The sequence below is a fragment of the Bufo gargarizans genome, unplaced genomic scaffold (genome assembly GCF_014858855.1).
Source record: "Bufo gargarizans isolate SCDJY-AF-19 unplaced genomic scaffold, ASM1485885v1 fragScaff_scaffold_335_pilon, whole genome shotgun sequence".
In the NCBI taxonomy this organism is placed as follows: Eukaryota; Metazoa; Chordata; class Amphibia; order Anura; family Bufonidae; genus Bufo; species Bufo gargarizans.
Window position 1 is genome coordinate 166,563 of NW_025334096.1, and position 67,741 is coordinate 234,303.

Genomic DNA, 67,741 nt, shown 5'->3' on the forward strand with positions numbered 1-67,741 from the left:
CTGGACTCTTATGCTGGGGTCGGGTCCTTACACTGGACTCTTATGGGGGTCGGGTCCTTACACTGGACTCTTATGCTGGGGGGGTCGGGTCCTTACACTGGACTCTTATGCTGGGGGGTCGGGTCCTTACACTGGACTCTTATGCTGGGGGTCGGGTCCTTACACTGGACTCTTATGCTGGGGGGTCGGGTCCTTACACTGGACTCTTATGCTGGGGGGTCGGGTCCTTACACTGGACTCTTATGCTGGGGGGGTCGGGTCCTTACACTGGACTCTTATGCTGGGGGGTCGGGTCCTTATGCTGGGGGGTCGGGTCCCTTACACTGGACTCTTATGCTGGGGGGTCGGGTCCTTACACTGGACTCTTATGCTGGGGGGTCGGGTCTTACACTGACTCTTATGCTGGGGGGTCGGGTCATTACCATGGACTCTTATGCTGGGGGGTCGGGTCCTTACACTGGACTCTATGCTGGTGGGGTCGGGTCCTTACACTGGACTCTTATGCTGGGGGTCGGGTCCTTACACTGGACTCTTATGCTGGGGGGGGGTCGGGTCCTTACACTGGACTCTTATGCTGGGGGGTCGGGGTCCTTACACTGGACTCTTATGCTGGGGGGTCGGGTCCTTACACTGGACTCTTATGCTGGGGGGTCGGGTCCTTACACTGGACTCTTATGCTGGGGGGTCGGGTCCTTACACTGGACTCTTATGCTGGGGGGTCGGGTCCTTACACTGGACTCTTATGCTGGGGGGTCGGGTCCTTACACTGGACTCTTATGCTGGGGGGTCGGGTCCTTACACTGGACTCTTATGCTGGGGGGTCGGGTCCTTACACTGGACTCTTATGCGGGGGGGTCGGGTCCTTACACTGGACTCTTATTGCTGGGGGGTCGGTCCTTACACTGGACTCTTATGCTTGGGGGTCGGGTCCTTAACACTGGACTCTTATGCTGGGGGTCGGGTCCTTACACTGGACTCTTATGCTGGGGGGCGGGTCCTTACACTGGACTCTTAGGCTGGGGGGATCGGGTCCTTAACTGGACGCCTTATGCTGGGGGTCGGGTCCTTACACTGGACTCTTATGCTTGGGGGTCGGGTCTTACACTGGACTCTTATGCTGGGGGGCCGGGTCTTACGCTGGACTCGATGCGGGGGTCGGGTACCTTACACTGGACTCTTAGCTGGGGTGGTCGGTCCCTTACACTGGACCTCTTATGCTGGGGGGTCGGTCCTTACACTGGAACTCTTATGCTTGGGGGTCGGTCCTTACACTGGACTCTTATGCTGGGGGGTCGGGTCCTTACACTGGACTCTTATTGCTGGGGGGGCGGGTCCTTACACTGGACTCTTATGCTGGGGGTCGGGTCTTACACTGGACTCTTATGCTGGGGGGTCGGGTCCTTACACTGGACTCTTATGCTGGGGGGTCGGTCCTTACACTGGACTCTTATGCTGGGGGTCGGGTCCTTACACTGGACTCTTATGCTGGGGGGTCGGTCCTTACACTGGACTCTTATGCTGGGGGGTCGGGTCCTTACACTGGACTCTTATGCTGGGGGGTCGGGTCCTTACACTGGACTCTTATGCTGGGGGGTCGGGTCCTTACACTGGACTCTTATGCTGGGGGGTCGGGTCCTTACACTGGACTCTTATGCTGGGGGGTCGGGTCCTTACACTGGACTCTTATGCTGGGGGGTCGGGTCCTTACACTGGACTCTTATGCTGGGGGGTCGGGTCCTTACACTGGACTCTTATGCTGGGGGGTCGGGTCCTTACACTGGACTCTTATGCTGGGGGGTCGGGTCCTTACACTGGACTCTTTGCTGGGGGGTCGGGTCCTTACACTGGACTCTTATGCTGGGGGGTCGGGTCCTTACACTGGACTCTTATGCTGGGGGGGTCGGTCCTTACACTGGACTCTTATGCTGGGGGTCGGGTCCTTACACTGGACTCTTATGCTGGGGGGGTCGGGTCCTTACACTGGACTCTTATGCTTGGGGGGTCGGGTGCCTTACACTGGACTCTTATGCTGGGGGGTCGGGTCCTTACACTGGACTCTTATGCTGTGGGGGTCGGGTCCTTACACTGGACTCTTATGCTGGGGGGTCGGGTCCTTACACTGGACTCTTATGCTGGGGGGTCGGGTCCTTACACTGGACTCTTATGCTGGGGGGTCGGGTCCTTACACTGGACTCTTATGCTGGGGGGTCGGGTCCTTACACTGGACTCTTATGCTGGGGGGGTCGGGTCCTTACACTGGACTCTTATGCTGGGGGGTCGGGTCCTTACACTGGACTCTTATGCTGGGGGGTTCGGGTCCTTACACTGGACTCTTATGCTGGGGGGTCGGGTCCTTACACTGGACTCTTATGCTGGGGGGTGGGTCCTTACACTGGGACTCTTATGCTGGGGGTCGGGTCCTTTAACACTGGACTCTTATGCTGTGGGGGTCGGGTCCTTACACTGGACTCTTATGCTGGGGGGTCGGGTCCTTACACTGGACTCTTATGCTGGGGGGTCGGGTCCTTACACTGGACTCTTATGCTGGGGGGTCGGGTCCTTACACTGGACTCTTATGCTGGGGGGTCGGGTCCTTACACTGGACTCTTATGCTGGGGGGTCGGGTCCTTACACTGGACTCTTATGCTGGGGGGTCGGGTCCTTACACTGGAGGGTCGGGTCCTTACACTGGACTCTTATACTGGGGAAGGGGGGGTCCTTACACTGGAGGCTTTTCCTTTGGGGTCCGCTCCCCCTCAGGCCCCTCCTGCACTATTCTCCAGCAGTCAGTAACTGGGGTCAGACTTCAGGTGGTCATGCTTTCTAGTGAGGCGGCGCCCTGCTGGTTGTTGTAGTTCTGCGCCCTGTAGCTTACACTATCCGTTAGGTCCCCCGGTGTCACCGGTCTCTCTCTCCTCCCAGAAGCGGCGCAGGCCCTGGACGTCTCTCAGCTTCCTGTCTCTGCAGCTCTCATCGATCGATGTCTCTGTCAGTGGCCGGGGGACACGAAATGTTCAGCTCCCCCTTCATGTGGTTTCATTTGGTATCGGTCCTGTCACTTACCTGTGAAGCTCCTCCCACTTCCAGCTCCTTCCGTGTTTGAATCAGGACTAACTAACCAATAAGAAGTGAGAGGCGGGGCGTAAATGAGAGCGAGGCTTGATACGCTTCCTCGTTGCTTCCGGTGTGATTTGTGATTGCCTGAAGAGCACGAGTGAGTACCGAGCGGCGCTGCGGGGGCAGGGGGAGGAATCTGCCCCATTCTGACCTCTGCTGAGAGGAGGGGGCTCAAACTGGGGGAGGAGTGTTTACATGGGAATGTACTGACATAGAGGCTAATATAGTGCCAGATAGTGCTCATATTGTGCCATGCAGGGTTCATATATAATACCGTACAGTGCTCATATAGTACCGTACAGTGCTCATATCGTGCCATCCAGGGTTCATATAGTACCGTACAGTGCTCATATAGTACCGTACAGTGCTCATATCGTGCCATGCAGGGTTCATATATAATACCGTACAGTGCTCATATCGTGCCATCCAGGGTTCATATAGTACCGTACAGTGCACATATAGTACCGTACAGTGCACATATAGTACCGTACAGTGCTCATATCGTGCCATCCAGGGTTCATATAGTACCGTACAGTGCACATATAGTACCGTACAGTGCTCATATAGTACCGTACAGTGCTCATATAGTACCGTACAGTGCACATATAGTACCGTACAGTGCACATATAGTACCGCACAGTGCACATATAGTACCGCACAGTGCTCATATAGTACCGCACAGTGCTCATATAGTACCGCACAGTGCACATATAGTACCGCACAGTGCTCATATAGTACCGCACAGTGCTCATATAGTACCGCACAGTGCTCATATAGTACCGTACAGTGCTCATATAGTACCGTACAGTGCTCATATAGTACCGTACAGTGCTCATATAGTACCGTACAGTGCACATATAGTACCACACAGTGCTCATATCGTGCCATCCAGGGTTCATATAGTACCGTACAGTGCACATATAGTACCGTACAGTGCTCATATAGTACCGTACAGTGCTCATATAGTACCGTACAGTGCTCATATAGTACCGTACAGTGCACATATAGTACAGCACAGTGCTCATATCGTGCCATCCAGGGTTCATATAGTACCGTACAGTGCACATATAGTACCGTACAGTGCTCATATAGTACCGTACAGTGCTCATATAGTACTGTACAGTGCACATGTAGTACCGTACAGTGCTCATATAGTACCGTACAGTGCACATATAGTACCGTACAGTGCTCATATAGTACCGTACAGTGCACATATAGTACCGTACAGTGCTCATATAGTACGTACAGTGCTCATATAGTACCGTACAGTGCGCATATAGTACTGTGCAGTTTCCAGATACAGCGAGAAGTGTGCCTGCGTGCTCAGGGTACCAAGCCTTGCAGAAATAATTCCACGATGTGCCCATATAGCACCAACGTAGCATTCTCCGTGGGCACTGTCACCCACATGCCCCACCCTGCTAAGTGACATCCTCTCTTGCTATCCACAGACCCGCTCCCGCTTATTGACAGCCTCTCTCTTGATATCCACAGCCCCTCCCCCACTTAGTGACAGCCTCTCTTGATCTCCACAGACCCGCCCCCACTTAGTGACAGCCTCTCTTGATCTCCACAGACCCGCCCCCACTTAGTGACAGCCTCTCTTGATCTCCACAGACCCGCCCCCACTTAGTGACAGCCTCTCTTGATCTCCAAAGACCCCGCCCCACTTAGTGACAGCCTCTCTTGATATCAACAGGCCCCCCACCTTCTTAGTGACATCCTCTCTTGCTATCCACAGCCCCTCCCCCGCTTAGTGACATCCTCTCTTGCTATCCACAGCCCCTCCCCCGCTTAGTGACACCCTCTCTTGCTATCCACAGCCCCTCCCCCGCTTAGTGACATCCTCTCTTGCTATCCACAGCCCCTCCCCCGCTTAGTGACACCCTCTCTTGCTATCCACAGCCCCTCCCCCGCTTAGTGACATCCTCTCTTGCTATCCACAGACCCGCCCCTGCTTAGTGACTGCCTCTCTCTTGCTATCCACAGCCTCTCCCCCGCTTAGTGACAGCCTCTCTTGCTATCCACAGACCCGCCCCCACTTAGTGACCGCCTCTCTTGATCTCCACAGACCCCGCCCCACTTAGTGACAGCCTCTCTTGATCTCCACAGACCCCGCCCCACTTAGTGACAGCCTCTCTTGCTATCCACAGACCCGCCCCCACTTAGTGACAGCCTCTCTTGATCTCCACAGACCCCGCCCCACTTAGTGACAGCCTCTCTTGATCTCCACAGACCCCGCCCCACTTAGTGACAGCCTCTCTTGCTATCCAGAGACCCGCCCCTGCTTAGTGACATCATCTCTCTTGATATCCACAGCCCCTCCCCACTCAGTGACATCTTCTCTTGCTATCCACAGACCCGCCCCCACTTAGTGACAGCCTCTCTTGCTATCCACAGCCCCTCCCCCACTTAGTGACAGCCTCTCTTGATCTCCACAGATCTCGCCCCACTTAGTGACAGCCTCTCTTGATCTCCACAGACCCCGCCCCACTTAGTGACAGCCTCTCTTGATATCAACAGGCCCCGCCCACTTAGTGACATCCTCTCTTGCTATCCACAGACCCGCCCCCGCTTAGTGACAGCCTCTCTTGATCTCCACAGACCCCGCCCCACTTAGTGACAGCCTCTCTTGATATCAACAGGCCCCGCCCCCACTTAGTGACAGCCTCTCTTGCTATCCACAGACCCGCCCCCGCTTAGTGACAGCCTCTCTTGCTAACAGGCCCCGCCCCTGCTTAGTGGCATCCTCTCTTGCTATCCACAGGCCCCGCCCCTGCTTAGTGACAGCCTCTCTTGCTATCCACAGACCCGCCCCCGCTTAGTGACCGCCTCTCTTGCTATCCACAGACCCGCCCCCGTTTAGTGACAGCCTCTCTTGCTATCCACAGCCCCTCCCCTGCTTAGTGACAGCCTCTCTTGCTATCCACAGCCCCTCCCCTGCTTAGTGACAGCCTCTCTTGCTATCCACAGACCCGCCCCCGCTTAGTGACAGCCTCTCTTGCTATCCACAGACCCGCCCCCGCTTAGTGACAGCCTCTCTTGCTATCCACAGACCCGCCCCCGCTTAGTGACAGCCTCTCTTGCTATCCACAGACCCGCCCCCGCTTAGTGACAGCCTCTCTTGCTAACCACAGACCCGCCCCCGCTTAGTGACAGCCTGTCTCTTGATATCTGCAGTGATGTCCAGTCGGAGGATCGAGTGCGTTTTCTTCAGTGAGTTCCATCCGACCCTCGGCCCCAAGATCAGTTACCAGGTGAGTGGAGATGACGGCTGCATGATACCGGCTGCACTGCGGCGGGATGATGATGTCACCCGTGTATCGGCAGGTTCCTGAGGAGTACATCTCGCGGGAGCTGTTTGACACCGTCCAGGTTTATATAATCACCAAACCCGAGCTCCAAAACAAGCTGATCACAGTGTAAGTGTAAATACCGTGGCCCCGGATCACAGGGGCCCCCAGCCTTTAATGTAGTAGCTGAGGTTTTGGGTCTGGGTGACGGTCAGCGTGGCCCCTGCCGCTGAGTCTCCTGTGGTCTCTTTACAGCACCGCCATGGACAAGAAGCTGATCGGTTGCCCGGTGTGCATCGAGCACAAGAAGTACAGCCGCAACGCCTTGCTCTTTAACCTGGGCTTCGTGTGTAACGCCAGGGCCAAGACGTGCGCGCTGGAGCCCATCGTCAAGAAGCTGGCAGGATACCTGAAGACGCTGGAGGTGGGGGCCACAGGGGAATCTCCCAGCATTCCCTGCTTGTTCAGTGTCTGCTGAGGGGACTTGCATTATGGGGATCTGTCCTGGCCTCTGACGTATTCTAGGAGCTCTAGTCAGGATGTTGGTGTATAAGCTTGCTGACTGTTTCCAATGACCAGCGTGATTCTAGAGCAGGGCCGGCTCCATCACCTTCTTGTCTCGTTGTAGCTGGAGTCCGGCTTCATCTCTAATGAGGACAGTAAGCAGCGGCTGGTGCCCATCATGAGTATCCTGCTGGAGGGGCTGAACTCCACCGGGGAATGCTCCCTGCCTATAGGTACAGCCCTGGAGTCCTTCCGTCCGCTGGGCGCCGCTGATCACTCCCTGCTCATTGATGTCTTCTTCTAGATGAAAGTAACACCATGCACCTGAAGGTGATAGAGCTGCGTGCGGCGCCCCCTACAGCCCAGGAGTACGACGTGCCCGTGTTCACAGAGGACAAGGAAGAGTTCTGTAACGCACAGTGGGATCTGACAACGCAGCAGGCGAGTCTTCGGCGTCCCCCAGATCCTGCCTTACAAATCCGTGTAGATTCACAGTTTAACTGCTCTGCTCGTGTCAGTGTTCACTGCATGTGTAGAATTATAGTCATGATTCAGGGATGTGACTGAACACCATATTTACCGCTTACATTTTCTCCTCCAGATTCTTCCGTACATTGATGGTTTCCGTCACATCCAGAAGATCTCGGCTGAGGCGGATGTGGAGCTGAACCTTGTGCGGATAGCGATCCAGAACCTTATGTGAGTGCTGCAGCGGGCGCTAACTGCATAAAGAGTGCTCTACAATCCCTTTAATCCTACATCTGATAATCCAGAAAATGTGATCGATCAAAACTCTGGAATTTACCAAAAATGGAAGAATAAACGAGATGCTCCTCGGACTGCTAGTATCCGGCCCGTGACCGGCTGATAGTCCGCAATGCTTGATGGTCCAGGACTCCTCGAGCAGATGTTTCTGTGTTCATTATAAGCAGTATTTGATTATAACTCTCATCTTCCTGTTTCTAGGTATTATGGGGTGGTAACTTTAGTTTCCATCTTCCAGGTAAGAATCTCAGGGTTTCTGGTGTTTTGATTTCAGCATGACTTGTGTTTGACCTCATGTCCAGCCGGCCGCTCGCTCCCTGGACCAGCTGGGATAGCTCCTGCGGGCTGCCCGCTCGCTCTCTGCAACGCTTCTAGGATGGCTGGGACTGCTGATAGAGCCGCAGCAGGTCCAGAGAACTATGGGATGGCCGCCCGCTGTCTAGGATGGCTGGGACAGCTGACAGAACCGCAGCAGGTCCAGAGAACTATGGGATGGCCGCCCGCTGTCTAGGATGGCTGGGACAGCTGACAGAGCCGCAGCAGGTCCAGCTGATAGAGCCGCAGCAGGTCCAGAGAACTATGGGATGGCCGCCCGCTGTCTAGGATGGCTGGGACAGCTAACAGAGCCGCAGCAGGTCCAGAGAACTATGGGATGGCCGCCCGCTGTCTAGGATGGCTGGGACAGCTGACAGAACCGCAGCAGGTCCAGAGAACTATGGGATGGCCGCCCGCTGTCTAGGATGGCTGGGACAGCTGATAGTTCTCTCTGCCTGCTGCAGTTCTATGGGATGGCCGCTCGCTCTTTAGGATGGTTGGGACAGCTGCTCGCTCTCTGCCTGCTGCAGTTCTATGGGATGGCCGCTCGCTGTCTTGGATGGCTGGGACAGCTGATAGTTCTCTGTGCCTGCTGCAGTTCTATGGCATGGCCGCTCGCTCTTTAGGATGGCTGGGACAGCTGATAGTTCTCTGTGCCTGCGGCAGTTCTATGGCATGGCCGCTCGCTCTTTAGGATGGCTGGGACAGCTGATAGTTCTCTGTGCCTGCTGCAGTTTTATGGCATGGCCGCTCGCTCTTTAGGATGGCTGGGACAGCTGATAGTTCTCTGTGCCTGCGGCAGTTCTATGGGATGGCCGCTCGCTCTTTGCCTGCTGCAGTTCTATGGGATGGCCGCTCGCTCTGTAGGATGGCTGGGACAGCTGATAGTTCTCTGTGCCTGCGGCAGTTCTATGGGATGGCCGCTCGCTCTGTAGGATGGCTGGGACAGCTGATAGTTCTGTGCCTGCGGCAGTTCTATGGGATGGCCGCTCGCTCTTTGCCTGCGGCAGTTCTATGGGATGGGCGCTCGCTCTTTGCCTGCTGCAGTTCTATGGGATGGGCGCTCGCTCTTTGCCTGCTGCAGTTCTATGGGATGGGCGCTCGCTCTTTGCCTGCTGCAGTTCTATGGGATGGCCGCTCGCTCTTTGCCTGCTGTGTATATCACGCCTTCTCGTCTTCTCCTTGCAGTACTCCAATGTGTATTGCCCGACGCCCCGGGTGCAGGAGCTGATTCATGACAAGGCTCTGCAGGAGGAGTGCGTCTCCTACATCAGTAAACCAGGTGACAATTATCACTTTATCCCGGATTTTCCTTTGGGATTGACTGCTGGACTTCTCGTTGTGTCCTGTACATTGGGGGGGGGGGGGGGGGGGGGCGCTGCTTTCTGTGTTACCCCGTTTCTGGGAGAGCACGTCTATAGCATTGTCAGTGATGTAAAGGGGTATTCCGATGACATTAGCTACAGTCAGCCTCTCCCCAGACTAAAATGGCCGAGGACAGAGATCAATAGATTGTAACCAGCTCTTCTATAGTCGGGGTCTCGCCGTTATATGGTTGTGGCGCACAGTGAGCCCTGCCGCTCCTCTGTGACGGATGGTGTTGCTGGCGTGGGGCCGCTCTCCATTGTTCGTCACACGTGTCGCTTGTTTGCCTGCTCTTAGGTCTGAAGCGGCCAAGTCTTCGCGACGTCTTCCAGCTGTACTGCGGCCTCAGCCCGGGCACTACCGTCCGCGACCTTATTGCCCGTCACACACAGCAGCTGCAGAAAGTGGACGAAAGGTCAGTGCGGTATAGTGTGCACAACCCCTGTCTATGAAGTCTAGTCCCAAGGGTCCGGGCGGAAAGGGGTTTGGGTTGATATTGGGACACATTGTGGGGTGGGGGGGGGGCTTGAAATGAACAGCAGGACGTCGTAACCGCAAATCATTCTGGGAGGTTTGTGGCGCTGCTCATCGAGCCCGAGTCCCTCATCGCTGCGTCTCCCCCGCCGCTGGCAGCGCAGATTGTGTCCCTGACCCGTCCTGTACCCACACAGGAAACTCATCCAGTTTGGGCTGATGAAGAAGCTGATCCGAAGACTCCAGAAATACCCGGTGAAGGTGTCCCGCGATGAGCGCAGCCCCCCTGCTCGCCTCTACACTGGAAGCCACAGCTACGACGAGATCTGCTGCAAGACAGGTACCAGCACAGCAGCGGTGGTGACACATGCGGGAACATGCTGGACATGACTGGCATTAACATACGGATGCCAGCGCTGCTCCCACCAGAGTGCGGGGGAGGGAGTAATCCTGACACCTGCCTCCGTGTACAGATATACAGGGTGTCATCCATGTAATGCTCGTCTTTTCTCCCCAGGAATGAGCTACCGAGAGCTTGATGAGCGACTGGACACCGACTCCAACATCATTGTGTGCATGAAGTAAAGGGAGCGGAGACGGGCAGGAGAACCGCGGGAGCGGAGGGGGGCCGAGCAGGAGAACCGCGGGAGCGGAGGGGGGGCCGAGCAGGAGAGCCGCGGGAGCGGAGGGGGGGCCGAGCAGGAGAGCCGCGGGAGCGGAGGGGGGGCCGAGCAGGAGAACCGGGGGGGCCGAGCAGGAGAACCGCGGGAGCGGAGGGGGGGGCCGAGCAGGAGAACCGCGGGAGCGGAGGGGGGGGCCGAGCAGGAGAACCGCGGGAGCGGAGGGGGGGGCCGGGCAGGAGAACCGCGGGAGCGGAGGGGGGGGCCGAGCAGGAGAACCGCGGGAGCGGAGGATGCCTCGCACACGCCAGCCACAGATACGGATGTTTCCTGCCCCTCTTAATAATAAGGATTTACAGCTAAGGGTTGTCTTCAGCGTTTGTTCAGTCAGTATACAGATATGTGGGGGGTCCTATACTGCTCCTCGGAATTACTGCGAGGCCTTCTGCACAGATAAGTGGTGAATCTTGGGGGGCCGTACCGACATCCCACCATCCTGCAGGATGTTACACTGATGGGGTGGACGCAGCTAATGTCCCTTGTCAGGTGCACTCTCTCGGCGAACCGGGTGGGGCGGCTGGTCTCTCTCGGTTAACTTTGGGGGGGGGGGGGGGGGGCTTCTTTCTCTCGGCCAGCTATGGGCTGACTGCGGTCTCTCGGCCAGCTTGTGGAGACGGCTGCTCTCTTGGCCAGATTGGGGGGGGGGGGGGGCGGCTACCTTCTGTCAGCGAGCTGGGGTCCGATAGCGTTGAGAAGAGTTTCTGCAAGGCCTTGTGCACACATTGATAAATGGCTACTACAGGCATCCCACTAACCTGTAGGGTGTTACATCTGGCATATGGACGGTATATCCCTGTACTGACGAGGAGTGGGAACTCCGACCCATCTGTCTACATTGGGAGGGGGGTCTCTGCTTTGGATGATATCACTAGACATGGATCAGACATTGACTAACAGGACAGCGGCCTATAGGAGGCAGTAGAGAGGCCGCTGTCGTCCTTCTGGAGGAGCTAATTTGCATATTCATGTCCTAAAGGTATTAATTACTAATTGGAATAGAATGCTTATTAAATGATTCTTTCATATCAGTAACTTCTTTTCTGATTTCAAATTTTTTTTATTTTATGGGGGGAAGGGGGGTTATCATCTATGGATCTAACGTCCGAAGCCGGAAACATGGTACAGCGGGCACCGCGAATAAGGCAATAGGGACGTGAGCGACCGTGTGTGTGACCGGAGCGTGCCCCGCGCCTGTACTGAGGGGGCGGCGAGCTGCACAGTTATGCGTGTAAGGCCTCGTTCAGATGAGCGCCTGTACTGCAGCCATGATGGAAATGTGCAGCTCAAAGTGACCGTCCTCACCGCAGCGCAATTTCTGCTCGTATTTTATGCCACAGCTTCACGTGGCAGATTTGCCGTGGACGTGTTATATTATGGGAGGTCCGTCCTGTAAGGCGGCGATCCTTACAGAGGAGCTGTCACAGGCTCAAGGACGGCCGATACCGGTAAGCGGAATCCAAATATTTACCTTGTATGACAAATCTGCATCAGGTCAGACCGGCGGATCTGCGGGGGCGAGATGCCGTTATATGTTATTATTCACGTCTAGGTTTAACCCCTTAACACACAATGCTGTACACATGCCCGGCGCTCGCTCCATACACGGAGGGTGCTGGCTGTGTGATTACCGCAGGTGGATGGGGAGAACTCGCTCCACGGGAAGAGCTTTACTGATGATGATTTTGCAGTACAGCAACAAAGCCCTGTACTGGTGAAACGGGTACATTTATATTTAATAGGGACGCTGTCTCTTTAAGAAACTGAATAGATGGCAGGGATGGTGTCACTATAGTCTCTCTAGAATTAGTTTAACTTTATACAGTCTCTCAGAGGCCACACTGTTCCTGCAAGCAGACAAGGGACCCTCTTGGCGCTCAATCTATATCTCCAAGGCGGGAGCCCTCTCTGTGCTGCAGGAGAGTCTGGCCGGGCTCTTCTGAGACTTGTGCTCCGCACTCTGCTCCCTCGCACTGGTCCGTGTTGCACTCTTCCTTCAGTGCCGCACAGTGCTCTGCCTGCCGCAGCCTCTCTGTACCTGGCTGGGCTGCACTGCCTCACTTGGGGGCCACACCACCCCTGACCTGAGGTCTGGTAGCGGGCCCTGCTCTGAATCTCATGTACTGCTTCACTTGGGGGCCACATCACACCACCCCTGAGCTCTGGTAACAGACCCTGCTCTGGATCTCCTGCACTGCCTCACTTGGGGGCCACATCACACCACCCCTGACCTGAGGTCTGGTAGCGGGCCCTGCTCTGAATCTCATGTACTGCTTCACTTGGGGGCCACATCACACCACCCCTGAGCTCTGGTAACAGACCCCGCTCTGGATCTCCTGCACTGCCTCACTTGGGGGCCACATCACACCACCCCTGACCTGAGGTCTGGTAGCGGGCCCTGCTCTGGATCTCCTGCACTGCTTCACTTGGGGGCCACATCACACCACCCCTGACCTGAGGTCTGGTAGCGGGCCCTGCTCTGGATCTCCTGCACTGCCTCACTTGGGGGCCACATCACACCACCCCTGAGCTCTGGTAACAGACCCCGCTCTGGATCTCCTGCACTGCCTCACTTGGGGGCCACATCACACCACCCCTGACCTGAGGTCTGGTAGCGGGCCCTGCTCTGGATCTCCTGCACTGCTTCACTTGGGGGCCACATCACACCACCCCTGACCTGAGGTCTGGTAGCGGGCCCTGCTCTGGATCTCCTGCACTGCCTCACTTGGGGGCCACATCACACCACCCCTGAGCTCTGGTAACAGACCCCACTCTGGATCTCCTGCACTGCCTCACTTGGGGGCCACATCACACCACCCCTGACCTGAGGTCTGGTAGCGGGCCCTGCTCTGGATCTCCTGCACTGCCTCACTTGGGGGCCACATCACACCACCCCTGACCTGAGGTCTGGTAGCGGGCCCTGCTCTGGATCTCCTGCACTGCCTCACTTGGGGGCCACATCACACCACCCCTGACCTGAGGTCTGGTAGCGGGCCCTGCTCTGGATCTCCTGCACTGCCTCACTTGGGGGCCACATCACACCACCCCTGACCTGAGGTCTGGTAGCGGGCCCTGCTCTGGATCTCCTGCACTGCCTCACTTGGGGGCCACATCACACCACCCCTGAGCTCCGGTTTTACGGACCCTGCTCTGGATCTCCTCTCCTCAGGAGGGATCGCTTGAAGCGATTTTCCATTTTACCTGAAATAGTGGCCAGAGGTAAGTATGGACCTGTCCGGGAGAGACACGATGGATGCCAAGGATGGTGCACCAGTCAGGTGAAAGATTCCCTAAGATGGTGGGTGGACAAGACACATCTGAACAAGGGCATAGACTGGGTACTAGACCCAAGCCAGACCATGAGGAGGGAGGCCAGGGCACAAGGCTGTGGAGCCCATGCAGCCTACTCTTCTTACCAGGGGGGATGGAGAGAGCATTGAAGGCAGAAAAACAACTAGTACAGAACGATCGTCTAAAGATCGACTCAGACAACGTAACCACGGCAGCTTATATACAAGAGGCACTCTTCTTCAGGAGTCTTCATATAAGCAGAAAAGTGTCTTCTGTCCCTCACAGCTATTCATCTAACGGGCCAAGAAAACCAGCAGCCGATATCGCGAGCAGAAGACACACTCTTCCAGGAGAGCGGACACTTGCTCCTGAGGCAGCGCTCCGGACATGGACCTGAGAGATTCTGTCAACTCTTCCAGCATAAAACGAGCCCCTAAACAAGGCGTTCGGCAGAAAAAATAAATAAAAATATATATGGCTTTCAGAGATGTTTTTAAATTTCATCTCATTTCTGTTATGTCGGCCCCACAAAGTGACTTCATTAAGGCTACTTTCACACTAGCGTTCGGGCGGATCCGTTCTGAACGGATCCGCTCATAATAATGCAGACGGAGGCTCCGTTCAGAACGGATCCGTCTGCATTATTTTTAGCATATAACAGCTAAGTGTGAAAATAGCCTCGTACGGATCCGTCCAGACTTTCAATGTAAAGTCAATGGGGGACGGATCAGGCTTGAAGATTGAGCCACATTGTGGCATCTTCAAACGGATCCGTCCCCATTGACTTACATTGAAAGTCTGGACGGATCCGTACGCCTCCGCACGGCCAGGCGGACACCCGAACGCTGCAAGCAGCGTTCAGCTGTCCGCCTGTCCGTGCGGAGGCGAGCGGAGCGGAGGCTGAACGCCGCCAGACTGATGCAGTCTGAGCGGATCCGCTCCATTCAGACTGCATCAGGGCTGGACGGCTGCGTTCGGGTCCGCTCGTGAGCTCCTTCAAACGGAGCTCACGAGCGGAAACCCGAACGCTAGTGTGAAAGTAGCCTTAGTTGTGAGTCTTCTACCAATAAAATGTATCGAGATGTGGAGTAAATGTGTGTCTTGGGGTCGGGCCCTTCAGGTACAAGTGGCAGCGCGAAGCGGACATCTAATAGATAACGCTGAGTGTGTGTGTCCACTAAAGGAAGCCGCACCGTCACATTTACAATCCCACAATTTGGCACACGGGTACATCAGGTGACCTGGAAGGACGTACCGTTCCTGAGAGATTCCCAAAAAAATGAATTAGCCAATAGAAGCTTGGTCACATGACCCTTATCAGCCAATAGAAGCTCGCAGATCCTCCAGCCTGCACATACAGTTTTACTCCAGGTTTCCATAACAACCCAGCCATTTATCTTCACTGCTGTAGGAGAGCTTTCAAGGAAATCTGTCACCAGGACAATCGCTGTTGCAGTAAAGCCTAATAGCACTTAGTACCTTATTTCTACATGGACCTTTGTTCCAGCAATAGATGCTTTTATCCTCTGAAAATCCAGTTGATCTGGTATGCAAATGAGCCAGTAAGAAGGAGCCCAGACACGCCCCCTGCCACAATGTGTCCACCCCCAAAAAAGAACTTAAAACACCGTCCCATGTCCTGCTAAGCCACGCCCCTGATCTGGTTAGGCCACGCCCCCACCCACTCCTTAGCTGACAGGGATTGAAAAAATGAAGTTAAAAATCCACTTCTGTCGGCTGCAGAGGTGGGAGGGAGGGCGACTTTCTCCCTGCAGCTCACACTCAGACACCACAGTGCTGCAGTCTGAGAGTGAGCTGTTCAAAAGGACATCCTTGTGTCCATCTGGGCCCTGCACCGGACGGAGGACAGGGCGTCTGAAAGCCGGACTGTCCAGCCTAAGACCTCCTGCACACAACCGTTTTTTCCCGTTTACTGGCTGTTTTTTGCGTTCCGTATACGAAACCATTCATTTCAATGGTTCCGCAAAAAAAAACTGCATGTACTCCGTATGCATTCCGTTTAAAGATAGAACATGTCCTATGATTGCCCGCAAATCACGTTCCGTGGCTCCATTCAAGTCAATGGGTCCGCAAAAAAAAATGAACACATACAGAAATGCATTCGTATCTCTTCAGTTTCGTTTTTTGCAAAACCATCTATTGAAAATGTTATGCCCAGCCCAATTTTATCTATGTAATTACTGTATACTGTATATGCCATACGGAAAAACGGAACAGAAACAAAAAACGGAACAACGGATCCGTGAAAAACGGACCGCAAAACACTGAAAAAGCCATACGGTCGTGTGCAGAAGGGGCAGACTGCTGTGGAGGTCACAGTTAAGGGGATGATCCGCTATGGAGGTCACTGTCAAGGGGGTGGGCTGCTGTGGAGGTCCAATTGTAAGGGAGGGGGCACAGTGGGGGGAGGGGACGCTGTTATACTGGATAGTGTTGATAACTTTTAACGACACAGAAACATTAAATGAAATAGATGTAATAGACCCGAGCGAAGCCGCGTCCTTCCGCTAGTCTTGATATAAAATTAACAGAAAAGACTTGAATTTCCATATTTCTGAAAGCAGCAGCCAGGCCGAGACCTAGAAGAGCCGATCTGATGCCTCCGTGGAATCTGAACTTAGTTCTGAACCTCCCTGTGAACCAGTGGAGGAAACATCTACTTGGGGAACAGGTTTTTTTTAGTGTCCATTTCTTCAGCTCGAAAAATCAGTGAAATTCAAGCAGCGTCTACAATGTTTCCGTTTTTTCAGAAATTCGCTTATTTTTTTTAACTAGATCCTTTCTACCTACAGTAGTTTCTTCTTTTCATAGCTCGCAGGATACGGCAATACCATCCTTCTGGACCAACCCGAAGAATGAAAAGGCGTCTCATACCCTGGCTGTCCGTAGAGCGGTGTTCACCTACATACAAGTAACAGCGCTTTGGAGGATAGACCCAACAAAGGGAAGGGGGCAGCAAAAAAACACCATGTGCAGGTAGATCAGGGAAGCTGTGAGGTTTTGGGGAAAGAACCTCCTGAAGGATTGAGATTTCACATCCTCTGCGTCCATGGAACACGTCGGCTCAGCAGCTACAGGGAGGCACAAAGCATCAGAAAGACGTCAGGCGACCTGAAAAGGTAGATCTCAGGGGCGGAAAAAGTCACTTACCGGTAATTGGTTTCTGGACGTCCTCAAGTTTCCCTTTCCAAAATAATAATAATAAATATTTTTATAGAAGTTTTTTTTCATAAAATTTTTTGTGTTTTTATTTTTATTATATATGAGGTTAAGGCTACTTTCACACTAGCGTTCGGGGCTCCGCTTGTGAGTTCCGTTTGAAGGCTCTCACAAGCGGCCCCGAACGGATTCGTCCAGCCCCAATGCATTCTGAGTGGATGCGGATCCGCTCAGAATGCATCAGTTTGGCACCGTTTGGCCTCCGCTCCGCTCAGCAGGCGGACACCTGAACGCTGCTTGCAGCGTTTTCGTGTCCGCCTGGCCGTGCGGAGCCAAACGGATCCGTCCAGACTTACAATGCAAGTCAATGGGGACGGATCCGTTTGACGTTGACACAATATGGTGCAATTTCAAACGGATCCGTCCCCCATTGACTTTCAATGCAAAGTCAGGAGTCCCCATCAGATCGGAGTTTTCTCCGATCCGATGGTATATTTTAACTTGAAGCGTCCCCATCACCATGGGAACGCCTCTATGTTAGAATATACCATCGGATTTGAGTTACATCGTAAACCTCAGATCCGACAGTATATTCTAACACAGAGGCGTTCCCATGGTGATGGGGACGCTTCATGTTAGAATATACTGAGAACTGTGTACAGACCCCCCCCCCTCCTCCTGTAATTAACTTATTGGTGGCCAGTGCGGGCCCCCCTCCCTCCCCAGTATTAAATATTACCAGTGCGGCGGCCTCCCCCTCCCTCCCTCCCCAGTATTAAATATGACCAGTGCGGCCTCCCCCTCCCTCCCCAGTATTAAATATTACCAGTGCGGCGGCCTCCCCCTCCCTCCCTCCCCAGTATTAAATATGACCAGTGCGGCCTCTCCCTCCCTCCCCAGTATTAAATATGACCAGTGCGGCCCCCTCCCTCTATATTTATTGGTGGCCGGGCCAGTGCGGATTCCAAGTATTGTGAGCAGTGCGGCCTCCCCTCTCCCCCCCTAATTAAAATCACCCCCCCCCCCCCCATCATTGGTGGCAGCGGAGAGTACCGATCGGAGTCCCAGTTTAAATCGCTGGGGCTCCGATCGGTTACCATGGCAACCAAGACGCTATTGCAGTCTTGGCTGCCATGGTTACTTGGCAATAAATTCAAGCATTATACTTACCTGAAGAGCTGCGATGTCTGACCGGCCGGGCGCTCCTCCTACTGGTAAGTGACAAGTCTGTGCTATAGGCAATGCGCCGCACAGACCTGTCACTTACCAGTAGGAGGAGCTCCCGGCCGGTCAGACATCGCAGCTCTTCAGGTAAGTATAATGCTTGTATTTATTGCCAAGTAACCATGGCAGCCAAGACTGCAATAGCGTCTTGGTTGCCATGGTAACCGATCGGAGCCCCAGCGATTTAAACTGGGACTCCGATCGGTACTCTCCGCTGCCACCAATGATGGGGGGGGGGGGGGGGGGGGGTGATTTTAATTAGGGGGGGAGAGGGAAGGCCGCACTGCTCACAATACTTGGAATCCGCACTGGCCCGGCCACCAATAAATATAGAGGGAGGGGGCCGCACTGGTCATATTTAATACTGGGGAGGGAGGGAGGGGGAGGCCGCACTGGTCATATTTAATACTGGGGAGGGAGGGGGGGCCGCACTGGCCACCAATAAGTTAAATACAGGAGGGGGGGGGGGGGTCTGCCCCCTGCTGCCTGGCAGCATCTGCCAGGCAGCAGGGGGCAGTCGTGTACACAGTTCTCAGTATATTCTAACATGAAGCGTCCCCATCACCATGGGAACGCTTCTGTGTTTAGAATATACTGTCGGATCTGAGTTTTCCGAAGTGAAAAATCAGATCTGAAATAAACAGTTATGCAAACGGATCCGTTCTGAACGGATGCAAGCGTTTGCATTATAGGAGCGGATCCGTCTGTGCAGACACCAGACGGATCCGCTCCTAACGCAAGTGTGAAAGTAGCCTAATATATACCTGAGAGTACAGGTTTCCTGGTGAAACACTGAGGGGGAGTCTTTTAAACCTCTGTGTGTTTTCTGGTCCCTGGAAGGCGGAGCCGTCGTGGAGACTTCCAGAAACCAATTACCAGTAAGTCACCTTGTCCCCCAAAATGGTAAAAAAAACTACAGTTCGCCCTGCAAGAAAACAAGCTTTATAGATGGAGCATTCAAATATTTATGGCTGTGAAAAAATAGCGATGCAAAGAAAGTGTTATTTATTTTTCAACAGTTTTACATTTTTCTAAAAGAAGTAAAACATAATAGAAACTACACAAATGTGGCGTCGCCGTAATCGTACAGCGTAAGGACATCATGTCGTCTTTTTTTTTCCATTTTTCAATACAAAACATGGTATATTAAATTGTGCCATTACAAATACAACCTGTCCTGCTACAAATAAGCCCTCGGACGGCCACGTGAACAAAAACGTTAAGCTGTGACTTTTAGAATGTGGGGAGAAAAACCAAAAACACAACAATTGGCCCAGTCGCCATAGGGTTAACGCTCCGGCCTCACATGAGTGCGATACGGTGCAGACTGCGGATCTGATCCGTGATGCTGCTCGCTTGCATCATTGGACCAACGTCTGGGCCGGGATTTCAGGACGTAACGTGGGTGAAAAAAAATCCACAAAAACGGCCTCAAAAAGAGGCTTTCCACTGTCCAAGGATTAAGCTTCTCTTTGGGTGGCGCTAAACGCCCTGGAACATGAATATAAAACCCGGAGGTTCTTCATACCTCCTACAATTTCTCAGGCCGCCGTGCGCTCCTTCCCCCTATGATCCGCACAGACGTGGCTCGTGGTTTTATGGAGATGTCACCCCCCCCACACCTGCTGCCAGCAGAGGTGTCAGGTGCGGCACGTGGCTCAACTCTTGCATCATTCGGCTGATATCGCAGCAGCCTCTCCTCAGTGACCACCGATACGGCCGCCATTACCACCCACCCAGCTTTCCCAGATCCTGAACAGGAAATATACCACATAAAAGGTCCATTCACACGTCCACAAATGGGTCCGCAATATCGGGAACAGGTGTGGACCTATTCATTCTCTATGGGGCCAGAAGAGATGCACACTATGTGCTCTTCGCATCCGCATTTTCGGAGCGTGGCCCCGATCTTCCGGGCCGTGGCTCTACAAAAAAAAAAAATAGAACATGTCCTATTCTTGTCCGCAATGGCAGATACTAGGCAGTTCTATGGGGGTGCCGGACGGGAGTATTGCACCACGGACATGTGAATGGACCCTTATGCAGAGAGTTTGATACTGAAGATCCCGGGAAAGCTGGGTGACATCAGCCCTCTGATTGGCTGACACTAATTGCTTATTTTGCGGGTGACTTTTCATTGGTGCATTTAAAGGGGTTGTCCCATAACTAATGTAAAAAATGAAAATTCGACATCATGTAGTGCACGACAGTCCTTGCACCTCACATGGATCCAGAGATCTTTACATTCATTGCTCTGCTAGATTGATTCCAAGCTGGCAGCTCAGGGGGGCGTGTCCTTTCTGTTGCATCTCGGGGGAGGCGTGTCCTTTCTGTTGCATCTCGGGGGAGGCGTGTCCTTTCTGTTGCATCTCGGGGGAGGCGTGTCCTTTCTGTTGCATCTCGGGGGAGGCGTGTCCTTTCTGTTGCATCTCGGGGGAGGCGTGTCCTTTCTGTTGCAGCTGAAGGATGGAACTGAGCATGTGTTTCCTTCTTACTGAGCTGGACCGAGAAATTAGAAAAAAAAAAGAGTGAACAGCAGGTGGTGCTATACAGATAGATCTCAGTGAATACCCCATGGGCTATGCTCGGTTTAATTACAGGCAGTTACAAAGGTATTCAGATCCAGGCGCTGGTCTGAAAACTACAGAATATTTTTGGAAGAACCCCTGTAAGGGTATGTTCACATGTAACGGCTGAGGTGCTGCTGTGGTCTTTACAGGTGATGCGTCTGAATACGGCCTTAGGGGTCAAAGCGAATCCATGTACTGGGTGCTCTTTTGGACCAGATACTGATCGATGCTCTTTTTATTTTCTCATCGATTTTTTTTATTGTTTTCTGTACATGATTATGAGGGCGGCCGTCGTACCATGTTGTGGGCATGCTCTGCGATTTGTGCAGATGTCATTGTACAGGGAGGGGGGAGGATGTGAGCTGTGACCAGCACCTATTAAACTCTATAGGAGAGTGTTGTAGGGAAGCGCAGTGACCTGTGCAGACATCATTGTACAGGGAGGGGGAGGAGGTGAGCTGTGACCAGCACCCTAATGATCTCCATGGCAGAGTGTTGTGGGCGTGCTTTGTGCAGACATCATTGTACAGGGAGGGGGAAGAGGTGAGCTGTGACCAGCACCCTAATGATCTCCATGGCAGAGTGTTGTGGGTGTGCTTTGTGCAGACATCATTGTACAGGGAGGGGGAGGAGGTGAGCTGTGACCAGCACCCTAATGATCTCCATGGCAGAGTGTTGTGGGCGAGCTTTGTGCAGACATCATTGTACAGGGAGGGGGAAGAGGTGAGCTAGGTGAGCTGTGACCAGCACCCCTAATGATCTCCATGGAAGAGTGTTTGTGGGCGAGCTTTGTGCAGACATCATTGTACCGGGAGGAGGGCAGAAGGTGAGCTGGACCAGCACCCTAATGATCTCCATGGCAGAGTGTTGTGGGTGTGCTTTGTGCAGACATCATTGTACAGGGAGGGCGAGGAGGTGAGCTGTGACCAGCACCCTAATGATCTCCATGGCAGAGTGTTGTGGGCGAGCTTTGTGCAGACATCATTGTACAGGGAGGGGGAGGAGGTGAGCTGTGACCAGCACCCTAATGATCTCCATGGCAGAGTGTTGTGGGTGTGCTTTGTGCAGACATCATTGTACAGGGAGGGCGAGGAGGTGAGCTGTGACCTGCACCTATTGATCTCTATGGGAGATTTTTGTGGACATGTTGTGACTTGTGCAGACATCATTATACAGGGAGGTGGAGAAGCTGAGCTGTGACCTGCACCTATTGATCTCTATGGGAGATTTTTGTGGACATGTTGTGACTTGTGCAGACATCATTATACAGGGAGGTGGAGAAGCTGAGCTGTGACCTGCACCTATTGATCTCTATAGGAGAGTGTTGTGGGCATGCTCTGTGATTTATGCAGACATCTTTGTACAAGGAAGGGGGGAAGGTGGTCTGAGACCAGCACCTATTGATTTCCATGGGGGAGAGTTGTGGGCATGCTCTGTGAATTACACAGACATCATTGTACAGGGAAGGGGAGGAGGATGTGAGCTGTGACCAACACCCTAATGATATCTATAGGACAATGGTGCGGGCAAGTGTGTGCGGACATCATTGTACAGGGACGGGGAGGAGCTGAGCTGTAACATCACCCATAGTGAATGGTGGTCGCTGGGTTAGTATTGGGGTCACTCTCAGTAATTTGAGGGCAATGGCGGCATTGTGTGGTTACTACATGGCGGTGGCAGACCTGCGCTCTGTAATCAGCAGGGTGTTATACTCTAGTGCCCGATGACCTGTGACAGGGAATATTGCGGGGCCTAGTGGCGTATCTTGGTTTTGTGCTGCCCTAGGCAAGACTAAACTCGGGCACACCCCCTAATATAAATTTGACCCACCCCTTCCTGTCAGGGCCAAACCCCTTCCTCTGTAAACCCCACCCCTTCCTCTGTAAACCCCACCCCTTCCTCTTTACAATACATTTGTGTTAGAAGTTGCGCTTTTTTAATTTTTAGAATAATGATACAGGCATTTTATTCAATAAATTTGTGCTAATTTCTGTGTTGGTTGGAGGGGGGTGAGGGGCGGTATTACACAATCTGTATATGTATAAAAAAATTGTGTAATACCGCCCCTCACCCCCCTCCAACACAGAAATGAGCACAAGTACATTCAATAAAATGGCTGTATCATAATCCTAAAAATTAAAAAAGCGCAACTTCTGCCTTTGCTATGGGAAGACACACAGTCCTAACTGCCCCCCGGGAGTCCTATAAATACTAAATTGGCGATAACTATGGCGACTGGATGATCACAGGGGGCAGTTAGGGCTGCGTCTTTCCATAGCAAAGGCAGATTCACAGGCTACCACCCATACACTGCAGGGGCAGACAGGGCATGATCCACTGTAATGAAGGGGCACCCACCTATGTGGCGCATACACTGCAGGGGCAGACAGGGCATGATCCACTGTAATGAAGGGGCACCCACCTATGTGGGGCATACACTGCAGGGGCAGACAGGGCATGATCCACCGTAATGTAGGGGCACCCACCTATGTGGCCCATACACTGCAGGGGCAGACAGGGCATTATCCACCGTAATGTAGGGGCACCCACCTATGTGGCGCATACACTGCAGGGGGGAGGCAGGGCATGATCCACTGTAATGTAGGGGCACCCACCTATGTGGCGCATACACTGCAGGGGCAGACAGGGCATGATCCACTGTAATGTAGGGGCACCCACCTATGTGGCCCATACACTGCAGGGGCAGACAGGGCATTATCCACCGTAATGTAGGGGCACCCACCTATGTGGCGCATACACTGCAGGGGGGAGGCAGGGCATGATCCACTGTAATGTAGGGGCACCCACCTATGTGGCGCATACACTGCAGGGGCAGACAGGGCATGATCCACTGTAATGAAGGGGCACCCACCTATGTGGCGCATACACTGCAGGGGCAGACAGGGCATGATCCACTGTAATGAAGGGGCACCCACCTATGTGGCGCATACACTGCAGGGGCAGACAGGGCATGATCCACCGTAATGTAGGGGCACCCACCTATGTGGCCCATACACTGCAGGGGCAGACAGGGCATGATCCACCGTAATGTAGGGGCACCCACCTATGTGGCGCATACACTGCAGGGGCAGACAGGGCATGATCCACCGTAATGTAGGGGCACCCACCTATGTGGGGCATACACTGCAGGGGCAGACAGGGCATGATCCACTGTAATGTAGGGGCACCCACCTATGTGGCGCATACACTGCAGGGGGAGGCAGGGCATGATCCACTGTAATGTAGGGGCACCCACCTATGTGGCGCATACACTGCAGGGGGGAGGCAGGGCATGATCCACTGTAATGAAGGGGCACCCACCTATGTGGCGCATACACTGCAGGGGCAGACAGGGCATGATCCACCGTAATGTAGGGGCACCCACCTATGTGGCCCATACACTGCAGGGGCAGACAGGGCATGATCCACCGTAATGTAGGGGCACCCACCTATGTGGCGCATACACTGCAGGGGCAGACAGGGCATGATCCACCGTAATGTAGGGGCACCCACCTATGTGGGGCATACACTGCAGGGGCAGACAGGGCATGATCCACTGTAATGTAGGGGCACCCACCTATGTGGCGCATACACTGCAGGGGGAGGCAGGGCATGATCCACTGTAATGTAGGGGCACCCACCTATGTGGCGCATACACTGCAGGGGGGAGGCAGGGCATGATCCACTGTAATGAAGGGGCACCCACCTATGTGGCGCATATACTGCAGGGGCAGACAGGGCATGATCCACCGTAATGTAGGGGCACCCACCTATGTGGCCCATACACTGCAGGGGCAGACAGGGCATGATCCACCGTAATGTAGGGGCACCCACCTATGTGGCGCATACACTGCAGGGGCAGACAGGGCATGATCCACCGTAATGTAGGGGCACCCACCTATGTGGGGCATACACTGCAGGGGCAGACAGGGCATGATCCACTGTAATGTAGGGGCACCCACCTATGTGGCGCATACACTGCAGGGGGAGGCAGGGCATGATCCACTGTAATGTAGGGGCACCCACCTATGTGGGGCATACACTGCAGGGGCAGACAGGGCATGATCCACCGTAATGTAGGGGCACCCACCTATGTGGCCCATACACTGCAGGGGCAGACAGGGCATTATCCACCGTAATGTAGGGGCACCCACCTATGTGGCGCATACACTGCAGGGGGGAGGCAGGGCATGATCCACTGTAATGTAGGGGCACCCACCTATGTGGCGCATACACTGCAGGGGCAGACAGGGCATGATCCACTGTAATGTAGGGGCACCCACCTATGTGGCCCATACACTGCAGGGGCAGACAGGGCATTATCCACTGTAATGTAGGGGCACCCACCTATGTGGCGCATACACTGCAGGGGGGAGGCAGGGCATGATCCACTGTAATGTAGGGGCACCCACCTATGTGGCGCATACACTGCAGGGGGGAGGCAGGGCATGATCCACTGTAATGTAGGGGCACCCACCTATGTGACCCATACACTGCAGGGGCAGACAGGGCATGATCCACTGTAATGAAGGGGCACCCACCTATGTGGCGCATACACTGCAGGGGCAGACAGGGCATGATCCACTGTAATGAAGGGGCACCCACCTATGTGGCGCATACACTGCAGGGGCAGACAGGGCATGATCCACCGTAATGTAGGGGCACCCACCTATGTGGCCCATACACTGCAGGGGCAGACAGGGCATTATCCACCGTAATGTAGGGGCACCCACCTATGTGGCGCATACACTGCAGGGGCAGACAGGGCATGATCCACCGTAATGTAGGGGCACCCACCTATGTGGCGCATACACTGCAGGGGGAGGCAGGGCATGATCCACCGTAATGTAGGGGCACCCACCTATGTGGCACATACACTGCAGGGGGCAGACAGGGCATGATCCACCGTAATGTAGGGGCACCCACCTATGTGGGGCATACACTGCAGGGGCAGACAGGGCATGATCCACTGTAATGTAGGGGCACCCACCTATGTGGCGCATACACTGCAGGGGGAGGCAGGGCATGATCCACTGTAATGTAGGGGCACCCACCTATGTGGCGCATACACTGCAGGGGCAGACAGGGCATGATCCACTGTAATGTAGGGGCACCCACCTATGTGGCCCATACACTGCAGGGGCAGACAGGGCATTATCCACCGTAATGTAGGGGCACCCACCTATGTGGCGCATACACTGCATGATCCACTGTAATGTAGGGGCACCCACCTATGTGGCGCATACACTGCAGGGGGAGGCAGGGCATTATCCACCGTAATGTAGGGGCACCCACCTATGTGGCGCATACACTGCAGGGGGGAGGCAGGGCATGATCCACTGTAATGTAGGGGCACCCACCTATGTGGCGCATACACTGCAGGGGCAGACAGGGCATGATCCACTGTAATGTAGGGGCACCCACCTATGTGGCGCATACACTGCAGGGGGAGGCAGGGCATTATCCACCGTAATGTAGGGGCACCCACCTATGTGGCGCATACACTGCAGGGGCAGACAGGGCATGATCCACTGTAATGTAGGGGCACCCACCTATGTGGCGCATACACTGCAGGGGCAGACAGGGCATCACAGCCGCCACTCACCGGCTCAGGGCAGCAGGGAGATGAACACGAACAGGATCAGGTCAAACAGGAGGAAGACCCAGATGTCGAACCAGTAGGAGTGCGGAGACAGCGCCCGGCAGCCCCGAGCCTCCCTCCTCCGCTCCGCCGTGTCCGGCCCGCCTGGTGCCCGCCGCCGAGTGTCCATGCTGCGCTGCTTCCACGTCTCACTGGGCGACGGCGAGTCCTGAGGTGTTTGACCAGGAGGGGTCATGTGACAGGAAGTGGTTACGTCGTCTCTATGGTGAGAACAGGGAGCGTCGCCTCTCCTCTGCCTACTCTGAGGAGTGTGTCGTCACGTGATGCGGTGACGTCAGTAGAGCGGTCACATGACTCTGTGTGTCAGGTACGGTCACAGCTGCGCTGGGAACAGGTGAGGTGAGCCGCCCGCTCCGGTCTCCGCTCCTCGTTCCTCATCTCCGGTCTGTGCTCCGGTCTCCGCTCCCTCCAGCATGAGCTCCGTCCCGGAGTGGGTGCTCATCTCCCTCATCGCCGCGGTGGTCGCCCTCCTGCTCCTCACGCTCTTCGGCCTGGCCGTGTACTCGGGGCTGCTGACTGAGGTGGAGGTGAGAGCCGGGCCGCCCCCCATCCGCGGAGTGGTCCTGGCCTACAAGTTCCGTGTGGGGCCCTATGACGAGAGCGGGAACCTGTACACGGAGAGCGTCAGCCTGGCCCCGAAACTGGTGTCCATAGGGGTCTACTACGACAACCCCATGAAGGTGAGAAGGGGGGGGGGAGGGGCAAGAGAGTGTGGCCCCATGGCAGAGTGAGGAGTAGGGGGCGGGGCGGGGGCCCATGGCAGGGTGAGGAGTGCGGGGCGGGGGCCCATGGCGGGGTGAGGAGTGGGGGGCGGGGCGGGGGCCCATGGCGGGGTGAGGAGTGGGGGGCGGGGCGGGGGCCCATGGCAGGGTGAAGAGTAGGGGGCGGGGGCCCATGGCAGGGTGAAGAGTAGGGGGCGGGGGCCCATGGCAGGGTGAAGAGTAGGGGGCGGGGGCCCATGGCAGGGTGAAGAGTAGGGGGCGGGGGCCCATGGCAGGGTGAAGAGTAGGGGGCGGGGGCCCATGGCAGGGTGAAGAGTAGGGGGCGGGGGCCCATGGCAGGGTGAAGAGTAGGGGGCGGGGGCCCATGGCAGGGTGAAGAGTAGGGGGCGGGGGCCCATGGCAGGGTGAAGAGTAGGGGGCGGGGCGGGGGCCCATGGCAGGGTGAGGAGTAGGGGGCGGGGCGGGGGCCCATGGCAGGGTGAGGAGTAGGGGGCGGGGCGGGGGCCCATGGCAGGGTGAGGAGTAGGGGGCGGGGCGGGGGCCCATGGCAGGGTGAGGAGTAGGGGGCGGGGCGGGGGCCCATGGCAGGGTGAGGAGTAGGGGGCGGGGGCCCATGGCGGGGTGAGGATTATGGTTTGGTGGTCATCATTGGATTTAGTGGCTGTATGATGGGGAAATGTTTGTAGTTTGGGTTCCTGCGAATTACCCCGGGTCCTGGGGCCCGTCCTCGGTCTGTGACGTGTTGTGCGGGGCCCCCTCCCCGGCCGCTGTGTGCGGTGGTCTCTCTGTGTCATTGAGCCTCATTAGCCGGTGGCTTTTTCTGGTGTAATAATTTACACTCCGTTGCATCCAGGACTGATCGGTGCGGAGCAGAAATACACGGCTGCTCCCCGGGGCCCCAGCTTATTATAGCAGCAGGTCTCCCCCAGGAGTGAGGTACCAGGTCTCCAGGGGGCGCCACAGGGCGATGGAGCCCAGGTGCAGCACACTCACTACCAGGTCCCGTGACTTCAGGGAAGATGAGTGAAGGGATGATGGGCCCCGAGCAGCTACAGCCGCAGACTGCAGCTTCTTCTGCCCTTTCTGGTATTGATCTTGAGTTACATCATGTCTTATTCTCTAGTCACACCCAGAGCTGCAGTCGCTATTCTGCTCATTGGCCCTCACCCCTCCCTGCTGTCTTGCATAGTCCTCTGTGCAGGAGTTGGGGGTCTGATGGAGCCCCCCGATAACCGAGGCTGGATGCAGGGTACATATAACGTGTCCCCGCAGCCGGTCAGTCCGGTCCTGCTGCTCCAGGAGTATACACAGCGCGGTGTTTACACGTAAACGTGGAGGCGGACCTCAGCGCCGCTTATTGCCTAAATACTCAGCCCCCCCCCCCCCCAGCTCTCTGTTATACTGGCGATTACTCCTCGCTATCAGCATTTCAGATCTCGCCAAAAAATCACTTTTTTTTTCTATATAACGTATAGATTAACCTTTATCATTTTTTGGAGCGCAGTAATGGGGAAAAAGCGATTCCACCTGACCTATTGACTCGGGTCCATCTACATAGTCCGGGCTTTAGAGCTCAGTACTTTATACTTTTCATGTCATTTGATGCTCCATTATTGTTTATTGCTGTTGATTCTCTGCCCTGTGCGTTATTTTGTCTCGGACTCTACATGTTCTGTGGCCTCTGGAGGCGCCGTCTTTGGGTTTGGCTTTATTACCAGCACATGGTTCCTTGTAAACGATTAGTAAAATGTCTCTGTCTCTATGTAGTTCAGTAAAATTACTTTATTGATTTTACACTTTATGGATGTGCACATTATTCTGGGCCTTTTAGCTTTTTTTTTGGGGTGTTATGTATTAGGTTACGGCCCAGCCCCGATCCCTCGTGGAGTCCATTCTTACACTTCTTGGGTGATAAGTGCAGCTGTAACTTGGTGATTGTAGTAATTGTGTTCTCCTTATTATTCTGCAGGTCCCTGTAGAGTTCTGTCGCTACATTGTGGGCAGTATCCTCAGCGAGGGCGATGAGAAGCCGCTCCCCGATCACGTCCGAATATTCCGGAAACATGGATTCAAGTTCTGCGTGCTGCCTGAAGTGAACCATGCTGTGATGGCCACGTTTCCATACACGACACCGTTCTCAATACAGCTGGCCACCACCAGGGTGCACCCTGCGCTGGAGAAATACGTCAAGGTAGAGGGAAAGCAGGGCCGAGGGGAGGGGAGGGGAGTGCTGCCAGTCAGGCAATCAACCCCCTGTGCAGCCCTGCAGTAGAGGCACACCCCAATATATATATACTGTGCCTCCAGTCCGGTCATTACACGGGAGGCCCCCTGTGCAGCCCTGCAGTAGAGGCACACCCCACTATATACACTGTGCCGCTAGTCCGGTCATTACACGGGAGGCCCCCTGTGCAGCCCTGCAGTAGAGGCGCACCCCACTATATACACACTGTGCCGCCAGTCCGGTCATTACACGGGAGGCCCCCTGTGCAGGCCTGCAGTAGAGGCACACCCCACTATATACACTGTGCCGCCAGTCCGGTCATTACACGGGAGGCCCCCTGTGCAGGCCTGCAGTAGAGGCACACCCCACTATATACACACTGTGCCGCCAGTCCGGTCATTACACGGGAGGCCCCCTGTGCAGCCCTGCAGTAGAGGCACACCCCACTATATACACTGTGCCGCCAGTCCGGTCATTACATGGGAGGCCCCCTGTGCAGCCCTGCAGTAGAGGCACACCCCACTATATACACTGTGCCGCCAGTCCGGTCATTACACGGGAGGCCCCCTGTGCAGCCCTGCAGTAGAGGCACACCCCACTATATACACACTGTGCCGCTAGTCCGGTCATTACACGGGAGGCCCCCTGTGCAGCCCTGCAGTAGAGGCACACCCCACTATATACACACTGTGCCGCTAGTCCGGTCATTACACGGGAGGCCCCCTGTGCAGCCCTGCAGTAGAGGCACACCCCACTATATACATACTGTGCCGCCAGTCCGGTCATTACACGGGAGGCCCCCTGTGCAGCCCTGCAGTAGAGGCACACCCCACTATATACACACTGTGCCGCCAGTCCGGTCATTACACGGGAGGCCCCCTGTGCAGCCCTGCAGTAGAGGCACACCCCACTATATACACACTGTGCCGCTAGTCCGGTCATTACACGGGAGGCCCCCTGTGCAGCCCTGCAGTAGAGGCACACCCCACTATATACACACTGTGCCGCTAGTCCGGTCATTACACGGGAGGCCCCCTGTGCAGCCCTGCAGTAGAGGCACACCCCACTATATACACACTGTGCCGCCAGTCCGGTTATTACATGGGAGGCCCCCTGTGCAGCCCTGCAGTAGAGGCACACCCCACTATATACATACTGTGCCGCTAGTCCGGTTATTACATGGGAGGCCCCCTGTGCAGCCCTGCAGTAGAGGCACACCCCACTATATACATACTGTGCCGCTAGTCCGGTTATTACATGGGAGGCCCCCTGTGCAGCCCTGCAGTAGAGGCACACCCCACTATATACATACTGTGCCGCTAGTCCGGTTATTACATGGGAGGCCCCCTGTGCAGCCCTGCAGTAGAGGCACACCCCACTATATACATACTGTGCCGCTAGTCCGGTTATTACATGGGAGGCCCCCTGTGCAGCCCTGCAGTAGAGGCACACCCCACTATATATATATATATATATATATATATATCTCTATCTATATATATATATATATCACAGCTAAAACGCGAAAAATTTGAATATCGTTCTAAAGTCCATTTATTTCAGTAATGCAGCTTAAAATTAGAATTTTGTGAAAAGGTTGAATATTCTCGGCTCAGTGTCGCCCTCCAGTCGGCTAATAATCCGTACCCCCTGAGCAAAGGGGACCCGAGATTGTGACTTTGGGGTTTCATAAGCCGTAATCATCCAGATTATAACCGATAAAGGCCTGAAATCTCTCGCTTTGCCTGTAATGAGTCTCATGTGTTAGTTTCACCTTTTACAGGGGTTGTCCGAGTTCAGAGCTGAACCTGGACATACCCGGGCAAGGGCTCTTTTGTTTACAATAACACACTGCCGGGTTGAAGCTTCCACCCGGCAGTGTGTTCGGTGATGTCATCGGCTCTGATGGGCGGGCTTTAGTGCCGCCCTAGCCACCCATCGGTATCGGTGACATCACCGGGCCTTCTGGCAGCCCCATGGAGAGCCCGGTACGTCACCGGAACTCCGGAAAATGCCTTTGCCCTGCGCGATTTAGCATGAACTGTTCCGATGCTCAAGTCAGGGGGGAAAATGGAGGTTTGTCCGGGTTCAGCTCTGAACCTCTTTAAGTTGCATTACTGAAATAAATGAACTTTGCACAATATTCTAATTTTTCAAGTTTCACCTGTGTACGCTGTGCCGCCAGTCCGGTCATTACACGGGAGGCCCCCTGTGCAGCCCTGCAGCAGAGGCACACCCCACTATATACACTGTGCCGCCAGTCCGGTCATTACACGGGAGGCCCCCTGTGCAGGCCTGCAGTAGAGGCACACCCCACTATATGTATACTGTGCCGCCAGTCCGGTCATTACACGGGAGGCCCCCTGTGCAGGCCTGCAGTAGAGGCACACCCCACTATATGTATACTGTGCCGCCAGTCCGGTCATTACACGGGTGGCCCCCTGTGCAGCCCTGCAGTAGAGGCACACCCCACTATATGTATACTGTGCCGCCAGTCCGGTCATTACACGGGAGGCCCCCTGTGCAGCCCTGCAGTAGAGGCACACCCCACTATATATACTGTGCCGCCAGTCCGGTCATTACACGGGAGGCCCCCTGTGCAGCCCTGCAGTAGAGGCACACCCCACTATATGTATACTGTGCCGCCAGTCCGGTCATTACACGGGAGGCCCCCTGTGCAGGCCTGCAGTAGAGGCACACCCCACTATATATACTGTGCCGCCAGTCCGGTCATTACACGGGAGGCCCCCTGTGCAGCCCTGCAGTAGAGGCACACCCCACTATATACACTGTGCCGCTAGTCCGGTCATTACACGGGAGGCCCCCTGTGCAGCCCTGCAGTAGAGGCACACCCCACTATATACACTGTGCCGCCAGTCCGGTCATTACACGGGAGGCCCCCTGTGCAGCCCTGCAGTAGAGGCACACCCCACTATATACACTGTGCCGCCAGTCCGGTCATTACACGGGAGGCCCCCTGTGCAGCCCTGCAGTAGAGGCACACCCCACTATATGTATACTGTGCCGCCAGTCCGGTCATTACACGGGAGGCCCCCTGTGCAGCCCTGCAGTAGAGGCACACCCCACTATATGTATACTGTGCCGCCAGTCCGGTCATTACACGGGAGGCCCCCTGTGCAGCCCTGCAGTAGAGGCACACCCCACTATATGTATACTGTGCCGCCAGTCCGGTCATTACACGGGAGGCCCCCTGTGCAGCCCTGCAGTAGAGGCACACCCCACTATATGTATACTGTGCCGCCAGTCCGGTCATTACACGGGAGGCCCCCTGTGCAGCCCTGCAGTAGAGGCACACCCCACTATATGTATACTGTGCCGCCAGTCCGGTCATTACACGGGAGGCCCCCTGTGCAGCCCTGCAGTAGAGGCACACCCCACTATATACACTGTGCCGCTAGTCCGGTCATTACACGGGAGGCCCCCTGTGCAGCCCTGCAGTAGAGGCACACCCCACTATATATATATATATATACTGTGCCGCCAGTCCGGTCATTACACGGGAGGCCCCCTGTGCAGCCCTGCAGTAGAGGCACACCCCACTATATATATATATATACTGTGCCGCCAGTCCGGTCATTACACGGGAGGCCCCCTGTGCAGGCCTGCAGTAGAGGCACACCCCACTATATATATATATATACTGTGCCGCCAGTCCGGTCATTACACGGGAGGCCCCCTGTGCAGGCCTGCAGTAGAGGCACACCCCACTATATACACTGTGCCGCCAGTCCGGTCATTACACGGGAGGCCCCCTGTGCAGCCCTGCAGTAGAGGCACACCCCACTATATATATATATACTGTGCCGCCAGTCCGGTCATTACACGGGAGGCCCCCTGTGCAGGCCTGCAGTAGAGGCACACCCCACTATATATATATATACTGTGCCGCCAGTCCGGTCATTACACGGGAGGCCCCCTGTGCAGGCCTGCAGTAGAGGCACACCCCACTATATACACTGTGCCGCCAGTCCGGTCATTACACGGGAGGCCCCCTGTGCAGCCCTGCAGCAGAGGCACACCCCACTATATATATATATACTGTGCCGCCAGTCCGGTCATTACACGGGAGGCCCCCTGTGCAGGCCTGCAGTAGAGGCACACCCCACTATATACACTGTGCCGCCAGTCCGGTCATTACACGGGAGGCCCCCTGTGCAGGCCTGCAGTAGAGGCACACCCCACTATATGTATACTGTGCCGCCAGTCCGGTCATTACACGGGAGGCCCCCTGTGCAGCCCTGCATTAGGAGCCACATATATAAACGCAGAAGCCTCTTCATCTGATTTCCTAAAAAGCGCCACTCGGGGCCAGTATGGTCCCATGAAGTGGATTCATCAGGACTGGCACAGTTTAGAAGAATGCGGAAGGGGTGGCAGTAGACCCCCGACGTTGCGGCATTAGGCCTTCCTGCATTGTTTTGCACGTTCCTTGACTTTTTTTTTACCTGCATAGGAGCACGTGCTGTGGCTGTAGAGCGGGTGGTTCTAGGCTCTACACCACGGCCATCCAGATGGAGATCGCTTCATTGCCCAGTGCACCCTGGCGTGGCAGAACCAGATCAGGTCTGCCAGTGACTGTCACCACAGGCAGCCATTTTTCACTGGGACTAGGGCTCCTATGGACTTCTCAATGTAAAATGTGACTCCCAGAGACGTGGGCGGCAAATTATATAATATAATATATAAGTTAGGAAAAATTTATAAATAAACTACCCATTAAAGGGGTTGTCATCTCAAGCATTCTGCCACCATTGTCTGATGTTTCCACCTCCAGGCCCCGCAGCTGTCTCTATAACAGAGCCTACAAAGTGAAGGAGAGCGGAGCAGACATGCCGGCCGCCCTGCGTTCATATCTACGGAAGTGCAGAGAATATCTGATCGGCTCAGAAGTCCCATAGAAATCAATAGGAAGTTCCCTGCGCAAGCGCAGCCACCAAGCCATTCACTTCTCTGGGGCTGACGGAAATAAGATGCATACGTGGTCATCTTTCCGTTCTATAGATGGGGACGTTGGTGGCATATTCTAGCAATATGGCACCAATGCTTGAGATGACACAACCCCTTTAAGGAAAAAAACAACAACGTGGCCGTGCCAACCCGAAACCATGGCCACAGCCACGCCATCCACACAGATCAAAACGAAATATAGGATGCAGTCACAGGCCCCGGCGTCCCTTCCCTTTGAATGGAACGTTATCTCATTTAATGGGGCATGTTAGTAGCACTGAGGTTGGCGGCTCCCAGGGCGGACAACCCCTTTAAGTGTCACCTTGTAAATCTAAAGAATAAGCGACTGTAACTGTACTGACGGCAGGGATGTGGCATTGCAGTCGGTCATGTGAATAGTGCCCTGTGCATGTAACCTCCGTGACAACGTGGGCTGAAAACAATTCTGGAAGCGGCTGCGCCTTGTACGGGCAGTCACCTGTAGGTGGCGTTGGAGAGCTGCGTTTCCTCTTTTTTCGGAGCTGCGTTGCGCTGCACATGGAGTCTCTGCTTCTTTGCTCGGTCAGTGCCAAAGCGTATCCGTGCCTTGTGAAGGGGGTCCCCTGTGCGCCTCACAAACAGCCCAACCCCTCGGCCTTGTGTAGTTAATTGCGTATAGGGGTAGAGCATGATCTTTGGGGTTCTCTCCTCTGTCAGAGACCTGATCAGTGTCAGGGCACCTTATGGGTTTTGCTGCCGCTTGTCTCTTGTGACGCTTCTCTGCTGCTTTTCATGTGATAAATGTGATGCCCGTGCGGCGTGTAATTCACTTCTGTTATAATGGCACTGAATCGGGGATCTGCTGTATCATTACCCAAGCCCCCCCAGTACAGTGGAGAACAGCGGTCAGACCTCTCTGGTGCCGCTCATCTGAATCAGAGGGGTTGTCCGGCTTAGAAAACCTCTTCTCCTATAATCTATTAGGGACTTCTCTGTTCAAGGAGCTCATCACTTGGACAGAGTGCAGAGCGGTCCTAAAGAGCGTCTCTTGGACCGGAGGACTAGACAGACCGACCATTGATCTGAATGAGCCCTGCGTAATTCATTAGCTCTCCTGTGGGGGCGCTGCAGGAAAATCCCTGACAAGTTTCTGCACAGATTCAGCTGATCGCTGTGATCAGCTTCTTGTGAAGGGACCCTAGGATTGTACAAAGCGGAGAACCCCTTAAAATACCTGAGAGCGGACAGCGCCAGAGCCAGGCAGCGCCCCGCACACACGAGCTTATGGGGGCGTCCGCCAGAAATGGCGTATGGGCAGGTTCCGAGTCACTCAGACAATAGAAACGGTTTATTTAATGACTGGATAAGAATAAAGCTGTCGCAGCCGAGTGTTTATTGTCTCACAAGCTGTAATTGTGCGCGAGCGATCGGGGGCGGCGGGCGGGAACGCAAGGGTCGGTGCGCAAAGTCAATCAGGAAGATGCACAACTTTCTATGATGGCGTTTACATAGGACTGCATCTGGCGTAATGATAAGATGCTGCTCCCCTGGTTAATGCCTGGCCGGTGCACCCCGGACAGCTGCTGCAGCGCTGCTTGGATCACAGCAGTCACTATATCCACATCCTAGCGTCTCGCTGACCTTGGCAGGCGGCTGTCACCGGCGTTACCTGGCCGGTGTGGGGCGCTCGGGTACATCCACTATGTTTCGGGTGGACGCATGAGCTTTCATTTCTTTAGCGCGTGATCTTTGTAAGGAGCCGCGTTAACACTGTGCAGGCGCTCCTGTTTTTCGGGCTGAGGAGGGAGCCGCTCCTGGCTGTGGTGAAGTGTAAATTGCCACCTGCTGTTTGTTCTCAGGTGAAAATGAGATCTGAGACCAAGAGAAGTGACGAGTTGGATGGAAAAGGGAGAGATAGAGACAGGAGGGGGGGGAGCGGCGCGGGCGCTGCGGAGAGCGTTCTTGTTCTCTACCCCCGCCGTGTGCTGTCTCGCCTGACACTACTTCCCATGTCCTCGCGTCTCATTATTTCTTGCTTGTCCCTCATCTTCTCATCCATTTACTATTTACTGCCTGTCTGCCAGCATTAAGCTCCTTTCATCATGGACTCCCAGCTCTCCGAGCTTCTTCCTTATTGTTTCCGTCTTGCTTTGTGTACTTTTCCTGCGGCCTCAGTAATGGGGAAGGGGGAGCGAGGACGCTGAGGAAGAAGCTTTCCCCGGGGGGGAGAGGAAGGAGGAGGACAAGAGTATTACTGTGAATCCCTCTCTCTGCCTCGGGACGGTGCTCGGGACAAGTTCTCTTAAAGGGTTTGTCACCAGAATTAACCCTATTACACTAGCTGACGTTAGTGATGTGCACCTAACTAGCCGAGTCCTACTTGTATCTGTGCCCCCGTTACTGCAGAAATAGAACTTTTATAATATGCTAATTAGCCTCTAGGTGCAGGGGGGGCGTTGCCCTTGCTCCTAGAGGCTGCGTTCTCCCACCTCTGGCCACGCCCTTCTACACTAGATTGACAGGGCCAGGCAGCGTTGGTCTCCACCTGCCGGAGCTGTACGCTGGGGTAATCTCGCACCATTCAGTATTTGGTGCAGGCGCAGTGAGGAAGCCGGCGAGCGCCCTTCATTTACTGCGCCTGCGACGAATACTGAATAGACGGCGCAGTCGCGAGATTTACATGGCAGACAGGAGGAGACCAACGCTGCCTGGCCCTGTCAGTCTAGTGTAAAAGGGCGTGGCCAGAGGTGCGAGAACGGAGCCTCTAGGAGCAAGGGCAACGCCCCCCCTGCACCTAGAGGCTAATTAGCATAATATAAAAGTTATATTTCTGCAGTAACGGGGGCACAGATACAAGTAGGACTCGGCTAGCTAGCTGCAGCTGACATTAGCACATCACTAATGTCCGCTAGTGTAATAGGGTTTCTGGTGACAGAAACCCGTTAAGATCTCTTCATTGTGAGATCCAACTAAGAGGATTCCCCGTCAGACCTAAGCCTTCCACCTTCTTCTCCGCAGAGCTGTGTGCTCAATCGGGCATCTTTACAACCTCTACCCAATCTTAAGTGCCCCCCTCTGCACCTGTGCCTTTTGCTCTCTTGTGGTGTTTGTTTTACTCGCCTCCTCTCCCCTCTCTGCACCCCTTCTTTCTTCCTCACCCCCACTCCTCTTCTGTGCTGTCTTACACTCGCTCCCCCAATCTCGCCTCCTCTCCCCTCTCTGCACCCCTTCTTTCTTCCTCACCCTGCACCTCCCTTCTGTGCTGTCTTACACTCGCTCCCCCAATCTCGCCTCCTCTCCCCTCTCTGCACCCCTTCTTTCTTCCTCACCCGCACCTCTCTTCTGTGCTGTCTTACACTCGCTCCCCCAATCTCGCCTCCTCTCCCCTCTCTGCACCCCTTCTTTCTTCCTCACCCGCACCTCCCTTCTGTGCTGTCTTACACTCGCTCCCCCAATCTCGCCTCCTCTCCCCTCTCTGCACCCCTTCTTTCTTCCTCACCCGCACCTCCTCTTCTGTGCTGTCTTACACTCGCTCCCCCAATCTCGCCTCCTCTCCCCTCTGTGCACCCCTTCTTTCTTCCTCACCCCCACTCCTCTTCTGTGCTGTCTTACACTCGCTCCCCCCAATCTCTCCTCCTCTCCCTCTCTGCACCCCTTCTTTCTTCCTTACCCGCACCTCCCTTCTGTGCTGTCTTACACTCGCTCCCCCAATCTCGCCTCCTCTCCCCTCTCGTGCACCCCTTCTTTCTTCCTCACCCCCACTCCTCTTCTGTGCTGTCTTACACTCGCTCCCCCAATCTCGCCTCCTCTCCCTCTCTGCACCCCTTCTTTCTTCCTCACCTGCACCTCCCTTCTGTGCTGTCTTACACTCGCTCCCCCAATCTCGCCTCCTCTCCCCTCTCTGCACCCCTTCTTTCTTCCTCACCCGCACCTCCCTTCTGTGCTGTCTTACACTCGCTCCCCCAATCTCGCCTCCTCTCCCCTCTCTGCACCCCTTCTTTCTTCCTCACCCGCACCTCCCTTCTGTGCTGTCTTACACTCGCTCCCCCAATCTCGCCTCCTCTCCCCTCTCTGCACCCCTTCTTTCTTCCTCACCCGCACCTCCCGTCTGTGCTGTCTTACACTCGCTCCCCCAATCTCGCCTCCTCTCCCCCTCTCTGCACCCCTTCTTTCTTCCTCACCCGCACCTCCCTTCTGTGCTGTCTTACACTCGCTCCCCCAATCTCGCCTCCTCTCCCTCTCTGCACCCCTTCTTTCTTCCTCACCCCGCACCTCCTCGTCTGTGCTGTCTTACACTCGCTCCCCCCAATCTCGCCTCCTCTCCCCTCTCTGCACCCCTTCTTTCTTCCTCACCCGCACCTCTCTTCTGTGCTGTCTTACACTCGCTCCCCCAATCTCGCCTCCTCCCCCCTCTCTGCACCCCTTCTTTCTCCCTCACCCGCACCTCCCTTCTGTGCTGTCTTACACTCGCTCCCCCAATCTCGCCTCCTCTCCCCTCTGTGCACCCCTTCTTTCTTCCTCACCCCCACTCCTCTTCTGTGCTGTCTTACACTCGCTCCCCCCAATCTCTCCTCCTCTCCTCTCTGCACCCCTTCTTTCTTCCTTACCCGCACCTCCCTTCTGTGCTGTCTTACACTCGCTCCCCCAATCTCGCCTCCTCTCCCCTCTCTGCGCCCCTTCTTTCTTCCTCACCCGCACCTCTCTTCTGTGCTGTCTTACACTCGCTCCCCCAATCTCGCCTCCTCTCCCCTCTCTGCACCCCTTCTTTCTCCTCACCCGCACCTCCCTTCTGTGCTGTCTTACACTCGCTCCCCCAATCTCGCCTCCTCTCCCCTCTGTGCACCCCTTCTTTCTTCCTCACCCCCACTCCTCTTCTGTGCTGTCTTACACTCGCTCCCCCCAATCTCTCCTCCTCCTCCTCTCTGCACCCCTTCTTTCTTCCTCACCTGCACCTCCCTTCTGTGCTGTCTTACACTCGCTCCCCCAATCTCGCCTCCTCTCCCCTCTCTGCAGCCCCTTCTTTCTTCCTCACCCCGCACCTCCCTTCTGTGCTGTCTTACACTCGCTCCCCCAATCTCGCCTCCTCTCCCCTCTCTGCGCCCCTTCTTTCTTCCTTACCCCGCACCTCCCGTCTGTGCTGTCTTACACTCGCTCCCCCAATCTCGCCTCCTCCCCCCTCTCTGCACCCCTTCTTTCTTCCTCACCCCCACTCCTCTTCTGTGCTGTCTTACACTCGCTCCCCCATCTCGCCTCCTCTCCCCTCTGTGCACCCCTTCTTTCTTCCTCACCCCCACTCCTCTTCTGTGCTGTCTTACACTCGCTCCCCCAATCTCTCCTCCTCCCCCCTCTCTGCACCCCTTCTTTCTTCCTCACCCGCACCTCCCTTCTGTGCTGTCTTACACTCGCTCCCCCAATCTCGCCTCCTCCCCCCTCTCTGCACCCCTTCTTTCTTCCTCACCCGCACCTCCCTTCTGTGCTGTCTTACTCGCTCCCCCAATCTCGCCTCCTCTCCCCTCTCTGCGCCCCTTCTTTCTTCCTCACCCCCACTCCTCTTCTGTGCTGTCTTACCTCGCTCCCCCAATCTCGCCTCCTCTCCCCTCTCTGCACCCCTTCTTTCTTCCTCACCCCCACTCCTCTTCTGTGCTGTCTTACACTCGCTCCCCCAATCTCGCCTCCTCTCCCCTCTCTGCACCCCTTCTTTCTTCCTCACCCGCACCCTCCCTTCTGTGCTGTCTTACACTCGCTCCCCCAATCTCACCTCCTCTCCCCTCTCTGCACCCCTTCTTTCTTCCTCACCCCGCACCTCCCTTCTGTGCTGTCTTACACTCGCTCCCCCAATCTCGCCTCCTCTCCCCTCTCTGCACCCCTTCTTTCTTCCTCACCCGCACCTCCCTTCTGTGCTGTCTTACACTCGCTCCCCCAATCTCGCCTCCTCTCCCCTCTCTGCACCCCTTCTTTCTCCCTCACCCGCACCTCCCTTCTGTGCTGTCTTACACTCGCTCCCCCAATCTCACCTCCTCTCCCCTCTCTGCACCCCTTCTTTCTCCCTCACCCGCACCTCCCTTCTGTGCTGTCTTACACTCGCTCCCCCAATCTCGCCTCCTCTCCCCTCTGTGCACCCCTTCTTTCTTCCTCACCCCCACTCCTTCTTCTGTGCTGTCTTACACTCGCTCCCCCCAATCTCTCCTCCTCTCCTCTCTGCACCCCTTCTTTCTTCCTCACCCCCACTCCTCTTCTGTGCTGTCTTACACTCGCTCCCCCAATCTCGCCTCCTCCCCCCTCTCTGCACCCCTTCTTTCTTCCTCACCCGCACCTCCCTTCTGTGCTGTCTTACACTCGCTCCCCCCAATCTCTCCTCCTCTCCTCTCTCTGCACCCCTTCTTTCTTCCTCACCCGCACCTCCCTTCTGTGCTGTCTTACACTCGCTCCCCCAATCTCGCCTCCTCCCCCCTCTCTGCACCCCTTCTTTCTTCCTCACCCGCACCTCCCTTCTGTGCTGTCTTACACTCGCTCCCCCAATCTCGCCTCCTCTCCCCTCTCTGCACCCCTTCTTTCTTCCTCACCCGCACCTCCCGTCTGTGCTGTCTTACACTCGCTCCCCCAATCTCGCCTCCTCTCCCCTCTCTGCACCCCTTCTTTCTTCCTCACCTGCACCTCTCTTCTGTGCTGTCTTACACTCGCTCCCCCAATCTCCCCTCCTCTCCCCTCTCTGCACCCCTTCTTTCTTCCTCACCCTGCACCTCTCTTCTGTGCTGTCTTACACTCGCTCCCCCAATCTCGCCTCCTCTCCCCTCTCTGCACCCCTTCTTTCTTCCTCACCCGCACCTCTCTTCTGTGCTGTCTTACACTCGCTCCCCCAATCTCGCCTCCTCTCCCCTCTCTGCACCCCTTCTTTCTTCCTCACCCCCACCTGTTTTATTTTGTACTCTTGCTCCCCCAATTTCACCCCCCTCCCCCGCCGATGTCTCTCCAGAGGCGTTTGCTGCCCTCCCCCAGGCGGCATTGGTCGGGCTGCCCGCGCCGCTCCTCGGATTGTCAGGATCTAACTTGTATTTTAATGAGTCAGATCCAGCTGGGAATAAAATTTTAATGAGTTTGCAGTGAGTAGTGGTGTCTCAACCACCGAGGGGAGAACAGCTGCAGCCGCCCCCCGCTCACATATATCCACTTCTGCTTTAGACATGTCATAACTGTGTCTGCGTCTATCTATAGCATCTCGCCTCCGATCCGATAATTGTCTGTGAATCTGTATGTATGGACATATTAGTGCACTAATTCACATGGGTGTCACCTCTGCTGCAGGCACCATCGCGGGGGTCCTGACGAGGGGATGCTTGGCTGAGGCATCTAAATAACAGGTGAAACTCGAAAAATGTGATTATTGTGCAAAAGTCCATTTATTTCAGTAATGCAACTTGAAAGGAATTGCATTAATGCAGCTTAAAATTCGAATTTTGTGAACAGGTTGAATATTCTCGGCTCAGTGTCCCCCTCCAGTCGGCCAATTGCTCCGTACCCCTGAGCAAAGGGGACCTGAGATTGTGACTTTGGGGTTTCATAAGCCGTAATCATCCAGATTATACCAAATAAGGCCTGAGATCTCGCTGCCTGTAATGAGTCTCATGTGTCAGTGTCACCTTTTAAGTTGCATCACTGAAATAAATGAACTTTGCACGATATTCTAATTCCCTGACTTTCGCCTGTGCATGCTGCGGACATCTGCTGTGCATTTCCAGGCCCTAGGTGCCGTGGTTTAGGCCACACGTGTATGCACGCCGCATTGGATGCAGGTATTGCCGCAGGTCTGATATATTACGATCCCTGGGTTCCTTCCCTAATTACTCGCTTGGGTTCTGAAGTTTGGTCTCCATGAAGACTCCAGGCACCGAGCGGACAGACTGTTCTGTAGACCAGTAAACTCCAACTTTGCCTACTACTCCCAGTATGCACCATCCCTTCCACTTCCCCCAGTGTGTCTTCTGTACCAGTCCTCCGTGAGTCTCTTCTACCCCGATTCTTAAGGCCTCTGCTCTGCCAGTTCCTTCACACCATTTTGCCACCTGTACCCCTCCCCCGAGCGTGACCTCAGGAGATAAAACCATGGGTTTCATTACAAAGGTGAAATGTCAGTAACCTGTGATGTGCGCGCGTATTGTGCTAATGGGCTTCTCTTGTTGCTTCGTACGAAGCCTTTCTAATCCCCTCCATGTATCCGAGTGGAAGGGGCCGCTAATGAGAGGACTAAGCCTCTGCTCTCCTGGGTAGAGCTCCAGCATCACCGCGGGGCTCAGCGGGGCTGCCGCCTCTAATTAGGCCATAAGGGGAGCAGAGATGTTGTAGGAGGAGGAGACCCCATGCGCGGCGCGCTCCGCTCCACAGAACCCTTAATCCGCTGCCATGCAGATTACACGGATTCTGCAACCTGCATAGACCCGAATATACTGGACTATCCGCCATATTAGTGACCCCTCTCTTCTCTTCCAGGAGCGGAAGCTGAGTGCCCACCCCTATGTGGAGATCTATAAAGGGGATAAAATAATCTTCATGTGCCCCTTGTCTCGTCAAGATGACTTCTACGTACCTGAGATGAAAGAGCTACTGAGGAAGGAGAGAGGAGAGGCGCCTCTGCCAGAGTCTGAAGGTATGTGCCAGCTCTCTAACACTTGGCACCTGGGGCATTGCCCCTCCACATGCTGGTTGTGTAGGTAAATTATAAGCATTAAATAATAGTATAGGCCTGTGATGGCCGACCTCCGGCACTCCAGCTGTGGGGTAAAACTACAACTCCCAAGATGTACACTTGCTTGGCTGAAATGAATGGAGCATTCTGGGAGTCGTAGTTTCACCACAGCTTGAATGCCGGAGGTTAGAGGCCTTCTGAGAGCATGGGGAGGCCAGGAGGAGCTGAGCCCTTGATGGTGTATTCCAGTAACACGATGGTGTCCCTGTCCACTGCATGATTGTCAGGGCGCCTTCACACAGGGCAGATTTTGTTGCAGAAAGTTTCTGTGAGTGAAAATAAGTTTCATTTATCTGAATGAGGAGTCCAGTGCTCGCGCCAAAGGAACCCCATTCAGATGAATGAAACTGAATTTCAACAAGGTCTGCCACGTGTGAAGGTGCACTTACATTGGTGGGAGTCCGACTACCGGGATCTTCACCAATCGCAGGAATGGGGATCCTGTGTTCTGTTGGAAGATAGTGGAGCGCAGGACGCCACCATTATGGAAACTGACGTTTAAAGACCTAATGATAGAGCAGCAGCAGAGCAGTACATACCTCACAGCTGACCTCCAGCCCCCCAGCAGGATGCAGGCGGCCCCCAGCGGCCACGCGGTTTATAACTTCTACCTGATGGTCGCCATCCGCTGAGTTGTCTGTGCCCCATTGAGGCCTTATTCTGTGCTGTATACCGCCAGGTGCACTATCTGGACGATGACGTGTCCCTGAGAACTTCTGCTCTGGATGCTAGAGACGGTGGTGTGGAGCTCTCACATGGCGGTCTCGTTCTTCCTTGCAAGTTATAGGTGGGGGCAGCAATCGGCTGGTATTGGAAATGTTCTTTTCACCAGTGACGAAGTTCTCGAACACTCCTCTCCCTGTGTGACAATGTGACTGTCCCCTTCCAGGGCTCCACACAGAGCAACCTAAAGCGTCCTAGAACCTGATCTCGCTCACTGGGTTGCTGAATGTGAATTTCACGGTGCATCACGTCTTGGAGCAACAGCAGCAATTTCACAAACCAACTTTCCAAGAGAACATCCGAAGAGGTGCAGTCCTGACCCAAATGCGGTCGAGCTGCGGTGACAGGACCAGAAACGTGCAGATCTACGGAGACGGACAGTATGAAAGCCTGAGACCGGATTCTAGAGGGGACTTGGTTACCATTAGGTGGTCCTCCCGGTGTCGCATGGGCTGCCTGTTATGGATCTCTGATCCTGAACCTTGCTCATGTGATTCTTCATCTTCCCTAATATGAAAACTGCTGAGGGTGACGAGCCTGCAGTACTCGGGGTGGGGGTGTCTGGGAGGGGGGGGGGATTATCCAGTTCATAGGTCAGTGTCACACGGCGCTGGTCGTCGGAGCTGGACAGCTTCTGTCTCTTCTAATTGCTTCCTGCGCGCTCTGCCAGGCTTGCACTTGGATTACGTACCTCCCAGGGTGCTTTGTTTTGCTTCCTGCTGCCCTTATGATGGGGGGTCTGGGACCTTGTAGAGTCAGGATAGCAGACCGAGTCCTCCAGCTGTGTCAGCCACAATTAACATTATTTTGCACTTAATGACTCCCCAGAGCTCTGTCACCAGCCGTGGGCAGTACCAGCTGTCACTGTCACCTCTTCGTGTTACGTTGCCCTCTGCCCTGGCTCCCGGCAGTCGCTGCCAGCCAAGGTCATTATTTGTCCTGGTAGGCAGGCAGCGCGTGAGGCGCAGATTTGGTTAATGTGCAGGCGGGGGCAGGACGTGGAGCTGACACCCCTCATCCTCTCCCTCTATTATTATCTGTATGTGTTATTAGGCAGCTGGAGGCTGACGCACCACATGGGCGTTGGGTACAATAAATGGCATGTTATAATCTGCCGGGTCGGGGGCCCACCTGTGAGGGAGCGACAGGATAGTCGTACTAAAATTAGGGATGCCGAATCGGAGTAGAGATGGAAAGCGGCCATCACGGGGAAAATAACGTATTGGTGCCAGAAAGAGGAAAAGCTCCGGGCAGCGGTGTGAGAGGAACCCGAGACATGGCGGAGCCGCCATGCTGTTCATGCACACGTGACCGCCAGGGCTTGTGGACAATGGACATGACATCATCGATGCAGGACCAGAGCGTGGCGGTATACATATAGGTGAATAGGGGGAAAATATGGAAAATTTAGCCCGCACAACCCCTAGCAGGTGCAGATTGCTATGGCGAAATAGAGATATAAATGTAAAAACACAAAATGCAATCGCACACTGCAACCAGCACTCTGCCCTGCCTTTTATGCTGGATGTTGAATAAGGCATTGGTGTACATTTTGGCCAAAGCGTAATAAGCCACTCGCCACGTCAAGGTCGCCTTCATGAGTGGTCCCTAACACTAGTTCCTACCTGTTATGGGCCATGACAGCCACATAAAGTCCAGGGAGCGCAGGTACAGCATGCATGCCAGGCACACTCTGCTTTTAACCCCGTCCGGTGCCATTACAGCTTTCATCGGATCCAGGGATGCAAGTACTCACATGCATGCTGAGCCCACTGAATAGGGGGCTCTGCTCCGGGCTAGGTTTTTAAAAATCTTGGGAAAACCCTTTAATAATTGCAAAATTAAAAGTTCTGCAACTTTCTAATAGACTTTGCTTTCTGATCCTCCTCATTTTTAAGATCTCTGCTACAGCTGACGATTTGTTACAGTGTATCATATGAGGGCTTTTTGCAGGATAAGTTTGCATTTCCCCCAAAATTATTTCTGGGGTGAAATTGTAAAAAAAAAAAAAAAAAACTACAATTCCATCTTCATTTTTTTGGGGGGTTTTGTTATTATAGCATTCACTTTATGCTAATAGTGACGGGACGTCTGCGCTCGCCATGACCACAGCGATACCGGACTGTGTACTGCTATTATGTTTTACTTTAAAAAGATAAATAAATAAATAAAAACCTTTGAGAAAATAACATTTTCTTCCCATTGCCATATTCTGACAGCCATCCCTTTTTTATATTCCATCTGCAGAGTTGTTCGAGGCCTTGTTTTTTGCGGGGTGAACTCTAGTTATTGGTACAGTCTTGGGGAATATATGACTTTTTTCCACTTTCTTGTTGGTGACAAAAATAGCAAATCACTTTTTATTTATTTTTATTTTTCTCTAATAGCTTGTTCATTTTCAGATGCTGTGAGGTCCCCCTTCTTCGTAACCCCATAGGTTCTAGGGTTGCTATTTGAAGGGTTAAATGACTGGGATTGGAGTCCTCTCCTTTTCTAGTCACTGCTGGCGGGTGTCTCTGTATTATGCATCCAGCACCCGCCATGTATGGAGCGAGCTCAGCGTGTGAGCCTGCACGCTAATACCATACATGTACGGCATTGGGCTACTCTCACACTGGTGCTCAGCGTCCAAAACGGATCAGTTTTGCCCTAATGCATTCTGAATGGAAAAGGATCCGCTCAGGATTCATCAGTTTGCCTCCGATCCGTCTCCATTCCGCTCTGGGGGCCGCCTGCAGCGTTTTGGTGTCCGTCTGACGAAACTGAGCCAAACGGACCCGTTCTGACACACAATGTAAGTCTATGGGGACGGATCCGTTTTCTGTGACACAATAGAAAACTGACCCGTCCTCCATTGACTTTCATTGGTGTTCATGGCGGATCCGTCTTGGCTATGTTAAAGATGATACAAACGGATCCGATCTGAACGGATGCAGACGGTTGTATTATCTGAACGGATCTGTCTGCAGATCCATGACTGATGCTCGCCAAACGCGAGCGTGAAAGTAGCCTAAAGGGGTTAAATGCTGAGAAACCGGCTGTAAGGACACGGCCGCTATCTTCTGCGCATAGATTCTCATCTTCTCCTCTTTCTCCTCCTCCAGGTGCTGAACTTGACCCCCTGTTATTAGAGGACACTTTAAGCTTGGAGCTGGTGTCGGAAAATCAGGAAGAGACGGAGGCTGAAGGCTCCCAACAAAAAGAGCAAACCAACAGCGAGAAGAGCCCCAGCGAGTCCGGGGCAAGCGCCTCATCCTTCGAAGAACTGGACCTGGACGGCAGCGCGGCGGCCAAAGACCAACAGGAGGCAAAAACAGAATGGAGTGAAATGCCGGAGAGCTGGGATAAAGAGAGAGCGGAGGAATGACTGATCGCAAACGAATCCTTGTAGATGATTATAGCCGTTAGTAAAGCCTTCACATAGCGACAGCGCGCTCCGCCCACCCGTGCACGTCCGGCGCGCGGCGCAGTCAGCTGCCAGCGCGGAGCTTTAGTTTATAGACGCTCAGTTTCTTTGCAGGAAAACTAAAGTTTTATTTGTCTTTTAACTTCTTGTATGGAAGTTGCCGCCTGTGGGCTACGAGGAGGCTCCAGCTGCTGATTTTAGCTGAGCGGAGAGCGAGGGCCGTGGGATCCGGAGAAGAGCCTCCTATGAAGGCGACTCCGATTCGCTTCACACGCATTGATGAAGAGTCTTGTCCTCAGAGCGTCGGCCGCTTTCAAGGTCGGAATAAAAGGTTTAGAAATAAACTGCACAAGACGAAGACGCCGCGTCCTGATCGAGCGGGACGGAAATCCATGTACACCAGCAGCGCCGTGCAGGGGTGTGACCGCGTGTGCGCTCAGGAAAAGTCCTTTAATCTAATGAGGCTTGATTGTTGCCAGATTATCAGGTGAAAATTCTGTGCATCTTGTCAGCCGCATCTCCTGCCTCTCCCCTTTATTCTGCAGTTCTGTGCCGGGTCTTTGGATGCCATCATTCTGATACCTGCTGGCGCATCCGTTATCTAGTATTGCGCGCCCTCCGGAGCTGATGACTTCTGCTTGTTCATTTGCATTCATGTCACTGCCAAGGAATGCTGGGCTGTCGGGTAAATTCCTGCTAATCTGGCATGAACTCTTTTGGCATGCCAGATTATCAGGTGCCATATAAAATGAATTGCACGGTTCATCAAGCTCCGGGAAAGAATTGTAAGACAAGAAGGAGAGCAGGATGAATGAAGCTAATCCGGCATCCGGTAATCCAGAAAGTCTCCTGCCTGCTCCCAGTGCAGACTGCAGAATAAACTCAGGAGACTGAGGAGAAGAACACGTTTAGTTGGGTTCCAGGCTGATTTGCTGGTGTCCATACATGGCTGCTCCCTTTACCTGTTCGGACAGTGACCCGTCCACCTGGAGGCCTCCTGCCGGAGCTGGCGGCCTCTTGTGAAGGACCTCGGTCATTGACCATGGAAGCTGTACCTTACTGCTCGCCTGCACAGCCGCAGGTTTCTTGCCCACGTTCCTGGAGCTAAGCTGTGTGGCCGAGCCCTGACACCTAGGACGATGTACCGACGAGTGGTGTCTGGTTTGTTGACTGCACTGATTGCTTCCCGTCCTCCTCCATCTTTATCCCGCACTTCTCCCGAGACCCGGGTCCAGCCCCTCCAGACAACGTGCAGGTGTCGGTCCTGTATGAGGGTCTGACCCGAGTCCTTCCTCAGCGGCTGTGCCTTTCCACCATCCCCGCTGTGGTTCTGAAGATTCCCGTATGTGATATTTATTTATTTATTGTCTTTTCACTTCTTGCGTTGGGTCTGTCGCCGTTCTCCGCTCGTCTCTGCAGCGTCCTATCATTTTCGGTAATTGTAGCCTTTCCGAAATAAACCTTGTTCTCTGAAATGTTCATGGCTCCGTTTTCTGTGTATAGCACAAAGCGCTAATTGACGCTTGGACTGTGAGGCGCTTTCTGTGTACCGCAATTATATCCGGTTTATGGGAGTGTTTACGTCACATCATCCCAGCACTTCACTTACTCCAGAGCTTCACTCACTATTCAACAGTCCATTCTGTGGAGCTGTGAGCAAGAGCAGATCTGGGAAAAAACATGGTGGACATCACCTGGAGAGCTGACGCTAAAGCCTCCGAGCACCTATAGAATCTCCACGGACAGCAGAGTCTCTGTATACATTGCAACTGCACCAGCAGAATAGTGAGTGCAGCTCTGGAGTATAATACAGAATGTAACTCAGGATCAGTACAGGATAAGTAATGTATGTACACAGTGACTGCACCAGCAGAATAGTGAGTGCAGCTCTGGAGTAGAATACAGGATGTAACTCAGGATCAGTACAGGATAAGTAATGTATGTACACAGTGACTCCACCAGCAGAATAGTGAGTGCAGCTCTGGAGTATAATACAGGATGTAACTCAGGATCAGTACAGGATAAGTAATGTATGTACACAGTGACTGCACCAGCAGAATAGTGAGTGCAGCTCTGGAGTAGAATACAGGATGTAACTCAGGATCAGTACAGGATAAGTAATGTATGTACACAGTGACTGCACCAGCAGAATAGTGAGTGCAGCTCTGGAGTATAATACAGGATTTAACTCAGGATCAGTACAGGATAAGTAATGTATGTACACAGTGACTGCACCAGCAGAATAGTGAGTGCAGCTCTGGAGTGTAATACAGGATGTAACTCAGGGTCAGTACAGGATAAGTAATGTATGTACACAGTGACTGCACCAGCAGAATAGTGAGTGCAGCTCTGGAGTATAATACAGGCTGTAACTCAGGATCAGTACAGGATAAGTAATGTATGTACACAGTGACTGCACCGGCAGAATAGTGAGTGCAGCTCTGGGGTAATGGTCAGTATGTACACAGTGACGGCTTTTCATGTAGTTCTTTGTATGGTGCTGGGTTATTAGAGGGCTGATTACTATTTCTGGGGTTTTCGCCCCTTGCCTTATCTTGTGCAGTGATGAAGCTTGGGTCGTGTTCAGACCCTCTAACCCATGTAAATTCACATTCTGTATACACCTGCAGTCACATGTTCTGGGATTCTTGTATCCATAGCAACAGCTTTAATGCAGTCACATTGTATCCACCTTCAGGAATACGTTGCTGGCACCAGTAAGGGCTTGTTCACATCTGCGTCTGAGGCGTCGTCACAGGTTTTGTCGTAAATAGTGGAGAGAAAAGTTCTACATGCAGTAATTTTTATTTGATAAAAAAAAAAAAAAAAAAAAAAAAAAAAGCGTTCTTCTGACCGCACTGAGCCCATTATAGTCGGTGGGATCTGTTTGGCTCTGTTCCTGTCAGTCATGTGCAGAATCCGGACAGGGCTTCCTATCGGTCCTTTGCGGCCTGCATATCACAGAGTCAGTCCATGCGGCTGCTATAGGACCTGGAGGAACATGGCTGCCCCTGTACCGAGGCTCCACGCACCTTCTCCTCTATAAAGGCGGAGTAGTCGGGGCAAACTGGGCGCACAGACCCTTCAGTTACTATGTTTTTGAAGATTCCCTTGCGTTCCCCTTTAAGACTTTAGATCTGTCTTTGTTTTCTTTAAAAGGAAAAGAAAAAATGTTCCTTAACAGCTTCTTAATGCATAAGGTTTTCCAGAGGGAAGGATGCGGTTCCCATGGAGACGATGGAGCTGCGATTGCTGTGGTCGCTCCTTTGACATGGTCTAGCGCCGATGATGTCACACATACATCCCGTGACCTCACAGCGCCCCCCCAGGTCACCCCCCCCCTAAAGTTTCTGGGGTGAATGATCATAGATGGGTGTGGGGCGCGTGGTTCTTGGCTGCAGGAGTCTGGCGGCGCGCGTCTCGTGTGGACAGGTTCTGGTAATTATTTTCCTGTTATTAAAGTTGCGCGGCTGCTGTGAAGAGAGATTCTGGTGGGCGAGCAATCAAAGTAATATCTAAGATAGATACCGAGAGGAGAGGACCAAGGAGGGGGAGAAAACACGGATAATACACCGCCAAGACCAGAGGACGGGGGGGGATACAGGATAGATGGATATGAAATAGAGAGGTGGACATGAGACAATCATCTCGATTTATATTGCGCCTAAATATTCGGCAGTCCTTTCTGTAGATAGATAGATGGATGAATAGATATGACACAGACAGATACGAGTGATCATCTTTATCTGGCGGCAGCTTGTTCTGCACGGCTTTCCATAGATATGAGACCGATATCTGATCTAGGCGGGTAGATATGATATAGATATGAGATAATAGGCGGATGTGACAGAAATGGAGTCTCTGACTCGTCTCTCTACCCCAGATATTCTGTACGTCCGTGGAGCTCACAGACGCAGCGGCTGCTCCTCCGTTTGCCCGGCGGGCAGGTCAGCCAGTCTGAATTAGCTATAAGAGCGGGGATTGGGTTTGTGTGCTTTATATATAGTACGTACTGGAGGCTGCGCATTAACCTCTGAAGGCGCACACAGCCTCTCCGTCACTCGATTTCATTCCACTCTACCGTTTTCCATCAGAAGGGATGGGGTTAATACTTTTGTCGTCCTTCCTCGGATACATTCTCGATCAAGCGATGGGGGGGATCAGTAGTAATTGTCCCCTAGAAGCTCTACAGGGGTCAGACTCACCAGTTTTGTGAATCCCCCGGAATGTGAAGATGTTCCAGTCCCTGTGTCCTTAAGGGATCCTGTCTAAGCCATTGAGGATCAGCGGATGGGGCAGAGCGCGGCGCTTGGGATCTCGCTGCGAGGGAAGACCTGAGGAAGAAAATCCTCCGACCTTTATAAGCCATGGAGAGAAATTATAACCCTGCGCTAACCAGGAATCAAGATGGACATGTTTAACGGGTGCAGCTCTTTGTCCTACTGCCGTACGTGTCGTCCGAAATGGCCAAAAATCTCCAAACTGTCCCAAAACCTATATACTGGTGTAGACTTATATACTACTGTAGACTTACATACTGGTGTAGACCTATATACTGGTGTCGACCTGTATACTGGTGTATACTGAATTATACCAGAATTGAACCAGAAGGGGATGACGGGTAATTAGACAGAATTAATGCAAACAATGTTTCACTTTTTCATCTTACTCTTCCCACTTTTCCACAACCTCCTGAAATACCCCACATCCATTCACACAGCAAGGAACTATTCATCTCTCCCTCCATCTTACCTTCTCATCTGACCGCTTGCACAAACTTGTTTGACAACATAAAACACTTCCTTCCCAAACACACACCGATACCTCCTGCCCTCTCTTATTCTCACCTATTAACACTTTCTCTGCTTCTCCTTATTGCTGGTGATATATCTCCAAATCCAGGCCCCCCTCAGCAAATCCCCACTATCACCTCCATGTCCCACTACAAAGCTCCTTCTTCATATTAAACATAATAACCATTCCTCTGACCCCTGCTCCTTTGGTTACTCTTGCAGGAGCATTATGGAATGCACTCTCTGTCTGTAACAAACTGTCCTACATTCATGAACTTTTCATCTCTCAAAACCTTTCCTTTCTGGGTCTCACAGAAACATTGCTGACACCCTCTGACACCTCCTCCCCTGCTGCCCTCTCATATAGTGGATTTTATTTCACTCACATCCCCCGCCCCTGCTGCAAACATGGTGGAGGAGTTGGTCTTCTCCTATCAGACACCTGCTCCTACAGCCGAACTCCACTGCCACCCTCCATTACGCTCACTTCATTTGAAGTACACTCTGTTCGCTTCTACTCTCCCTCCAACCTTCAAGTAGCCGTCATTTGCCATCATGCTCCTACACTTTCTTTCTGACGACATCCCCACTATCATCATGGGTGACTTCAACATCCCTATTGACACCTGCCACTCAGCCGCCTCTAAACTCCTATGACTCTCTTCCTCCTTCGACCTATCACAGTGGTCTTCAGCTCCCACCCACAGAGATGGTCACACTCTAGATCTTATCTTTACCCGCCTCTGCTCCCTATCTAACCTTTCTAATTCGCCTCTCCCCCTATCTGACCACAACCTACTCACCTTCTCCTCACTGGTCTCTTCTGCTGCTCCCCCCAGTCCACACACTAGCACACCCCCGCAGCAACCTTTAAATATCTTGACTTTCGCTTGCTTTCTGACTCTCTTCTGCCACTCTCTACCATTTGTTCCCTCCAAGACCCAGATGCCACCACCCTAAGTACAGCTCTGGACATTGTTGCCCCCCTCACACACAACAAAACCTGAAGAATTAACAGACAACCCTGGCACACCAACCTGACCAAAAACATCAGACAAGCTTCCAGGGCTTCTGAGCGGCGATGGAAGAAATCCCCTTCTAAAGATCATTTCACTGCATACAAGCAATCCCTTCTCATATTCAAATCCTCACTCGCTATTGCAAAACAGACGACTTCTCATCTCTCATATCTTCCCTGTCACACAGCCCTAAACAACTTTTTAACACTTTAAACTCCCTTCTCCGCCCGCCAGCGCCCCCACCCTCTCCTCTCATCTCAGCTGAGGACTTTGCCAAATATTTAAAACAAAAGATAGTCAACATCAGAGAAAGCTTCAGTCCCCACAGCCCCTCTACACAACTGCTCGGTCCTCTTCTCCCAAAACCCGCTTCTCCACCATTACAGAAGAAAAACTCTCCACTCTTCTCTCCAGATCACATCTGACCACCGGCGCACTTGACCCAATCCCATCCCACCTCATCCCTAACCTCACCACAGTGTTTATCCCAGCCCTAACTCATCTCTTCAACCTATCACTAACCTCTGGTGTCTTCCCCTCTGCTTTTAAACATGCTACCATTACACCCATCCTCAAAAAGCCTTCACTTGACCCATTTTACTTGAACAACATGTCCATTCTGAACTGTCCTCTTACCTCTGCTCCTGCTCCCTCTTTGACCGGATACAATCTGGCTTCCGATCCCACCACTCGATTTAGACTGCCCTTACCAAAGTCACCAATGACCTACTGACAGCCAAAACCAGAAAACATTACTCTGTCCTCCTTGACCTGTCCTCTGCCTTCGACACTGTCGACCACTCCTTTCTGTTACAAACCCTCTCATCTCTTGGCATCACTGACCTGCCCCTTTCCTGGATCACATCATACCTCAGACCGGAAGTTTAGCGTCTCACACTCCCGCACCACCTCCTCGTCTCATTCCCTCTCTGTTGGTGTCCCACAAGGCTCTGTCCTAGGACCCCTGCTCTTCTGTATCTACACTTTTGGCCTGGGACAGCTCATAGAGTCCCATGGCTTTCAGTATCACTTATGCTGATGACACACAGATCTACCTCTCTGGTCCAGACATCACCACCTTACTATCAAGAATCCCACAATGTCTATCTTTTATATCATCCTTCTTCTCCTCTCGCTTTCTAAAACTTAACATGGATAAAACAGAATTCATAATCTTTCCCCCATCTTGCTCAACTGCCCCCAACAGACCTATCTATCATGATCAATGGCTGCACACTCTCCCCGGTCAACAAAGCCCGCTGCCTTGGAGTGACCTTGGATTCTGCCATCGCCTTCCGACCGCACATCCAAGCCCTTTTACCACCTGCCGCCTTCAACTCAAAAACATCTCCCGCATCCGCGCTTTCCTTAACTTTGAATCTGCGAAAAATGCTTGTACATGCCCTCATCATCTCCCGCCTGGACTACTGCAACACTCTCCTCTGTGGCCTTCCATCTAGCACTCTCACATCCCTCCAATCTATCCTCAACTCTCCGACTAATCCACCGCTCACCCTATTACTCCTCTGCCAATCCCTTCACTGGCTCCCCATTGCCCAACGAATTCATTTCAAAATACTAACAAATACATACAAGGCCGTCCATAACCTGTCCCCCCCCCCCCCCCCCCCCTACATCTCTGAGCTCCCAGTACACCCCCACACGCACTCGCCGGTCCTCACAAGACCTCCTCCTCTCCTCTTATCGCCTCTTCCCACAATCTCCTCCAGGATTCCTCCCGTGCATCCCCCATACTCTGGAACTCTCTACCCCAACATATCAGACCCTCACCTACAGTGGAATCCTTCAAAAGAAACCTGAAAACCCTCCTCTTCAGACAAGCCTCCAACCAGTGACCCTGCTGCCTCTATACCGCCACAACCAACTTCACCCGCACCTACTGTGTCCTTCTCTCACACCATATAGATTGTAAGCCTCGCGGGCAGGGCCCCCTCTCCTTCTGTACCAGTCTGTAACTCGTCTTGTTCATGCCTAGTGCAATTGTCTGTATTATGTATGTGCACCGCTTATCATATGTACAGCGCTATGGAATGAATGGGGCTTTAATAATAATAATAATATTGGTTTTAACTGGTGCAGCATTCTTATCAGCCCCACCACCATCTTGTGCATTATATAGTGCAGAGACACGGTGGTTCATAGGCTTTTTTTGTGGGCTCAGAAGCTTTATCCCGAATTTTTCCACTGTTTTTCTCCACTTCCCCTTTTTACATCTTTTTTTATTTTTTTGCAGATTTGTCTTTTGATCGGAGAGTCTCTGAATTGTCTGCGGATCACTGGACTGAAGGAGTTTGCAATGTCTCAGAGAGTCTCTGGATTGTGTGCAGAGGATTTGAATGATGGTGTTTGCAGCACCATGGAGAGCCTTTGGATCAGGGCGGATTGGCAATAGACCCTACAGGGAAATTTCCCAGTGGGCCGATCCCTAGGAGGGCCACCCAATCCCTCCTGATGGCCACCAGCCAGGTACATAATGATCTGATTCTCTCCTACACACCTGGCCAGTAGCCGCAGGTGTCCTCCTGAATTCAACTGTATTGACGTCCTCAGGACAGTAACACAGTTGAATACTGTGCAGAAGGTGGCAGTATTTTGGGCTGCACTGTGGAATTTGGTTCAGCTGGGGCGGTATATTGCTCTGCACTTTGGTATTGCTGGCCCTGCCTAATTACGTTGCCCGCCTTCTGTCATTTTAGACCTACCTAGATCATGGGTCCACTTTTACAAAAAAAATTCCAGGGCCACTTTTAGTTCCCATTCCGCCCCTGCTCTGGATTGTCTGCAGAGCATCAGAATGATGGTGTTTGCAGCATCTCAGAGAGTCCTTGGATTGTCTACAGAGCCCCGAACTAATGGTGTTTGCAGCTCCCCGTAGAGTCTCTGGATTGTCTGTAGAGCATTAGACTGATGGTGTTTGTAGTGTCTCAGAAAGTCTCTGGATTGTCTACAGAGCCCCGAACTGATGGTGTTTGCAATGTCTCGGAGAGTCTCTGGATTGTCTGCAGAGCAGCGGGCTGATGGTGTTTGCAGTGTCTCGGAGAGTCTCTGGATTGTCTGCAGAGCACCGGAGTGATGGTGTTTGCAATGTCTCGGAGAGTCTCTGGATTGTCTGCAGAGCAGCGGGCTGATGGTGTTTGCAGTGTCTCGGAGAGTCTCTGGATTGTCTGCAGAGCAGTGGGCTGATGGTCTTTGCAGCGTCTCGGTGAGTCTCTGGATTGTGTACAGAGCCCCGAACTGATGGTGTTTGCAATGTCTCGGAGAGTCTCTGGATTGTCTGCAGAGCAGCGGGCTGATGATGTTTGCAGTGTCTCGGAGAGTCTCTGGATTGTCTGCAGAGCACCGGAGTGATGGTGTTTGCAATGTCTCGGAGAGTCTCTGGATTGTCTGCAGAGCAGTGGGCTGATGGTCTTTGCAGCGTCTCGGAGAGTCTCTGGATTGTGTACAGAGCCCCGAACTGATGGTGTTTGCAGCGCCCCGTAGAGTCTCTGGATTGTGTGTAGAGCATTAGACTGATGGTGTTTGTAGTGTCTCAGAAAGTCTCTGGATTGTCTGCAGAGCACCGGAGTGATGGTGTTTGAAATGTTTTAGAGAGTCTCTTAGGTGTTTGCAGCATCTCAGAAAGTCTCTGGACTTCCTGCAGATCACTGGACTGATGGTATTTGCAGCATCGTGGAGCGTCTCTGGATTGTCTGCAGAGCCCCAGACTGATGGAGTTTGCAGCATCTCAGAAAGTGTCTGGATTGCATGCAGAGCACCGGACTAATGGTGTTTGCAATGTCTCGGAGAGTCTCTGGGTTGTCTGCAGAGCATCGAAACAATGCTATTTGTAACGTCTCGAGAGTTTATGGATTGTCTGTAAAGCATTTGACTGATGGTGTTTGCAGCGTTTCGGAGAGTCTCTAGATTGTGTGCAGAGCATCAGAAAGATGGTGTTTGCATCATCTCAGAGATATTCTGAATTGTCTTAAGAGCATCGGAATGATGGTGTTTGCAGCATCTCAGAGATATTCTGAATTGTCTTAAGAGCATCGGAATGATGGTGTTTGCAGCATCTCGGAGAGTCTCTAGATTGTCTCTAGAGACTCTATGGTTTGTCTGTTTTAGAGAGTCTCTTTATTGTCTGCAGAGCATCAAAACAATGGTGTTTGCAGCATCTCATGAAGTCTCTGGATTGTCTGCAGAGCATCAAAACGATGGTATTTGCAGCATCTCAGAGAGTCTTTGAATTGTCTGCAGAGCACCGGACTGAAGGTGTTTGTAGCATCTCGAAGAGTCTCTGGTTTGTCTGCAGAGCATCGAAACAATGATATTTGTAACGTCTCTGAGACTCTATGGATTGTCTGTAGCGCATTAGACTAATGGTGTTTGCAGCATCTCGGAGAGTCTCTGGAATGTCTACAGAGCACCGGAACGATGGTGTTTGCAACGTTTTAGAGAGCCTTTGTCTGCAGAGCATCAAAACAGTGGTGTTTGCAGGGTCTCAGAGTCTCTGGATTGTCTGCAGAGCACCGAACTGATGGTGTTTGCAGCGTCTCAGAGAGTCTCTAGATTGTGTGCAGAGCATCTGAATAATGGTGTTTGCAACATCTCGGAGAATCTTTGGATTGTCTGCAGAGCATCGAAACAATGATATTTGTAAAGTTTCGGAGACTCTATGGATTGTCTGCAGAGCACCGAACGATGGTGTTTGCAGCATCTCAGAGAGTCTCTGGATTGTCTGCAGAGCATCGAATGATGGTGTTTGCAGCATCTCGGAGAGTCTCTGGATTGTCTGGAGAGTACCGGAGTGATGGTGTTCGCAGCGTCTCGGAGAGTCTCTGGATTGTCTGTAGAGCATCGGAACAATGGTGATTGCAGCATCTCGGAGAGTCTCTTGATTCTCTGCAGAGCACCGGACTGATGGTGTTAGCAGCGTCTCAGACATTTTATGGATTGTATGCAGATTATAGGAACGATGGTGTTTGCAGTGTCTTGGAGAGTCTCTGGATTGTCTGTAGAGTATTGGACTGATGATGTTATCAACGTCTCGGAGAGTCTATGGATTGTATGCAGACCATCGTAACGATGGTATTTGCAACGTCTTGGAGAGTCTCTGGATTGTCTGCAGAGCATCAAAACGATGGTATTTGCAATGTCTCAGAGAGTCTCTGGATGGTCTGCAGAGCAGCGGGCTGATGGTGTTTGCAGCATTTCGAAGAGTCTCTGGATTCTGTGCAGAGCACTGGACTGATGGTGTTTGCAACGTCTCAGAGAGTCTCTGGATAGTATGCAGACCATCATAACAATGGTGTTTGCAACATTTTAGAGAGTCTCTGGATTGTGTGCAGAGCATCAGAAAGATTGGTGTTTGCAGCGTCTCAAAAAGTCTCTGGATTGTCTACAGAGCACCGAACTGATGGTGTTTGCAGCGTCTCGGAGAATCTCTGAATTGTCTGCAGAGCATCAAAACGATGGTGTTTGCAGCGTCGGAGAGTCTCTGTATTGTGTGCAGAGCACCGGACTGATGGTGTTTGCAGCGTCTCGGAGAGTCTCTGTATTGTGTGCAGAGCACCGGACTAATGGTGTTTGCAGCGTCTCGGAGAGTCTCTGAATTGTCTGCAGAGCACCGGACCGATGGTGTTTGCAGCGTCTCGGAGAGTCTCTGGATTGTCTGCAGAGCACCGGACTGATGGTGTTTGCAGCGTCTCGGAGAGTCTCTGGATTGTCTGCAGAGCACCGAACTAATTGTGTTTGCAGCGTCTCGGAGAGTCTCTGGATTGTCTGCAGAGCACCGAACTAATTGTGTTTGCAGCGTCTCGGAGAGTCTCTGGATTGTGTGCAGAGCCCCGAACTGATGGTGTTTGCAGCATCTCGGAGAGTCTCTGGATTGTGTGCAGAGCACCGGACTGATGGTGTTTGCAGCGTCTCAGAGAGTCTCTGGATTGTCTGCAGAGCACCGAACTAATGGTGTTTGCAGCATCTCGGAGAGTCTCGGGATTGTCTGCAGAGCACCGGACTGATGGTGTTTGCAGCATCTCGGAGAGTCTCTGGATTGTCTACAGAGCATCAAAACGATGGTGTTTGCAGCGTCGGAGAGTCTCTGTATTGTCTGCAGAGCACCGGACCGATAGTGTTTGCAGCGTCTCGGAGAGTCTCTGGATTGTGTGCAGAGCACCGAACTGATGGTGTTTGCAGCGTCTCGGAGAGTCTCTGGATTGTGTGCAGAGCACCGAACTGATGGTGTTTGCAGCGTCTCGGAGAGTCTCTGGATTGTCTGCAGAGCACCGGACTGATGGTGTTTGCAGCGTCTCGGAGAGTCTCTGTATTGTCTGCAGAGCACCGGACTGATGGTGTTTGCAGCGTCGGAGAGTCTCTGGATTGTCTGCAGAGCACCGGACTGATGGTGTTTGCAGCGTCTCGGAGAGTCTCTGGATTGTGTACAGAGCACCGGACTGATGATGTTTGCAGCGTCTCGGAGAGTCTCTGTATTAGGGCTGCACGATATGGGAATTTTGTGTGATTGCGATTAGGGCCCTAAAAATTGCGATAACGATATGCGATGCAATATTTTAAAGGAATTGTGCTAGAGGTCTATTTGCTTGGATTTTCCCATATGAGCCGCTGACGCGGCTGGGTATGACATAGTTATGGGGGATCTGTGGATGACGCTGAGTTGTGGGGGATCTGTGGGGGACCTGTGGAGGGCACTTATGGGGGACCTGTGGAGGGCGCTGTTATGGGGGATCTAATTGTGTTTGCAGCGTCTCGGAGAGTCTCTGGATTGTGTGCAGAGCACCGGACTAATGGTGTTTGCAGCGTCTCGGAGAGTCTCTGGATTGTCTGCAGAGCACCAGACTGATGGTGTTTGCAGCATTTCGGAGAGTCTCTGGATTGTCTGCAGAGCACCGGACTAATGGTGTTTGCAGCGTCTCGGAGAGTCTCTGGATTGTCTCTGGATTGTCTGCAGAGCAGTGGGCTGATGGTGTTTGCAGCGTCTCGGAGAGTCTCTGGATTGTGTGCAGAGCACCGGACTGATGGTGTTTGCAGCGTCTCGGAGAGTCTCTGGATTGTGTGCAGAGCACCGGAGTGATGGTGTTTGCAGCGCCCCGTAGAGTTTCTGGATTGTGTGTAGAGCATTAGACTGATGGTGTTTGTAGTGTCTCAGAAAGTCTCTGGATTGTCTGCAGAGCATCGAATGATGGTGTTTGCAGCGTCTCGGAGAGTCTCTGGAATGTCTACAGAGCACCGGAACGATGGTGTTTGCAGCGTCTCGGAGAGTCTCTGGATTGTCTGCAGAGCACCGGACTGATGGTGTTTGCAGCATCTCGGAGAGTCTCTGGATTGTCTGTAGAGCATCGGAACAATGGTGATTGCAGCATATTGAAGAGTCTCTTGATTCTCTGCAGAGCACCGGACTGATGGTGTTAGCAGCGTCTCAGACATTTTATGGATTGTATGCAGATTATAGGAACGATGGTGTTTGCAGTGTCTCGGAGAGTCTCTGGATTGTCTGTAGAGTATTGGACTGATGATGTTATCAACGTCTCGGAGAGTCTATGGATTGTATGCAGAGCATCAAAACGATGGTATTTGCAATGTCTCAGAGAGTCTCTGGATTGTCTCTAGAGACTCTATGGTTTGTCTGTTTTAGAGAGTCTCTTTATTGTCTGCAGAGCATCAAAACAATGATGTTTGCAGCATCTCATGAAGTCTCTGGATTGTCTGCAGAGCACTGAACTGATGGTGTTTGTAGCATCTCGAAGAGTCTCTGGATTGTCTGCAGAGCACCGAATTGATGGTGTTTGTAGCATCTCGAAGAGTCTCTGGATTGTCTGCAGAGCACCGAATTGATGGTGTTTGTAGCATCTCGAAGAGTCTCTGGATTGTCTGCAGAGCATCGAAACAATGATATTTGTAACGTCTCTGAGACTCTATGGATTGTCTGTAGCGCATTAGACTAATGGTGTTTGCAGCATCTCGGTGAGTCTCTGGAATGTCTACAGAGCACCGGAACGATGGTGTTTGCAACGTTTTAGAGAGCCTTTGTCTGCAGAGCATCAAAACAGTGGTGTTTGCAGCATCTCAGAGAGTCTCTGGATTCTGTGCAGAGCACCGAACTGATGGTGTTTGCAGCGTCTCGGAGAGTCTCGGGATTGTCTGCAGAGCACCGGACTGATGGTGTTTGCAGCGTCTCGGAGAGTCTCTGGATTGTCTGCAGAGCACCGGAGTGATGGTGTTCGCAGCGTCTCAGAGAGTCTCTGGATTTTCTGTAGAGCATCGGAACAATGGTGATTGCAGCATATTGAAGAGTCTCTTGATTCTCTGCAGAGCACCGGACTGATGGTGTTAGCAGCGTCTCAGACATTTTATGGATTGTATGCAGATTATAGGAACGATGGTGTTTGCAGTGTCTCGGAGAGTCTCTGGATTGTATGCAGACCATCGTAACGATGGTGTTTGCAGCGTCGGAGAGTCTCTGGATTGTCTGCAGAGCACCGGACTGATGGTGTTTGCAGCGTCTCGGAGAGTCTCTGGATTGTGTGCAGAGCAGCGGACTGATGGTGTTTGCAGCGTCTCGGAGAGTCTCTGGATTGTCTGCAGAGCACCGGACTGATGGTGTTTGCAGCGTCTCGGAGAGTCTCTGGATTGTGTGTAGAGCATTAGACTGATGGTGTTTGCAGCGTCTCGGAGAGTCTCTGGATTGTCTGCAGAGCAGCGGGCTGATGGTGTTTGCAGCATTTCGGAGAGTCTCTGGATTGTCTGCAGAGCACCGGACTGATGGTGTTTGTAGCGTCTCGGAGAGTCTCTGGATTGTCTGCAGAGCAGCGGGCTGATGGTGTTTGCAGCATTTCGGAGAGTCTCTGGATTGTCTGCAGAGCACCGGACTGATGGTGTTTGTAGCGTCTCGGAGAGTCTCTGGATTGTCTGCAGAGCACCGGACTGATGGTGTTTGCAGCGTCTCGGAGAGTCTCTGGATTGTGTGCAGAGCACCGGACCGATGGTGTTTGCAGCGTCTCGGAGAGTCTTTGGATTGTCTGCAGAGCAGCGGGCTGATTTCCTATTGCTTATCTTCTGTTCACTCCCGGCGAGCGCTCCCTGCCTTTTCCGTCATTTATTATTAGTACTTTCAGCTGCAGTCAGGAGGGCAGGACGAGGCATGAACGTCCCAACACCTCATTCTCACAGGCGCTGCCCGCTCTCTGGGGCACAACTTACTGCTTCATTACCAATAAAGAACGTGTGTGATCTAATAGCTGAGCACATTGAGGTAAGTGGCCCCGTGCTGCCAGAGAACGAGGCCCTGTGCTGATTGTATTTGTAATTGTTTCCTGGATGATTGACAGACACAGATTTACAACAAATTCCCTCGACTCATCAATAAACTGTACTGATCCTGAGTTACATCCTGTATTATACTCCAGAGCTGCACTCACTATTCTGCTGGTGCAGTCACTGTGTACATACATTACTGATCCTGAGGTACATCCTGCATTATACTCCAGAGCTGCACTCACTATTCTGCTGGTGCAGTCACTGTGTACATACATTACTTATCCTGTACTGATCCTGAGTTACATCCTGCATTATACTCCAGAGCTGCACTCACTATTCTGCTGGTGCAGTCACTGTGTACATACATTACTTATCCTGTACTGATCCTGAGTTACATCCTGTATTATACTCCAGAGCTGCACTCACTATTCTGCTGGTGCAGTCACTGTGTACATACATTACTTATCCTGTACTGATCCTGAGTTACATCCTGTATTATACTCCAGAGCTGCACTCACTATTCTGCTGGTGCAGTCACTGTGTACATACATTACTTATCCTGTACTGATCCTGAGTTACATCCTGTATTATACTCCAGAGCTGCACTCACTATTCTGCTGGTGCAGTCACTGTGTACATACATTACTTACCCTGTACTGATCCTGAGTTACATCCTGTATTATACTCCAGAGCTGCACTCACTATTCTGCTGGTGCAGTCACTGTGTACATACATTACTTACCCTGTACTGATTCTGAGTTACATCCTGTATTATACTCCAGAGCTGCACTCACTATTCTGCTGGTGCAGTCACTGTGTACATACATTACTTATTCTGTACTGTTCCTGAGTTACATCCTGTATTATACTCCAGAGCTGCACTCACTATTCTGCTGGTGCAGTCACTGTGTACATACATTACTTACCCTGTACTGATTCTGAGTTACATCCTGTATTATACTCCAGAGCTGCACTCACTATTCTGCTGGTGCAGTCACCGTGTACATACATTACTTATTCTGTACTGTTCCTGAGTTACATCCTGTATTATACTCCAGAGCTGCACTCACTGTTCTGCTGGTTATTGGGCTGACTGTGGATTCTCTGGGGGTAAATGTACAGGTTAGATATCTCGGGGCTCGCGATCGGTGGGAGGCGGTGACTAATCCTTACTTCTTACCGTGACTTTGCTCAGATGTTTCAGTATATTTCTTTTTCCCCGGACGACACTGTCCGTCTCAAGTGAATATTTTGGTTGCCATCGACCTCCTGGGTAAATCCTGGATAACATCCGAATCCTGCAGCATTTTGGAAAAAAAGTTTCCAAAGGAGGAACAGGTGATGGAAGGAAACGGAGGAAAGAAGGTTTCAGTGAAGCAGAAAGTCCTGAAAATTGTGCTGCAAACAGTAAAAAAATAAAAATAAAAATTCAAGCCGCTTCAGAGAGAATTCTCCTTTAACTCTGCGGCCTCCAACCTGTGATTCTCCAGATGTGAAGGGACTACAACTCCCAGCCAAAGACTAGAATCTGTATTTCCTTGGTGACAGACGCAGCAATTCCCAACCAGACTATTTTACGGCACCTGGTGTGCAGCAGTCGGGTCCCTCAGTCCTATAGGGGTTATTAGTGACCTGTCTGGCAGCAGTCGGGTCCCTCAGTCCTATAGGGGTTATTAGTGACCTGTCTGGCAGCAGTCGGGTCCCTCAGTCCTATAGGGGTTATTAGTGACCTGTCTGGCAGCAGTCGGGTCCCTCAGTCCTATAGGGGTTATTAGTGACCTGTCTGGCAGCAGTCGGGTCCCTCAGTCCTATAGGGGTTATTAGTGACCTGTCTGGCAGCAGTCGGGTCCCTCAGTCCTATAGGGGTTATTAGTGACCTGTCTGGCAGCAGTTGAGGGTCTCTCGGTCTTGTAGGGTTATTATTGATCGCTTATAATCTTTTATTAGGGAGGTTTTTTGCACTGTTTGAAGATTGTGCATGAGGGAGAGCAGAGTTATTAGATTTATGTTTTTTAATCCTTATATAATGAGCCCCAGATGCAGAAGAAGGCTAAGAGCGCGGAGCTCCATACACCGCTGAACCCAACATACAGAGAGAGTCTACAGAGGTCTGTACCGTAAGAGCGGTCACACTGCGGAGGTCTGCACTGTAAGAGCGCTCACACTGCGGAGGTCTCTACTGTAAGAGCGGTCACACTGCGGAGGTCTGCACTGTAAGAGCGCTCACACTGCGGAGGTCTGCACTGTAAGAGCGCTCACACTGCGGAGGTCTGTACTGTAAGAGCGGTCACACTGCGGAGGTCTGCGCTGTAAGAGCGGTCACACTGCAGAGGTCTGCACTGTAAGAGCGGTCACACTGCGGAGGTCTGTACTGTAAGAGCGGTCACACTGCGGAGGTCTGTACTGTAAGAGCGGTCACACTGCGGAGGTCTGTACTGTAAGAGCGGTCACACTGCGGAGGTCTGTACTGTAAGAGCGCTCACACTGCGGAGGTCTGTACTGTAAGAGCGCTCACACTGCGGAGGTCTGTACTGTAAGAGCGCTCACACTGCGGAGGTCTGTACTGTAAGAGCGCTCACACTGCGGAGGTCTGTACTGTAAGAGCGCTCACACTGCGGAGGTCTGTACTGTAAGAGCGCTCACACTGCGGAGGTCTGTACTGTAAGAGCGCTCACACTGCGGAGGTCTGTACTGTAAGAGCGCTCACACTGCGGAGGTCTGTACTGTAAGAGCGCTCACACTGCGGAGGTCTGCACCGTAAGAGCGGTCACACTGCGGAGGTCTGTACTGTAAGAGCGGTCACACTGCGGAGGTCTGCACTGTAAGAGCGGTCACACTGCGGAGGTCTGTGCTGTAAGAGCGGTCACACTGCGGAGGTCTGTGCTGTAAGAGCGGTCACACTGCGGAGGTCTGTACTGTAAGAGCGGTCACACTGCGGAGGTCTGCACTGTAAGAGCGGTCACACTGCGGAGGTCTGTACTGTAAGAGCGGTCACACTGCGGAGGTCTGCACCGTAAGAGCGGTCACACTGCGGAGGTCTGTACTGTAAGAGCGGTCACACTGCGGAGGTCTGTACTGTAAGAGCGGTCACACTGCGGAGGTCTGTACTGTAAGAGCGCTCACACTGCGGAGGTCTGCACTGTAAGAGCGGTCACACTGCGGAGGTCTGCACTGTAAGAGCGGTCACACTGCGGAGGTCTGTACTGTAAGAGCGGTCACACTGCGGAGGTCTGTACTGTAAGAGCGGTCACACTGCGGAGGTCTGTACTGTAAGAGCGCTCACACTGCGGAGGTCTGTACTGTAAGAGCGCTCACACTGCGGAGGTCTGTACTGTAAGAGCGCTCACACTGCGGAGGTCTGTACTGTAAGAGCGCTCACACTGCGGAGGTCTGTACTGTAAGAGCGGTCACACTGCGGAGGTCTGTACTGTAAGAGCGGTCACACTGCGGAGGTCTGTACTGTAAGAGCGCTCACACTGCGGAGGTCTGTACTGTAAGAGCGCTCACACTGCGGAGGTCTGTACTGTAAGAGCGCTCACACTGCGGAGGTCTGTACTGTAAGAGCGCTCACACTGCGGAGGTCTGTACTGTAAGAGCGCTCACACTGCGGAGGTCTGTACTGTAAGAGCGCTCACACTGCGGAGGTCTGTACTGTAAGAGCGGTCACACTGCGGAGGTCTGTACTGTAAGAGCGGTCACACTGCGGAGGTCTGTACTGTAAGAGCGCTCACACTGCGGAGGTCTGTACTGTAAGAGCGCTCACACTGCGGAGGTCTGTACTGTAAGAGCGCTCACACTGCGGAGGTCTGTACTGTAAGAGCGGTCACACTGCGGAGGTCTGTACTGTAAGAGCGGTCACACTGCGGAGGTCTGTACTGTAAGAGCGGTCACACTGCGGAGGTCTGTACTGTAAGAGCGGTCACACTGCGGAGGTCTGTACTGTAAGAGCGCTCACACTGCGGAGGTCAAGCGAGGTCTGTACTGTAAGAGCGGTCACACTGCGGAGGTCTGTCACTGTAAGAGCGGTCACACTGCGGAGGTCTGTACTGTAAGAGCGGTCACACTGCGGAGGTCTGTACTGTAAGAGCGGTCACACTGCGGAGGTCTGTACTGTAAGAGCGGTCACACTGCGGAGGTCTGTACTGTAAGAGCGGTCACACTGCGGAGGTCTGCACTGTAAGAGCGGTCACACTGCGGAGGTCTGCACTGTAGAGCGGTCACACTGCGGAGGTCTGCTACTGTAAGAGCGGTCACACTGCGGAGGTCTGTACTGTAAGAGCGGTCACACTGCGGAGGTCTGCACTGTAAGAGCGGTCACACTGCGGAGGTCTGCACTGTAAGAGCGGTCACACTGCGGAGGTCTGCACTGTAAGAGCGGTCACACTGCGGAGGTCTGCACTGTAAGAGCGGTCACACTGCGGAGGTCTGCACTGTAAGAGCGGTCCACACTGCGGATGTAAAGAGCGGTCACACTGCGGAGGTCTGCACTGTAAGAGCGGTCACACTGCGGAGGTCTGCACTGTAAGAGCGCTCACACTGCGGAGGTCTGCACTGTAAGAGCGGTCACACTGCGGAGGTCTGCACTGTAAGAGCGGTCACACTGCGGAGGTCTGCACTGTAAGAGCGGTCACACTGCGGAGGTCTGCACTGTAAGAGCGGTCACACTGCGGAGGTCTGCACTGTAAGAGCGGTCACACTGCGGAGGTCTGCACTGTAAGAGCGGTCACACTGCGGAGGTCTGCACTGTAAGAGCGGTCACACTGCGGAGGTCTGCACTGTAAGAGCGGTCACACTGCGGAGGTCTGCACTGTAAGAGCGGTCACACTGCGGAGGTCTGCACTGTAAGAGCGGTCACACTGCGGAGGTCTGCACTGTAAGAGCGGTCACACTGCGGAGGTCTGTACTGTAAGAGCGGTCACACTGCGGAGGTCTGTACTGTAAGAGCGGTCACACTGCGGAGGTCTGCACTGTAAGAGCGGTCACACTGCGGAGGTCTGCACTGTAAGAGCGGTCACACTGCGGAGGTCTGCACTGTAAGAGCGGTCACACTGCGGAGGTCTGCACTGTAAGAGCGGTCACACTGCGGAGGTCTGCACTGTAAGAGCGGTCACACTGCGGAGGTCTGTACTGTAAGAGCGGTCACACTGCGGAGGTCTGTACTGTAAGAGCGGTCACACTGCGGAGGTCTGTACCGTAAGAGCGCTCACACTGCGGAGGTCTGCACTGTAAGAGCGGTCACACTGCGGAGGTCTGTACTGTAAGAGCGGTCACACTGTGGAGGTCTGTACCGTAAGAGCGCTCACACTGCGGAGGTCTGTACTGTAAGAGCAGTCACACTGCGGAGGTCTGCACTGTAAGAGCGGTCACACTGCTGAGGTCTGTACTGTAAGAGCGGTCACAACTGCGGAGGTCTGTACTGTAAGAGCGGTCACACTGCGGAGGTCTGTACCGTAAGAG

The 67,741-nt window shown here is 53.2% G+C and overlaps 2 protein-coding genes across 2 annotated transcripts; both read left to right on the top strand.

Moving 5' to 3' along the window:
* Positions 1 to 3,159: 3,159 nt before the first annotated feature.
* NPRL2 (NPR2 like, GATOR1 complex subunit) lies at positions 3,160 to 11,168 on the top strand. Its single transcript, XM_044273008.1, has 12 exons — positions 3,160 to 3,214; positions 6,298 to 6,374; positions 6,448 to 6,539; positions 6,666 to 6,834; positions 7,039 to 7,147; positions 7,219 to 7,355; positions 7,516 to 7,613; positions 7,881 to 7,917; positions 9,183 to 9,276; positions 9,657 to 9,774; positions 10,031 to 10,173; positions 10,351 to 11,168. Coding segments are annotated over exons 1-12 (1,143 nt in total). The 5' UTR covers positions 3,160 to 3,213; the 3' UTR covers positions 10,419 to 11,168.
* Positions 11,169 to 26,710: 15,542 nt separating this feature from the next.
* On the top strand, positions 26,711 to 48,678 carry TEX264 (testis expressed 264, ER-phagy receptor). Its single transcript, XM_044273007.1, has 4 exons — positions 26,711 to 27,117; positions 29,129 to 29,350; positions 42,815 to 42,971; positions 46,898 to 48,678. The coding sequence occupies exons 1-4, from the start codon at positions 26,851 to 26,853 to the stop codon at positions 47,158 to 47,160; spliced, it is 909 nt and encodes a 302-aa protein (XP_044128942.1). The 5' UTR covers positions 26,711 to 26,850; the 3' UTR covers positions 47,161 to 48,678.
* The last annotated feature ends 19,063 nt before the right edge of the window (positions 48,679 to 67,741 follow it).

Coding starts and splice junctions, on each gene's coding strand:
- NPRL2 (XM_044273008.1), top strand. Junction 6,375..6,447: donor GCCCCAAGATCAGTTACCAG/GTGAGTGGAGAT, acceptor GTGTATCGGCAG/GTTCCTGAGGAGTACATCTC. Junction 9,277..9,656: donor CTCCTACATCAGTAAACCAG/GTGACAATTATC, acceptor GCCTGCTCTTAG/GTCTGAAGCGGCCAAGTCTT.
- TEX264 (XM_044273007.1), top strand. CDS start 26,851: ATGAGCTCCGTCCCGGAGTGGGTGCTCATCTCCCTCATCGCCGCGGTG. Junction 27,118..29,128: donor ACTACGACAACCCCATGAAG/GTGAGAAGGGGG, acceptor ATTATTCTGCAG/GTCCCTGTAGAGTTCTGTCG. Junction 29,351..42,814: donor CGCTGGAGAAATACGTCAAG/GTAGAGGGAAAG, acceptor CTTCTCTTCCAG/GAGCGGAAGCTGAGTGCCCA.